At 43.0% G+C, this 71,724-nt stretch overlaps 1 protein-coding gene across 5 annotated transcripts; it reads left to right on the top strand.

The window, feature by feature from the left end:
* Nucleotides 1-6,365: 6,365 nt before the first annotated feature.
* ALDH18A1 (aldehyde dehydrogenase 18 family member A1) lies at nt 6,366-57,243 on the top strand. Of its 5 annotated transcripts, none has more exons than XM_041745674.1 (18): nt 6,366-6,630; nt 10,654-10,769; nt 18,964-19,187; nt 22,887-23,036; nt 23,124-23,228; nt 25,702-25,860; nt 26,281-26,371; nt 30,925-31,049; nt 32,128-32,272; nt 33,659-33,732; nt 34,756-34,849; nt 43,801-44,021; nt 46,094-46,231; nt 48,800-48,995; nt 49,101-49,222; nt 51,664-51,850; nt 52,875-52,970; nt 56,234-57,243. In XM_041745674.1, exons 2-18 carry the CDS (start codon nt 10,682-10,684, stop codon nt 56,413-56,415), a joined length of 2,397 nt encoding a protein of 798 aa, XP_041601608.1. In that variant the 5' UTR covers nt 6,366-6,630; nt 10,654-10,681; the 3' UTR covers nt 56,416-57,243. The 5 variants fall into 5 exon arrangements, with proteins under 5 accessions (XP_041601608.1, XP_041601610.1, XP_041601609.1 ...); XM_041745676.1 differs by having other exon boundaries at nt 25,702-25,854; XM_041745675.1 differs by having other exon boundaries at nt 18,967-19,187.
* Nucleotides 57,244-71,724: the final 14,481 nt, after the last annotated feature.

Below are 71,724 nucleotides of genomic sequence, written 5' to 3' on the forward strand. Positions count from 1 at the left end.
AATGAAATCATACAATATGTGACCTTTTCTGTCTGGCTTCTTTCATTTAGCATATTTTCAAGGTTCCTGTTATAGCATGAATGAATAATATTCCAGTGTATGAATATACCACATTTTATTCATCAGTTGATGGACACTTGGGCTGTTCCTACTTTTTGGAAGTTATGATTAATGTTGCTTTGAACATTCATGTACAAGCTTTTGTGTGGACTTAAGATTTTATTTATTTTGAGTATATACCTAGGAGTGGAATTTCTGGATAATATGGTAACTCTGTGTTTAACTTGTTGAAAAATTGCCAAAGTGGAAATCCTACCAGCAGTGAATGAGAGTATTCCAATTTCTCCACATTTTGCCAAGACTTGTTATTGTCATTTCTTATTTTAGCCATCTGAGGGATATGCAATGGCATCACCTGTGCTCTACCATGCCTTTTTAAAGTGTAGTACATGGAGATCTTACACCAGAAATCAGCATCTTTGCTTTTCCAAGTGAAGAATACCTCAAGTGTTCTCTTCCTTTCTGCTAATTTAATTAGCTTGTAAACCTAGTTTCCAATTACTAGACTACTTAGTGTACTTTAGATAAGATTTTATGGTTATCTCTAGTCACTGTCCTAGTAACAGACCTTCAAGACATTTTTATTTTATTTATTTATTTTAAAATTTTATTTATTTATTCACGATAGAGAGAGAGGCAGAGACACAGGCAGAGGGAGAAGCAGGCGCCACGCAGGGAGCCGATGCAGGACCCTATCCTATCCGGGGACTCCAGGATCGTGCCCTGGGCCAAAGGCAGGCTCCAAACCACTGAGCCACCCAGGGATCCCCTTTCAAGACATTTTAAAACCATCTATAGAACAATGCAGTCTTAGTTCCCTTCCTTTATCTATACAGGCTATCAGCTATTTGACTTACTGCACAAAAGGTCTGTATTGTAACCATGCATTCAATTTAAGGAAAAAGTTTTATTGTAAAGGGCTATGTACAATTTGGATAGTATGAAAGTGAAATACCAGGCAGACATTGTAGGTGTGGAGAAACAGGTACTCTCAAAAACTTTTTTGGGAATATAAACAAGTAGAAACTTGGAGAGAAGGGCAGATAACTTTTTGATAATATGTATCAAAAACCTTAAAACTGTTCATAAACTTTGATCTAACAATTCCACTTAGTGGACATTATTGAGAAAGGAAAAATATCCAACAGTATGATCTTTTTCTAAGTGAACAAAACAGACTACAAAATAGAGCATCTGTACTGTGATCTCATTTTTTAAAAAACAAAAGCAATACATGTATACTTAGGCAAACAAAAAAAGTTTGGAAATCTAGCATGTCAAAATGGAGATTTTTAAAAAATAGTAAGTGCTCCTGATTTTTATAATCAGAGAAAATAAAACTATATTTTGAAGAAAATATATGTTCTCCAAAAACTTATTTTGAAGACAATATATGCTCTCGTCTACATTGGGGTGCCTGGGTGGCTCAGTTACTTAAGTGTCTGCCTATAGCTCAGGTCATGATCCCAGGGTCCTGAAATTGACCCCTACATCATTATTCTCCCCCACCCTCTACCCCTCCCCCTTTTTGCGCGCGCGCGCTTTCTCTCTCTCTCTCTCTCATAAATAAAATATTTTAGGGATGCCTGGGTGGCTCAGCAGTTGAACTCCTGCCTTCAGCCCAGGGGGTGATCCTGGAATCCTGGGATCGAGTCCCACATTGGGCTGCCTGCCTGGAGCCTGCTTCTCTCTCTCACAGCCTGCATGGAGTCTCTGCCTCTCTCTGTGTCTCTCATGAACAAATAAAATCTTTAAAATATATATAATTTTATATATATAATTTATAATTTTATATAATATGTATTATATATGATTTATATAATTTTATAATTTAATTATAAAGTATATAAATTTATAAATATAATTTATAAATATATATAAATCTTTAAAAAAAGAATGTTCTATATTTATGAGTAACTTCCCTTTTCTACTGGTGTATTTGGCATTCTGGGCTTGTCTTTGGAATCGGGTTCTGAAATGCCAGTCACATCATATTTTCTGGGGTACTTCATAAAAATACTGGTTTCTGGGCCCTACCCCTAGATATTCTGAGTCACTGGTAGAAAAAGGAGGCTCTAAGAACCTGTTTAAAGGGCTTTCCTGGTACTTCCAATGTGCAACCTGGTTTGCAAAACTACAAAGTGATGTTGCATAGTGTGGCTGAAATGGATTTCATCTAAGGATCTATCATTGCCAACTTGTGTGATATGTCTACCAGCCTAGCCTACTGCCTTTGCCCTGAGAATTCCCATCACTCAGAGTTCTGCCAAAGGTGGGCCCAGCCTCCAGGCTCATGATCCTGCATGATCCTGCCTCTCCTTCCCAGCAGCCCAAAAATGGAGTCCTGGACCACATTAGGCCAGTAAGGTTTTCTCTCCCAGAACTTTAGGAGCCGGCACTAACTAAAGATATTTGAGGGCTGAGGAAGCCATTTTCTACCAAGTGCTCACTGATGAGAGCCTACCTTACAAAGGGACAAAAAAAAAAAAAAATACGCAGAGAGAAATGTAAATAAGACACCCAGGGAGGAAGAGTACTTTGGGTTCCTAACTTCCAGGACCTTGTACCCATCTCCCATGGGATTCAGTTTTACCTCTTATTTTTGGAGACTGTATGTTACTCCTTCTAGTAAATTGCCTTATTTGAATGTTTCTGTTGTCAGCAATTAAAGAACCTGACAGTAAGATAACTTAAACTAATACTCCTTAGCATGTAAAGAAGTCGTCTTCCAGAACATAAAGACTCCTAACTCTGGGAAATGAACTAGGGGTGGTGGAAGGGGAGAAGGGCGGGGGGTGGGGGTGAATGGGTGATGGGCACTGAGGGGGGCACTTGACGGGATGAGCACTGGGTGTTATTCTGTATGTTGGTAGATTGAACACCAATAAAAAATAAATTTATTTTTAAAAAAAAGGAAGTCGTCTTCAATCATGCATTCTGAGAGTCCAATTCTAAATAGTCCACTTCCTATGTGGCTTTCTAGTCATGCTCAGCTCTATTCCCATTTGCTGAGACAAAAGTTAGATCCCTCCAATCCAAAAAAATCATTTTAAAAATCATATACAAGAAGGATACCATGGCTGAGTTACCTCCTCTGTTACTGCATAGGCACAAACTAGTTTATATTTCCACATTTGGTTTTTCCCAATCCATAATCACATATCCCACTCCTTTCTCCTCACTGGTGGAGTAGAATATTAATAGTAAAATAGTAATAAAAATCAAGTAACAATGAGAACTAACATAGGAAATGTTTGTACAGTGTTAAAGGATGTCTATATTTGTTCTCCTAAAAGCCCTATGGCATAGACAACAACAGTGTTATTTGAGAAATAATATTTCTCATTTGAGAAAACTAAACCCACATGAATTAAATTCATTCATTTATCAAATATTGACTGTCTAGTATGTGCCAGGAAGATATTTCTCTATGCTCAAGAGCTTATATTCTAGCAAGGAAGGCAGATAAGCAATTACTTAAGGCGATGTGAGGTTTAAGAGAAGAATTAGGAAAGGATTTCCCAAGTGGAAAATGCCTTCTTCTAATGGCTTTGGCTACCCCCATGGTTGCTTAATGTTCTAAGCTTACGGGGAGAATCTTAAAAGCTGAAGTACCAGATGAAACTTACTGGGGAAAAAAAAAAAACTTACTGGAAAGCACTTTCATTACTTTTGTATCCTCCAGCCTACTTCAAACCCAAAGAGCTGACAACTCAACCCATGTTCACTGTCCTCATCTTTCACCTCAAAGAACCCATCTGTTTCCTAACTTACTATACTGCAGCATCACCAGATTGGCAAGAATCCCTTCTCTTCTCTCACCACCCCCCCCCACTTTAAAGTAGTAAGAACTGTCAGCTCTCCCCACTTTATGCTACCCATGCCCACTGCTGGAGCTTCCTTTCCAGTCATCATTTCTTACTTAGCCTTTGCACTAGGCTAACCAGCCTCCCAGATTCTACCCCTCTTCAATGACTTTGGACACACAAGTCTCATCATTGTGCCATTCCAGTACTTTAAGATTCCAGATCTACCCATGGCCAACAAGCACGTAAAAAAATGCTCCACATCACTTGCCGTCAGGGAAATACAAATCAAAACGACAATGAGATACCCCTTTACACCAGTGAGAAAGGCTAAAATTAAGACAAGAAACAACACATGGCGAGGATGTGGAGAAAGGGAAACCCTCTTGCACTGTTGGTGGGAATGCAAGCTAGTACAGTCACTCTATAAAACAGTGTGGAGGTTCCTCAAGAAGTTAAAATAGAGCTACCCTATGACCCAGCACTTGCACTACTGGGTATTTACCCAAATATACAGATGTAGTGAAACAGTGGGACTCCTGCATCCCAATGTTTATAGCAGCAATAGCCAAACTGTGGAAGGAGCCACAATATCCTTGGACAGCTGAATGAATAAACATGTATATACATACATCTATATATATATATACAATGTATATTGTAATATACATCTATATATGTCTATATATATACAATATACAAAGATGTATATACATACATCATTATACAATGGAATATTACTCAGCCTTCAGAAGAGACACATACCTAGGTGGAACTGGAGGGAATTATGCTAAGTGAAATAAGTCATTCAGAGAAAGCCAATTATCATATGGTTTCACTCATATGCGGACTATAATAGTGGAAGAGACCATAAGGGAAGGGGGGAATCTGAGGGGCAAAAAAATAGGAAGACAGGGCAGCCCCGGTGGCTCAGCGGTTTAGCGCCACCTTCAGCCGGGGTCGTGATCCTAGAAACCCAGGATGGAGTCCCAAGTCAGGCTCCCAGCATGGAACCTGCTTCTCCCTCTGCCTGTGTCTCTGCCTCTCTCTCTCTTTCTCTGTGTGTGTGTGTATGTCTCATAAATAAATAAATAAATAATTAGGAAGACAAACCAGGAGAGACTCCTAACTCTGGGAAACAAAGGGTTGCAGAAGGGGAGGGGGAGGGTGGGGTAACTGGGTGACTGGCATTAAGGAGGGCACACGATGAGATCAGCACTTGGTGTTATATGTTGGCAAATTGAGGTGGGTTTTTTTTTTAAGATTTTATTTATTCATGAGAGACACACAGAGGCAGAGACATAGGCAGAGGGAGAAGCAGCCTTTCTGCAGGGAGCCTGATGTCAGACTCTGTCGCTAGACCCTGGGATCATGCCCTGAGCCAAAGGCAGATGCTCAGCCACTGAGCCACCCAGGCGTCCCGGCAAATTGAATTTAAATAAAAAAATTTTTTAAATGTGCAAGACAAAAAATAAGTAAAAGTATCTTTGAGGATGGTAAAATTCAAGCTCTTTAGCATGGCACAGAAATGGTCTTGCAAGATGCTCCTCCTCCACCAAACACCTCTCCTGTCATGTCCCATATGCAGTCTCTTCTCTATAAGACATCTCATGCCTCTGCTTATGGCATTCCTTCTTCCTCATATGATCCTGCTTCCCATTTCTAGGTAAGTGACTTACTTTTTGTCCTTCAAAGCCCAACTCAAATGCCTCTTGTCATTTTAAAGCTTTGCCTGAATCCCTGGGTACGCTTCTCTAGCGTTAGTCGCATTGTGTTGTAGTCATTTAGTCACACGTCCGTCTCCCCCAGAAGACTGTGAGTTCATCTTAGGGAAGGGACCATGTCTCCTCCACACCAAGGGAATGCCTGGCACGTAAAGTAGGCAGTGTTCATGAATGAGGAAATGAATGAGTAGGCCCAGCCATGTTCTCAAGAAGGGGAAGACCTTCCTTAGGGTCTCTGACCTCTGCAGTCAAGGGCGGTGCAGCTCCCCGCCTGCCCTGCCCAGCCCTGCCCAGCCCTGCCCAGCCCTGCCTGCGCCAAACCTGAGGAAGAAAGAGGGGGACTCTGAGTTCTAAATTCAAAGGTGGGTCTGCATTCACCTTTGGAACAGTTCCCAATTGTCAGGGATTTAGTACAACTTTTTATTTTCTTTTTAATTCAACTATTTTTAAATGCAATACTTTCACCAATCCCCTTGCGGAGCCAGAGTTGGGCTAGGACCCTTGGGGAAACCTCCAGACGACCAGGGGGGCAAACCGTTTTGTTGCAGTGACAAAGCCGAAAGTGTGGATTCTTGAAGTACAGGTACGTGCAAGTTGCTCCCACCTATTTCGGAGGCGCGCCTGGGCGACAACGCTCAACGCCGACCGCCCCGACGGGGTCGACCAGCAGCTCCGGGAGCCACGCGTAGTCCCCGCCTCCCCGGGAAGCCCGCGGGCCGGCCCCTAGCGCGGCGAGGACGTGCGCCGCGAGCTGCGAGCCCCGCCTCCCGGCGTCGGGCCCGGCCGGGCGGGGGGCGCCGCCACGTGGAGCGCAGCCCGGATTCTCCACGGCGCCTACGCTGTTGCCGCAGCGTGGCTCCGGCTCGGCCCTTCGCCCCACGTCAGCAGCGGAGGCCCCGCGGCCTGCGTGTACTCCAGCGCCGCTGACGTAACGTCATCTTGCGGGACGTGGACGGAAGAAAAAGGGGAGTAAGCCGGCGCCACACTGCCCGGCGTGGAGCGCGGACCAGGCGGCGGGGCCGGGCGGCGGCGTGCAGCAGGTACGTGGCGGCATGGCGCGGCGCCCGAGCCTCCGCGGGGGCTGAGGGGCGCCGGCCGGCCGCGGAGCCGGGCCTGCGAGGGGGTGTGGGCGCCGGCCCGCGGGCGGGGGAGGGGGCCGAGGGGCGCCCGGCCGCGGCGGGGGAGGGGGCCGAGGGGCGCCGGCCCGCGGCGGGGGGAGGGGGCCGAGGGGCGCCAGCCCGCGGCGGGGGGAGGGGGCCGAGGGGCGCCGGCCCGCGACGGGGGAGGGGGCCGAGGGGCGCCGGCCCGCGGCGGGGGAGGGGGCTGAGGGGCGCCGGCCCCAAGGCAGCGGCCTGAGCGGCCCGGGCGGGGAGGCCCCGGGGCCGAGGGGCTTGGGGTCCTTGACCTCGGCGGCCACCCTTGGTTTCTCCCACGTGGAGGAGCTAGTCCCGGCGGAGGCCTGACGGCTCGGTGGATCCCTTCCCGGGAGCCCGGCGTCAGCAGCTTCAATGCACCTGCCTCGCCGCCGGTGATGCTGGACCGCGGTTTGTAACCGGCCACACGCCCGGCGCGCGGCGGCCTGTGTGCGGTCCCTGCGGCCGCGCGGGCTTTCGTGACCCGCTCTTTCAAAAGCAGGCCCCCAGGGCTGCCCGGGTGGCTCAGGTTCTTGATGGCAGGGTCCTGGGATCCAGCCCCCAGGCAGGCTCCCTGCTCGCTCTCTGCCCCTCCCCTCCACTTGTGCGCTCTCGCTCTCGCTCTCGCTCTCTCAAATAAATAAAATCTGTAAGAAAAAGGGAAAAAAAAAAAAAAAAAAAAGCAAAAACCAGGCCCGCAGCAGCAGGGTAGTTGGCTCACAGTCGCCCTTTGCAGTGTGGCACACGGTCTGAGTAGTACGTGCGTGGCAGGCCAGGGCTCCCCCAGGCTCCCCCACCCCCATCGTTATTCTGCTCTGAGGCCGCCAGATTTATCACCCCATCTTTCTCTTTTGAGTGGCGAACCATATACCAAGCCTGTGGGTCCTGGGTGAGGTTTGTTGGGACTAAAGTTAGTTCTTTGTCCAAGTCAGAAAGATAAAGGCATTCTGTTTAAAACGAGTAAAAGAAGTACTTGGGAAACGGCCTGAGTCAAAACATGGAAACTTTTTTCAACTGATGACATCCAGTCTAGACACACACATAGCCTTTGCTCCCTAGAATCAGCCGTCTGCGTTTTGAGAGCATAATAAACTCTGGCAGGAGAACCATTCGTTGCAGTCAGAGGTTGTATAGTGCAGGGGAGAGGCCAGGAAGGCTTAGTTTCTAGGTCAGTCTTGAACCTAACAAGCTAGTGACCTTGAGCATTCAGAGCTGTCAGTTACTCTTACTTAGATAAGAGAGATGAAAAAACAAGTATAATTCGTAATTATATACATTTGAGAATATATTGAATTCTGTGCCTGTGACACGTCCTAAAGGAAATAAAGAGAAAGTTGTAGCCATTAGTGCCTAAAAGAAGGAGCACAGCTGACATTTGTTGAGCATTTGTTATACCCAAGCATTCCATGCATTGTCTCATTTAATTCTCAAAATAATCCCACGAGACCCTTACTGTTATTATCCCTCATTTACAAAAGAGGAAACTGAGGCTTAGAAAGATTGAGTAACTTTCCAAAAGGCACACAGCTAGCAGGTGCAGAGCTGGAACCCAAATCTGCCCAGCTCCGCAATCCAGGTTCCCTGTCCCATTTACCATGCTGTCAGTGGGAAGTTTATAATCCAGGTGGAAAAAGTGACAGTAACACATGAACCAGTTAAAAGCTAACCTGTAGGATTAAATCCAATTCTGAATGCTAGAGCTGCTGAGAAAGTTTTCTTGAAGGAGATAGAACTAGAGTTTTAGTGTTACAATTTGATTATTTTACCCTTTTGGTGTTCCTTTTGGAGAACTGATATGTAAATATTTGCTATAGTAATATACTGAAGGAATATACATAAGTAGCACACAAAGAGGAGGACCTATGCCCTCCTTAAATGTGCAGATAATTTTTTCTTGGGGTCTTAATGGCTGTCACAAACTGAAGTCAACAAAGTCGGCACTTAACACTTTCTGTTGCCTATGGGATGACATGTCTTTTACAACAGATGTATCCTGCCAATCTCTTCTCTCCCCTTTCTATGCCTTTGTGCAGTATAAACTGAAGAGCATACGTGCCACTCCTTGTTTTTCTTCACTATGGGGCTAACTGCTAGTCTCTTGAAACACGTTTAAGAGGATTGGAATATGTTTACCAATCCATAGATCAAAAGTTAAAAAGAAGCTTGTAAGCAAAGAGGGTGCAGTATTTTTCTTATCTTGTGAAAACAGCAATGTCTCTGTGGCATGAGAGCTGCAATAATAAATGGCTTATTCTCTTGTGCATATATAGGAGGGAGCCCCCTACTTTTTTGTGAAATAAAGTATTCTTTATCTAGAGCCTCAAGTTTAAGCCAGAAAATGCCTGTAACCACCATATTCCCGATGCAGGTTTCTAGCCATGTACACATCCTCTCTTACGAGGATGTACCCATAGTCATTTAAGATCCAGCCATTTGCAGGCATTGCACTCCCTCCCAGGAATGCAAGAGTGTCCTTTAGATTCCTGTGGGCAGGGGCAGCCCAGGTGGCTCAGCGGTTTAAGTGACGCCTTCAACCCAGAGCCTGATGCTGGAGTCCCACATCAGGCTCCCTGTATGGAGCCTGCTTCTCCCTCTGCCTGTGTCTCTGTCTCTCTCTCTCTGTGTCTCTGTCTCTCTCTCTCTGTGTCTCTGTCTCTGTCTCTGTCTCTCATGAATGAATGAATGAATAAATAAATAAATAAATAAATCTTAAAAAAAAAAAAAAGATTCCTGTGGGCAGCAGGAAGAAAGATGACAGTAACCTGTGGCCTTTCATTTCCATCCTCTTCTTGTGTCAGCAAGAGTGAAACAGACATTTCAAATATATGGTTTCTAAATAAATAAATAAAACAAAAAATAAAATAAAAATAAATATATGGTTTCAGAGTTCTTTGGGGAGGTCATAGCAGGAAGGTGGAGATGGCCGCTTATTGGATATTGGATGTGTTTTTTGTTTGAGACTCTCTAATGGCGTAGGAATTGTAGTAAAGATTTAGTATCAATACAGAAACAGGGATCCCTGGGTGGCGCAGCGGTTTGGCGCCGGCCTTTGGCCCAGGGCGCGATCCTGGAGACCCCGGATTGAATCCCACATCAGGCTCCCGGTGCATGGAGCCTGCCTTCTCCCTCTGCCTGTGTCTCTGCCCCTCTCTCTTTCTCTCTCTGTGACTATCATAAATAAATAAAAATTAAAAAAAAAAATACAGAAACATTGTACCTTAACTTTTTTTTGTCACTCAGAATATTTATAATCCTTGATTGTCATTTGCTTGCATAAAAACTAAGGAGGTGGGATCCCTGGGTGGCGCAGCGGTTTGGCGCCTGCCTTTGGCCCAGGGCGCCATCCTGGAGACCCGGGATCGAATCCCACATCGGGCTCCCGGTGCATGGAGCCTGCTTCTCCCTCTGCCTGTCTCTGCCTCTCTCTCTTTCTCTCTCTGTGTGTGACTATCATGAATAAATAAATAAAATCTTTAAAAAAAAAAAAAAAAAAAACTAAGGAGGTCCTAGAAAGGAAGGATAGAGTTGGAACCTGGGAAGGAGCCATTTCTTTCTTTTTTTTTTTTTTTTTTAAGATTTTTTATTTATTTATGAGCGACCGGGGGCGGGGGCAGGGGGGGGTACAGAGACACAGGGCAGAGGGAGAAGCAGGCTCCATGCAGGGAGCCTGACATGGGACTTGATCCTGAGTCTCCAGGATCACGCCCTGGGCTGCAGGCGGCGCTAAACCGCTGCGCCACCAGGGCTGCCCTGAAGGAGCCATTTCTTGTCTCTCTCTTTTCTATATACGGAGCAGGTGAGAATGTCCCTGTAGAAAGGAGTTTGGAGCAGAAGACTCCCATTTTTACTCTGAGAGTATGAGGAAGTGGGAGAAAACAAAGTTAATTGCCTATTATTTTCATTTTCATCTTTTAAAAATGTGTTCTACAGATACTTTGATCAGTGACCACATCACAGGATGTTGAGTCAAGTCTACCGCTCCGGGTTCCAGCCTTTCCACCAGCGTCTCCTACCCTGGGTCCAATCCACAGCCCTCTCCAGATCTCGTATGTACCATAGGAAACTTAGAAGTATGTGGGAAGTTTGGAAGTGTGTTTCAAACAAGGCTTTAAAGGAGAAAAAAAGTAATTTGGCAGAATTGGACAAAGACAGTAAGCAAGGAAGCAGCTTAATGATGAAATGCTCTGAGTGTTTGTATTTATCAATAAAGTGAAACTTTTGGAGGTGATAGCTTTATGGTATTGACTGCGGTGGTGGTTTTATAGGTATATGCTTATCTACAGAATTATCAAACTGTACACATTAATTTTGTACAGCTTTTTTTATGTCTAATTTAAGATTTTAGAAGTTTTTTTTTTCTTAAGGTTTATTTATTCATGAGAGACAAGAGAGAGAGGCAGAGACACAAGCAGAGGGAGAAGCAGGCTCCCTGTGGGAAGCTCAAAGTTTTTCAAATAAGATGTTACTTATATTCATTTCCTCAAAGTTTTTTACAGGCTATTTTTGTTCATTATTTGTTTTTATGGTTAAGTTTTAATTTTGAGACCACTGTAGATTCATGTGCTGTTGTAAGAGCTAATTCAGAGACATCCCTTAAGCCCTTTACATATTCTTCCAATATATCATTCTAGATACTGACATTGATATAATCAAGATAAGAACATTTCGGGGGGGGGAAAAAAAAACATTTCGGGATCCCTGGGTGGCTCAGTGGTTTAGTGCCTGCCTTCAGCTCTGGGCATGATCCTGGAGACCCGGGATCGAGTCCCACGTCAGGCTCCCTGCATGGAGCCTGCTTCTCCCTCTGCCTGTGTCTCTGCCTCTCTCTCTCTCTCTGTATGTCTTTCATGAATAAATAAATAAAATCTTAAAAAAAAAAAAAAAAAAAAACATTTCTACCACTACAGGATCCTTTAGTTTCCTCTTTTGACTATCCCTCTCCTCCCTATCCCTAATGCCTGGCAACCACTAATCTGTTCTCCATTTCTATAATTTTATCATTTCAAAAAATGTTATATAAATAAGTCATACAGTATGCGGTCTTTGGGGATGGGTTTTTTCCCTCAGCATTATTCTCTGAAGATTCATCCAAGTTGTGTGTATTGATTGTTTCCTTTTTATTACTGAGTAGTATTTAATGTTATGGGTATACCACAGTTATTATAACCATTCACTCATTGAAGGGCATCTGGTTGTTTCCATTTTTGACTGGTATGAATAAGGCTGCTATGAGCATTTGTGTACAGGATTTTGTATGGGCATAGTTTGCATTTCTCTGGGATAAATGCCCAAGAGTTCAATTGCTGGGTCATATAGTAGTTGCATGTTTAGTTATATAAGAAACTACCAAACTTTTTTTTGCAGAATGCCTGTACCATTTTTTTTTTTAAGATTTTATTTATTCATGAGAGACACAGAGAGAGAGAGAGAGAGAGGCAGAGACACAGGCTGAGGGAGAAGCAGGTTCCATGCAGAGAGCCCAATGCGGGACTCGATCCTGGGTCCCCAGGATCATACCCTGGGCTGAAGGCGGTGGCAAACCACTGAGCCACCCAGGAGGCCCTTTAAAAAAAAAAAAAAGATTTTATTTATGCCTGTACCATTTTATATTCACCCCAGCAGTGTATGAACAATCTGCTTTCTCTTCATCTTCATCAACGTTTGATGTTGTCACTCTTTGATTATGGCTATTGTGATAGGTGCGTAATACCACCTCACTGTGGTTTTAACTTGCTTTTCACTAATGGCTAATGACATTGAACATCTTTTCACCTGCTAGTTGGCCATCTTTATATCCTTTTTAGTGAAATGTTTCTTTCTTATCTTTAATTGAATTGTTTGGTTATTTTACTGTTGAATTTTTAGAGTTCTTTCTCTTCTAGATACTAGTCCTTTACAGATATGTGTTTTGAAAGTATGTTCTCCCAATTTATGGCTTGTCATTTCATTCCTTTAACAGGCTCTTTCACAGAGGAAATTTTTTTTATTTTGATGACATCCCATTTATCAATATTTTCTTTCATTGATTTACATTTGGGGTCGAGTCAGAGCTTTGTATAGCCCTAGATCCTAAAGATTTCTTCCTATGTTTTTTTCTAAAAGTTTTAAGCTTTACATTTTACATTTAAGTGTATGATCCATCTTATGTTAATTTTTGTATAAGGTGTAAGGTTTATTAGGTCAAGGTTCATGGTTTTGCCTGTGGATATCTAGGTCCAGCAGCATTTGTCAAAAGGCTGTTTATCATGTTTTGAGTGGCTGCCTCCTTGATATCAGTTAAATCTTACCAATAGTCTGTCTTCAGACCTTATTGTAAGAGGACTTTCTTTTCACTAATGAAGCTTATCATCAGAAAAAAATCTCTATTCCAAAAACCTCTGTTTCCCATTCACATGAAGAAGAATATAAAGGAGAAAAGATCAGGGCCTGGAGCCAGGCTCCTGGGGCTTTAAAACTAACTGTTCTGCTTACTTAGTAATTTTAGTGGCTTAAAACAACTATAGATTTAAGTCACAAATTTGTGTTGGACCTGGCTCAGCTGCACAGTGGTTCTGTATCTGTCAGAACTCATTGGCCCAGGGCTGATTGTTGAGGGCTGGGTGGCCTCTGGTGGGATGATGGATCATCTCTGTTCCACATGGTCTCTAATCCTCTAGCAGGCTAAACATGGCTTCTTCATACAATGATTGTAGGGTTCCTAAGTAGAGCATGCATGGAAACCACAAGGCCTCTTAGAATTTATGCTGTGTTACTTCTGCTACATTTTATTAGTTAAAGCAAATCATAGGGCTGGCCCAGATTCAAGGAGTGGGAAAACAGATTCCACATCTTGATGGAAGAAGCTTCAAGGTATTGTGGCTATTTTTGCAATCTGATAATGTTAGCAAGTTACTCAGCTTCTCTGGGCCTCAGTTTCCTTACTTATAAAATGAGTCTTATAACACCAACTAACTCATAATAATACCTAACTAATGAGGCTTAACTCATGAGAATTTTAGTATGATGGTAGCAATAGGAGATACTTTTTTTTATAATACCAGCTAATACTCATTGAGTGTTTATAATGTGCCAATTTTTGTTCATGCATCAATTCATTTTATTCTCTACAATAACCTTAAGAGATAGGTGAGGTAACAGCAAATAAGCAGAGGGATTGAGATTCCAACCCAGACAGTCTAGCTCCAGAACCTGCACTTGTCCTTTTATATATCCTCTGCCTCTGTAAAAGGTGTGTGAATACCTAACAAAACTCTTAGTATATTAAGTACTCAGTATTTTTATTGTTGTTGGTTTTCTTTTTAAGATTTATTTTATTTATTTATGATAGAGAGAGAGAGGCAGAGACACAGGCAGAGGGAGAAGCAGGCTCCATGCAGGGAGCCCGATGTGGGACTCGATCCTGGGACTCCAGGATCAGGCCCTTGGCGTGAAGGCAGGTGCTAAACTGCTGAGCCACTCAGGGATCCCCTGTTGTTGTTATTATTGTTTGTTCTCATATGTGTCATTCACTAAAGGAGGTACTTTCTTATCTTTTCCCTAGATTTTTCAATTTTTGTATCCAGATTTTTCTGGATTCTGGAGCCCTCTGTTCACTGACCATGATAAACAGAAGGGCAGAAAAGAAATAAGAAAGGCAAAGTGACAGAACATATACATATAAAAACAGAAGGAAACAGAAGGCCAGGAAGGGAGATAGAAATCCTATCACAGTCCTCTTTTGTTCGGGCCTGGAACAGAGGCTCATTGATTGCTGAGCATAAGGACTCTGATGCTGAAAAGGTAATGGACTTTTCTGGAATGTGGACGACTATCATCTCACCCCCCACATGTTGCACACACATACTTCTCAATATCCCCTCATACTAACCAGGAGGAAATGGCTTTTCTGTGGGACTTAGAGCCTAAATGAAGGCTGGGAAGATGGGAAGAGATTGCCTCTCCAGAAGCCTTGGATTTTTCCTAACTTATCAAGACCTTCTCAGTCTCCAATACGGACTCTAAAAAAGTAGAATACACTGTAGAACATAGAAAATATTCCCAAGAAAGGTAGGGTCAATCTGAGAGTAATACAGGTCCTTGGCATTATCGAACAGGAAACCCAAAAAGCCCCGGATCCCATAGAACTACCTGATGCTAGAATCCATCGTATGTAATTGAGCCTTGGACTTGATTGAAACCTTATTCATTGTTGTTTCCTTCTCTTGAATCTTGTCTGCCCTGGTCTGCTGTGACCCAGTTGCCTGCAGCCAGAATGACCCTTGACTGCCTGGCACCAAGGTGTGCTGGTATCTTTGCTGATAAAGACTGGGGATCAGGAGCCTCTTTCATGCTAACCTGGCTGCTAGATTCTGATAGGTGTCTGCCATTTGATCACCTGCACTGACATGCTTGCCAACTACCTGTGTCCCTAGGTGCCCTCTTACACTGATCCACCCATGTTTAGCACTCTCTAGGACAGGACAAGGCCTGCAGGGACAGGAAAGAAAAATGGCTGTCAGGCCTAGTCCTGACAGCTGTCAAAGGGATTCGTGATAAGTTGGGTGTAGCTCTCTGTGCTTTGCAAATAGCCACTAATGATCCCAGGTCCAAACCCCAAGTCTCTCCCTCTACCAACCCTCTCTCTATCAGGTCAGTGAGGCCAGAATTATTATATTTACAACTTTAAAGCTTAGACTTAGGCATATATATTGTTTATGATAAGATCACTGAGAACTGAGCCACAGTAACTATATTGATGAACTTCATGAAGAAAGGGGACTGTCCACAGAACTTAGGCCCAGCAACAAACCAGCCAAGTAGCCCTGGGACTCCCCCTGCAGGAAGAGCAACCCTATCTGTGGGTCTAGGAAGAGTGCCAGGTCCCAGTTCCATCCCAGACAATGGACTTACTGAGCATCTTTGTGCCAGGAACTATACTGCAAGCATATTGTGGAAAAAAAAGTATCATCTTTCTTGTATCTCCACAAACCTGAAACATATTCACTTTTTAAAATTGTCATTTAAGAGAGGGCAGAAAGGCCTTTTTACTGATTCATTAAAAATACTCATTCCAGGGACACCTGGGTGGCTCAGCAGTTAAGTGTCTGCCTTCAGCTCAGCGCATGATCCTGGAGTCCTGGGATCAGTCCCACATCGGGCTCCCTGCATGGAGCCTGCTTCTCCCTCTGCCTGTGTCTCTGCCTCTCTCTCTCTGTGTCTCTCATGAATAAATAAATAAAATCTTTAAGAAAATAAATAAATAAGTAAAGTACTCATTCTGGGATACGTGGGTGGCTCAGTGGTTGAGGGTCTGATCCTGGGGTCCTGGGATCTAGTCCTGCATATTAAGCTCCCTGCGAGGAGCCTGCCTCTCCCTCTGTGTCTCTCATGAATAAATAAAATAAAATCTTTAAAAAAAAAAAAGAAAGAAAGAAAAATGCTCATTCTAGGGATGCCTGGGTGGCTCAGCGGTTGAGCATCTGCCTTTGGCTCAACGTGTGATCCCAGGTTCAGGGATCGAGTCCTGCATTGGGCTCCCTGCAGGGAACCTGCTTTTCCCCCTGCCTATGTCTCTGACTCTCTGGCTCTATCTCTCTTTCATGAATAAATAAATAAAATCTTAAAAAAAAAAAACTCATTCTAAGATTTGTGTGTGAAGGAGGCAAAGAGGGAGGACAACACACAATGATTTTCTAGTCCATGAGAATAAGATTCTGTTCACTTTACCCTCCATTGTTACAGCATAGAGAAAACCGTATAAGCTATATTATAGTTAGAAAAGTTAGTGGTCAGGAGTTAGAGATAGTGGCTCTAGAGAAATCTGGGAAATCTGTCTGTAAATATAAAGGGAGGTGATAATGGTTTATTCGAGTGGACAAAGTTACTCTGTAATAGTGCCATTATAGAATGGTGGTCCAAAAAGTAGCTTGGAATGATTACTACAGTAATTCATTCAAATATTTATTAGTTGTCTGTAATGACACATAGAGAACTCTTTGAGGAGGGAGTACCTGAAGTTTAGTTCTGCCAAAGACTTGTATTACTCATCTTGACTTGCTTCTTGGAACCAAGGACTCCCACCATGAGAAGATCCATTTGCTGTGAGTGAGACTGTTCATTAGCAAGACCTCACCTGTTCCTCTGCCTGTGCACTCCTTCTTCTATATCAGTTAAAATTAGGTCAGGTGTAATAGAAAATCCAAAATAATAATGGCTGAAACAGGATAGAAGTCTGTATTTCTCTTTTTTTTTTAAAGATTTTTATTTTTATTTTAAGATTATTTATTTATTTGTTTGTTTATTCATTGAGACACAGAGAGAGAGAGAGAAAGAGAGAGAGAGAGAGGCAGAGGGAGAAGCAGGCTCCATGCAGAGAGCCTGACGTGGGACTCGATCGGGGTCTCCAGGATCACGCCCTAGGCTGCAGGCGGCACTAAACCACTGCACCACCGGGGCTGCCCAAGATTTTTATTTTTATCTAATCTCTACACCCAGCATGGGACTCAAACCCACAACCTTGAGATCAAGAGTTGCATGTTCTACCCACAGAGTGAGCTGATCACCCCTCTCTCTCTTTTGAAAGGAAGCTGGGGGTTCTCTAAGAAGAGAGGCAATCCAGGGCTTTCAGAATAGTTCTGTGAAATCATTAGGCATCCATACTCCTCCTTTCCTGTTATTCCAGAGTTCTTGATGTTTTTCTTGTAGTCTAAAATTGTGTTTGAGCTCCTACCTCATTCATATGCATGTTTAAGCAGCAGGATAAAGGAAGAAGGAAGCATTTCTCTTTTGAAGGAAATTCCTAGAAGTCCCACTTAACATTTCCACATGTATCTCATTAATTTAGTCACATGTCCATGTCTAGCTGCACAAAATGTCTGGGAAATGTAGTCTTGACTGGGGGCATTGTGCCCGCTCAAATTAGAGAAGTCTCTTAATTAGTGAGAGAAAAAGATAATGCATAATTAGTAAGCAGCCAGCAGGAGGAGTTGGATACATGAATAGTGGTAAAGGGATTCAGTGCCTGTTTTACTTTTGGCTTTATACAGGTATATATTTAGCTTTTTAATTAAGATTATGTATAAATATATATGAGTGTGTGTGCATGTATGTAAAATACTTGCTTCCTTAGAATTCCTGTATAGGATTACTTAGAGGCAGATATCCAAAGAGATTGAAAGTATCTGACTCCAACATTCCTTGTCCTTTAGAAAGCTATCCAGTTTTGGGCCACCTGGGTGGCTTAGGCAGTTGAGCATTTGCCTTTGGCTCAGGTGATCCCAGGTCCTGGGTTTGAGCACTGCCTTGGGCTCTCTGCTTAGCAGGGAGTCTGCTTCTCCTCCCTCTGCCTGCTGCTCTCTCTACTTGTGCTTTTTTCCCCCTCTCTGTCAAATAAATAAATAAAATCTTAAAAAAAAAAAAAAGCTATCCAGTTTTTTTAACCATTTTTACAGATATCTGGAATCATACTGCCACGTCAGAAAATTTGTAGGTGGATTAGTTACATTTTTTTACTACTCATACCAGTTACTTTGCTCTTTATTGTCTTTGCTAGTCAGGCTCACTCTCTTTGTAATGATGTGGTTTCTTTAAAAGCACACGTTTTTTTGATGATGAAAGCAACATATTTTTATTGCTTAAATTTGGAAGACCTAGACAAGAATAAGGAAGAAAATTAAAATCACTTGTAATTCCATCAAAAATAAAACCACTAACATTTTTATTTATTTTCATCTTTTTTCTCTACATTTAGACACATATAGGGAACTAACATATGAGCATTTTCCTATGTTATTAAAAATTCTGAAAAAGTTAATTTATTCTTTTGCCTTCTTTGGATGTTTACTCTGCTTGTGATTTTTCCTGTTATAAATAACACTGATGAATAGCCTTCTGATAAAACTTTTTGTTTCCATCTCCAGTTAGTTAGTTTCTTATAATAAATTTTTGGACATAGAATTACTGGGTCAAAAGATGTGGACATTTTAAAGACTTGGTATATTTTACCAGCTTGTTTTAGGAAAGATTGTTTTGTTTAAACTCTTCACAATGTTTGAGTATATCTAGGACCTGTGTACTGGTATAAAACTCCACACAAGATTAGAATAAGAACATGCTGGATGTACTGGATTTTTGATTTACTGGTTTTACTCTGTTAAGAATGATAAAACTACTTTTTGGCTGACCTGGTGAATATTGTACATGTACCTTCTTAATGAGAAATTTATATTCTATATTTGTCTTTTTTCTTGTATTTCACTTTGGGAGCTGCAGATCGTATCCAGCCTTCAACCATCAGACATGTCCGTTCTTGGAGCAACATCCCCTTTATTACTGTTCCCCTCAGTCGTGCACATGGCAAATCTTTTGCCCACCGCAGTGAGCTGAAGCATGCCAAGAGAATCGTGGTGAAACTTGGAAGTGCTGTAGTAACCCGGGGGGATGAGTGTGGCCTCGCCCTGGGGCGCCTAGCATCTATTGTTGAGCAGGTAATTGCCAAGGTGGAAAATTCTAGTGAACAAAAACAGTATGGGGTTTTTATTTTTAAGCTGTCAGTTCAGGTGGTTTTGGTTTTTTCCAACCCTAATTTTATCCCTAACCCACCCTAAACCATCAGTTCAGGTGTGTCAGCTTGTAAAAATAATTTGAGTACAATAGATGTAACCCAATCTGAAAACTTTGTTTCCAGTAAAGGCACCAGTGCATCCTGTATCCCAGGGCAAGCAAAGGAGATGTCAAGGAGTAAAGTTGATTTCATGCAGTTCATCTCTCAGGCTTCTTAGTGATAAGGAGCTGTATATGTCAGTGATTGTTAATCTTGGCTACACATAAAAATTGTCTGAGGGACCTAGAGATTCCTAGGCTTCACAGTCTCTGGGATAAGGCTCAAGCACCTGGATTTTTAAAGTTCCCCAGGTGACTAATAGGTACTCAGGGTTGAATACCCAAATGGATGTTTGTGAATATTGAGTTTTTTTTGTTTCTATTTTGCTAGGCTTTTTCTTTTTCAACTAGGCCAATAATATTGAAGTAAATACGAGCTATCATTGCAAAGATTTTCCAAGTTCAGATATTTGAAAGGATTCAGCAGACTCCACAGAGAATACCATATAAGACTTTCATTTAAAGGCAAAGGATAGAAGGCAGTAAGAGAGAGAGTGCAAGCAGGCATTGGGGTTGTGAGGGACATCTATGCACAAGCCCTCCAGTGTCTTTATTTGTACTGCAAGACAAATAAAGAGACTGCAGTCTGTCCCCAGATTGAATTACCAAGAGATCTTTGTAGGGAATCTTGCCTTTGGGAGAGCTCAGAGCAGAAGTTTTCAGTGGGGATTTTATGCCCCACTGGCTGTGCAAGCAAGCCAGGCTGACTGTAGACTATCAGTAAAAATTGACCTTCAGAGTTAACCTTGAGATTTTAGACTTTAAACATATTACAGATCCCATACCTATCTTTGCCAAGAGCAGGTATCAGTAAACTTTTTTTTGTTTGTTTGTTTTTTTACAAAAGACCAAATAGTAAATAGTTTAGGCTTTGTAGGCCAGATGGTCTCTGCCTCAACTACTTGTCTCTACCATTGTAGCAACAAAAGCAACCATAGACAATATGTAAATGAAAGGGCATAGCTGTGTTCTAGTAAAACTTTATTTACAAAACCAGGTGCAGGCGAAATTTGACTTGCTGGATAAAATTTGCCAGCCCCTGACCAAGAGTCAAAACCCAGACATCCAGGCATCATGGTTAAACTAGATTTTTTTCTTTCTGTCTGTAACTCACCTCTGTCCTCCATAATTTTAGGTTTTAAAAAACAAGTTTATTAAGAAGTTTGTATTAGGAAACTGCTAACTGAAACTTGATGGAATTTTTTTTTTAATACTTTCTGTAATCAGTTTATCAGATCTGCCTCCCAGATTGAGTCCATCAGATCAATTCATTTTAAAGTTTGTTTTGTTTTATTGTATTAGAGAGAGAGCACAAGTTGGGGAGAGGGAGAAGCAGACGCAGACTTCCTGTGGAACAAGGAGCCTGACACGGGACCCCAGGATTATGACCTGAGTTGAAGGCAGATGCTTAAGTGCCGAGCCACCCAGGTGCCCCAGATCATTCATTATAACAGATATTTATAAAAGGGCCATATTGTGAGAGACTTTACCAATGTGTAATTGTTATCTCTGCCCTTGGGGGGCCGGAATTGGGACTCCCAAAGCAATTAGGTGATAGTTGAAAGCAGTAAATAATCAAGTGAATGGGCCTAAATCTTTATTGATGTTCAGTTCTTACAATCTGTGGCCAGTGGAAGCCACTTTACATTGGCTCCTGAGTCCATGTAACATGATCAAATCCCTTGGATAAGACAGTTGATTCTACATATTAGTAGTGCCCTGATCTAGAAAGCCTGTCCCTGGGGTCCATGGTTATCTGGTGACCTAAGCAAACCATTATCGGGGTCTTCCCACTGTTTTCATCAAGTTTCTTCTCTGCTCAAAACCTTCAATCTGCTTTCAAGACTGAAACACAATTCCTTTACATGACTTCCTGCCTAATAGAATGATCTACTTTATTTCCCATTCTCCCTGGCGAGACCACTACCACTACTTTCAAGCTTACTTCCTCCCTAGCCCACTAGCATATCATATTCATTCCTGCCTTTGTCTCCCACCTGGAATCCACTCTTAGAGCCTCCTATTCCTCAGAACCGCTTGGTTGCACAACTCCAGGGGCACCATTCACACTGTGCACTTAGCAGCAGATACAAATCCTACCAGTCTTGGAGGCCCAGGCTGAGTCCCAGAGGGCCTCAATGAGCATAACTGTATTCTGACTTGACTTTCCCATCTTTGGGTTCCTCAGTCACTGTCATTTGGTAAGCTAAAAAATTGGAGCAGGGCACCTGAGTGGCTCAGTGGGTTGAGCGTCTGCCTTCGGCTCAAGTCATGATCCCTGGGTCCTGGGATCGAGTCCCACGTTGGGCTCCCTGCCCCACAGGAAGTTGGCTTCTTCCTCTGCCCCTCCCCTCATTCGTTCTTTCTTCCTTGCTTGCTCTCTCAATAAATAAAATTTTTAAAAGAACGATTGGAGCACTGTTATAACTGATTGGATCTTTTCTATTGAGATACTGAAATGTTTTAGGTAACACTGGTTTTTTGGATATATGCATATATATTCTGTCTTTTAGCAGTTACTGCTGAAATATTTATAGATGAAATAATATGTCTGGTGCTTGGGATTGGTATTAAAATAATGGCAGAGCTGGCTGTAAAGGCACGACTAGAGAGTGGGAAATTGGCATGGGAGATAGTTGAAGCTGGGTGATGGGTACACGGGGAATTATAAAACTATTGTTACCACTATGGTTAAGTATGAAATTTTCTTTTTTGTATAGTGCATTTGTTAATATTTTTTAAGTTATTTATTTATTCATTTTAAGTAATCTCTACACCCAACATGGGGCCTGAACTCACAACCCTGAGATTGAGTCACATGCTCCTCTGACAGACAGCCAGGCACCCCAAGTATGAAATTTTGTATGATAAAAAGTTATTTTTCAAAATGATTCATCACAGGTGTTTGAGTTCCTGAGCCACCTGAGAGGGCTCAAACATCAGGAGGAAGGGACACATTAGGAATACGGACTTTATTTGTAGCTTGAATCTTTGATTCTTTCAATGCACATCTGTCCAAAGTAACGACAGCTGATCTGGGCAGACAGAACAGAGGGGGGTCAGCATCTGTCCTTGGTCTAGCCTAAGATGACCCATAGGGATCAATATACCTCAGAAAGAGCCTCAAATCTCCCAGATCATGTCTTAGGACCTAATAAGCCATCTGCTAAGTTTACATTGCAGTTCCTAGTTCCAGACTTCTTTTTCTGGAACAATTAGGCCTTCTATACTATAGACTCCCAGTGGATACCATCAAGTGCTGTGGATGTCAAAGCTGCCTGCACAGCAGAATCCGCTTACTCAAAATACCTGATACCTGTCTGCTATCTACTTACCAGATTTGAGGTAGCATCTAGGAATCTGTATTTTTATGAAACAACCTGGGTGGTTCTTCAGAGCCAGCCCAGTGCTGGTCCTTAAACCAGCATTTGGGATCCACTCCATCATCTGTCCTACTTGAGTCTCTTGTGAAGAAAGGAAAGAGATGATATAGAGACTTGTGCCTTTTCCTTTCTCAATGTCAGGTGTCAGTGCTACAGAATCAAGGCCGAGAGATGATGCTTGTGACCAGTGGAGCCGTAGCCTTTGGCAAGCAACGCTTGCGCCATGAGATCCTTCTGTCTCAGAGTGTGCGGCAGGCCTTGCACTCGGGGCAGAACCAGCTGAAAGAGATGGTGAGTGTTACTTCCCCAGCCCTTTAATGGGTCCACAGGCCTCCTTCCCTCACTCCCAACTGCACTATATCTATTTGTGTGTTACAGGCAATTCCAGTCTTAGAAGCACGAGCCTGCGCAGCCGCCGGACAGAGTGGACTGATGGCCTTATATGAGGCCATGTTTACCCAGTACAGCATCTGTGCTGCTCAGGTGAGAGGCTTACCTTTACAGAGAAGTGTAGGACCTGTAAGGATGATTCCCATGGAACAAAGGAAAGATGAGCTGGGCTCCAGAGCCGGACTGCTAGGATACAGTCTTGACTTTACCACTTGTTAGTTGGGAAGTCTGGAGAAAGTCTTGAGGTCTAACCTTGAGGTCTAGCCTGAGTCTCCTCATCTGAAAAAAAGAAGGTAATATCAGGGCTTACTTGAGAGGGTCTTTGGAAGAAGTTAATGAGAAAATATATGAAAAGTATTTAATGTAGTGTTATTCCCAGTAGTTATTAGCATTTGTTATTGTACTAGTAACACTTAATGGCTACTACTATAAGTGTTTATATTCCTAAAGACAATAAAAGTTAGATGTTTTTATTTTGTTGGGTTGCTTCTCTTTGTACCTGATTGCCTTGTATAATAAATTTCTATCAGGCATTCAAAAGAAAGAGGAATGTCTGTGGTTTGTTTTCATTCATTTAGCAAATATTTATTGAGCACTTACGGTGTACCAAAAAGCGTGTTAGGCATTGGGGATACTGTGGTAAACAAATCAACCATGGTTCTAGTCCTTACGGAAATTATACATTATTAGTGAGTGGTCACCCCTGAATGTTCTAGAACCTTCTTTCCACATTTTTTACCTAAATTTCCAGAATTTTTTTTCAGTTATATCTTTAGTCATCAGTACAACTACACACTAGAAAACATGTAAATATCACAAAACAACTAACAGTCACTTCACAAAACAGTTGAAAAAAATTGAACTCCCCAAGTTATTGCCTTTGCTGCCCCTGATCCTACCATTTACACAGATATTATTTTACATATCTGATGTTGTTGTACGTACCTTTCAAGTCTTTGGTCTTTTCATTTCCTCCTGCTTTTTCTGTTTCTCCATAATTCTCACAGTGTTATCCACAGTGATATTGTAGTATTGTTCCAAAGTGTCATTGAGTAACTGAACTGAAGCAGAAAGGCGTGGACTTGACTACCTGTTGTCTGTAGCTGGGGACCCCACTCTCTTAGATTTTTTCCTGTTAGCATAAATATAATGGAAATCTCAATTTCTGTCAGCCACTATTATCACCTCTCTTATCCACAATCCAATGATAATTTGAGTCTTTAGTGTTTTAAAAGTGTCTGGAGCCAGATGGGGAAACTTAGGTCCAGTGACTATGCTTTTGGTTTTTTTCCCCCAGGTATGATGCTTTTTGAGGTTTTTTTGATTTGTTTTTTATTTTTTGTTTATTTATTTTAATTTATTTTAAGATTTTATTTATTCATGAGAGACAGAGAGAGAGAGAGAGAGGCAGAGACATAAGCAGAGGGAGAAGCAGGCTCCATGTAGGAAGCCTAATGTGGGACTCAATCCTAGGACTCCGGGAACACCCTGAGCCAAAGCAGATGCTCAACCACTGAGCCACCCAGATGTCCCACTCTCTTGTGGTTTCTTGTCTTTAATATAACCCTGTTTTAAAGACCATTATCAGGGGTGCCTAGTGGTTCAGTTGGTTGAGCATCCGACTCTTCATTTTGGCCCAGGTCATGATCTTGGGTTCCTGGGCTTGAGCCTGGCATTGGGCTCCACACTCAGCAGTGTGTGCTTGGGATTCTCCCCCTCTTCCACTCCTTTCCCCAACCCTGCTTACATGTACGTACATACTCTCTCTCTCCCTCTCTAAAAATAGAATCTTAAAGAATAAAGATCACTATAAGTGGCTTTTGGAAATCTCTACCAGGTTGTTTGTCACGTTTTAACCTTAAGTACAGCAGCTTATTTTTTCTTCATAAAAATGAAATTGATTTGCATCCTAACAGACTTCCCTTCTCCACTCACATACTTTTCTCTTTTAGGGCTCTTCCCTGAACTAAGTTTTGTCTAGCTCTTCTTTCAGTTTGTGGCTAAAGACTCACCTTCATAAACCTCTCAGACCAGTCCCACTACTCAAGATAGTCTTTGCTAAGTGCAGCAGCGGTCAGCTACTAGAGCAACAGTGGCAGCCCAACCTGATTCTGTTTTGTCCCATAAACTTCTCCAAGCAGGGCAGGCCATCTTTCACTCACCAGATATTTCAGTGCCTACTGTGGCCAGCTCCTGAATCAGATGCTAGAATACAGAGATATTTTAGAGATTAATGGATGGCCATCTCTTCCCTGAAAGTGTGTCTCCTGAAAGTTCATACATTAATTTTTTTAAAATTCAGTAAATAGAAGAGATTTAACAGCTCTTTGAGAATTAAAGTACTTTTACAAGAAGTCTTGAGCATTCTTAAATATTCCAAGTGATTCATTTTTTTCCCCATCTTTAAAAGAATTGGTTAAACATCCAAAGTGTATGTTCCTTTGCGCTCTGTATGGGATCCAGAAACCTAGAGTTTAACTTCTCTCCTCCTAGCATCTTTTATATGCTGTTGCTGGGACATTCATAATTTTCCCCCTTTCTACATTTTTGATCCATTTAATTTTAGATTTTGGTGACCAACTTGGATTTCCACGATGAGCAGAAGCGCCGGAACCTTAATGGAACGCTTCATGAGCTCCTCCGAATGAACATTGTCCCCATTGTCAACACAAATGATGCTGTTGTACCCCCTGCTGAGCCCAATAGTGATCTCCAGGGGGTAAATGTGGGTAAAGTATTCCTAAGGGTTGAGCATGCTGGAGACTAATGCCATGCTATGCTGCATGTACTAACACCGGAAGTTTGGCATGAACAAGATGGAGAAATTGGGATAGAAGCTGGCCTCATGGAACAGTGGCTGCATAAGCTCTTCTGAAGTCAAGGGGTCTCATTCTGCAGGGTGAGGTGCTGTAGTGATTTCACATGGTGCTATGAGCATGGCTTGTGTGTAGCAATGGAAAAGGGTGCATGTTTGGAAATGGGGTGGCCAGTAGACACAGTGTTTTACAGACAGAAGGGGCCTATGAGAGCTGTTATCTACACACTTGAAAATTAATTTTGCCTGCCAAAACCAGAGTGCTTCTGTGAATGTCTTCTTGAACTGTATGGTTTTCACTCACTTTTTGACTTTTTACCTGCATTCCAGGTTATTAGTGTTAAAGATAATGATAGCCTGGCTGCACGTCTGGCTGTGGAAATGAAAACTGACCTCCTGATTGTTCTTTCAGATGTAGAAGGTACAAAGTAATGTCCTTTCCTTTTATTCAGCCTTTGTTTTAAATACTAAACATGTGAGCACATGAATTCCCCTCTTTGTTAGAGTCCTTCTGTTTTTTTATTTTTGTTTTACTGTGGACCATTATTTTCTGAGTCCTATGGCCTGACAAAGGGTTTTTATGGCTCTAAAGAAGGTAAGGGAATCTAGGAGATACAGTGTGAATGCTGAAATGTTGTCATTTCCAGGAACTTCAGGTTTTGTTTTGTTTTGTTTTTTTTAGAACAGTGTTATTGGGGATCCCTGGGTGGCTCAGTGGTTTAGCACCTGCCTTTGGCCCAGGGCATGATCCTGGAGACCCAGGATCGAGTCCCACATTGGGCTTCCTGCATGGAGCCTGCTTCTCCCTCTGCCTGTGTCTCTGCCTCTCTCTCTCTTTCTCTCTCTGTCTCTCTCTCTGTGCCTCTCATGAATAAATAAATAAAATCTTTAAAAAAAAAAAAAGGCAGCTTCATATAGATGTAATTCACAGCTCACCTATTTAAGACTTAAAATTTAATTCATTGATTTTTAGTATATTCGTACAGTTCAACCCTGACAACAGTTTTATTTTTTTATTTTTAAAGATTTTCTTTATTTATTTGACAGATCAAGCAGAGGAAGCAGCAGGCAGAGGGACAGGGAGAAGCAGGCTCTTCATGGGGCAGGGAGTCCAATGCAGAGCTCAATGTGGGGCTCAATCCCAGGAACCCAGGACCACAACCCAAACCAATGGTAGACACTTAACTGAGTGAGCCACCCAGGCGCTCCCTAACAACAGTTTTAGAAAAATTTTTATCATCCCAGTAAGAAACCCCCGTACCCCTTAGCGGTCACTCCTCATTTCCTCCGACTCTCCAGCCCTAGGCAACATCTCATCTACTTTCTCTTTCTTTGGCTTTACCTGTTACGGACATTCTGTAGAAGTGAGGTCACACAATATGTGATCCTTTGTGACTGGGGTGTTTCATTTAGCATAATGTTTTCAAGGTTCATTGATCGACGACAGCATCTGTCAGTACTCCTTTTCTTTTTATTGCCAAATCCATTGTGTACATGGTACCACATTGTATTTACCCATTCATTAGTGGACAGACATGCTACTGTGAACATTCATGTCCAAATTTTTGTGCGAACGTGATTACCTAGGCACAGAATTACTAGATCATTTAGTAATTCTGTGTATGGTTAGCGTTTTGGGGTTTTGTTTGTTTGTTTTTTGGGGTTATTTTGTTTTTGTTTTAAAATTTTATTTTATTTATTTATGATAGACATAGAGAGAGAGGCAGAGACATAGGAGGGAGAAGCAGGCTCCATGCTGGGAGCCTGACGTGGGACTCGATCCCGGGACTCCAGGATCGCGCCCTGCCCCAAAGGCAGGCGGTAAACCACTGAGCCACCCAGGGATCCCCTGGTTAGCCTTTTGAAGAAGTGCCAGACTGGTTCCAAAACAGCTGCATCGTTTTGCATTCCTTCCAGCTCTATATGAAGGTTCTAGTTTCTCCACATCCTTGCCAATACTTACCTCTTACAATCTGCCTTTTTGATTGTAGCCATCTGAGTGGGTGTGAAGTGCTATTTCGTTGTGGTTTTGATCACTTTCAGTTTTTAATGTAAATCATGAGACAGATGATACTAAATTGGAGCCAGTGCAGAAGTCCAGGCTATGTAGCTACCATGGTCTTATATGTTAATCTATTTTTCCCTGCTTTTCCCTTCCTCATAGAGGGGTCCCTCTTAACTCCAGTTTGATTCTCCATTTACTCTTCTCACTGTCTTAAGCTATTCCCATTTTACATTTTGACCCATAAGGAATGTGGTAGCTGCGTCTAAAATTGGCTAACCCTACAGGATCCCAGAGTACCCCCTTACATTCCCAGGAGATTAGAAAAACCTGTTAATTCCTCAGCCCACACCCAAGACAGGCTCCTTTGGCAGGACTTTTTTTCCATTTACACTCCAGTGGTGTACAGTGGTGTACAGAGCAGGGGGCTGCCTAGTGGAGGCAGGGACAGATACAGATGGATTGATCTGTCTTCTGCCCATGTGGGAAGTCTGATATATACCATACTTACATGTCAATTTCTTTACCTATAAGAAGGCTTGGTAGCATTTTATTTTTTATTTTTAATTTTTTAAATTTTTTTATTTTATTTATGATAGTCACAGAGAGAGAGAGAGAGAGGCAGAGACACAGGCAGAGGGAGAAGCAGGCTCCATGCACCGGGAGCCCGATGTGGGATTCGCTCCCGGGTCTCCAGGATCGCGCCCTGGGCCAAAGACAGGCGCCAAACCGCTGCGCCACCCAGGGATCCCGCTTGGTAGCATTTTAATCCTCTGTAAATTTGAAATCTCAGGATAGGAATAGCTAGATTGGAATAAGAGTGAGCCACTCTAGAGAAGGTGGCTTTTCAGTTAATCAGCAGATTTTAATTAAATTTCTACTGTGCACAAATACTGTGCTAGGTGCTTTATAAACGTTAACTTATTGAATCTTTATAGCAATCCTGCAAAGCAGGTAGGTTAGCTCAGTTATTCAGATGAAGAATTTAAAAATTAAATTCAGATCAGTTAAATGGTATATCCAGAGTCACATAGTACTTAGCAGAGGCTGGTTTCAAAACTAAATCTGTTCGGTTTAAAAATCTCTTCCCTGGTTTCTATGCTGCCTGGCAAGGTACAGGACATGAGAGATCAATATATAAAGCCCAATTTGAACTAGACTCTAGTAAACGTTTTTAATGCAGCCTTGAACATCAAAATTGGCCATCAGGGTGATAGCATGTATCAGTACTTTTCTTGTTATTGCCGAATAATATTCTACTCTAGATATACCCCTTTTATTTGCCCATTCAGCAATTGATAGACATTTGAGCTATTACAACTAACGCTGCTATGAATATTCGTTTACAGATGTATATAGATGTACAAAAATCAGACTTGTGCTATATTAACCCTGATTATCCACTGAATGTTGATTTTTAGCACAATATTAGAATTTTAAATATCATTGGTTTTGAGAAGCTGCTATAAGGGGAAAAGAGGGGTAGGCAGCATATCAGTGCTAGGTACTTGTCAAACGTCTCTGGAGGAGGTTTGGCCTGGAATTTTGCAACATTGCCTGTGCTATTTCTGTATAAAACCAGAACAGCCTCAGAATTGAAGCCTGTGATTTCATAGCATAGTGCCTACTGAGAAGACGCCAGCCCTGAATCCAGGAGCCATGGAGTACGGGGATGCGAGGGACAGAGGTTGTGAGAAATGGTTTTTCCTCTCCCTGTAATTGCTGCCCATGGTTAGCACTGCTTCATTCCATACCGCACACCGGTTTCATCACTCCTCTGATTCCTTTTTCCCAGCAAGGACATGTTTAGCAGGCTTGTGTTAGAGATTTAGAATAATGAAGCAGAGAGGGCTGTATTATCACATAGGAAAAGCAGTAACTTAAACCTTTAAACATCACTGCCCAAATGTCCTTAAGACGCACGCTTGCTTCGGCAGCACACATACCAAATGTCCTTGAGCCAGTCCCCAGCCCTGGGCAGTTCCTCCCTGTATACATCCCACTTAGGCCTTGATGTGATTCCATTTTCACAGGCCTATGATTTTTCTCTCCAAGTTTCCAACTTGTCTTTTACAAGTGAAATTGTGAAGATTTTAAATCATGGGTTGTATGTATATAATGTTTCATGTAACTCGTATTTTATGTTATTCTATTCAGTTATGAAAGGGGCATAGGCTTTGTGATGATAAATCTGGACTGAATGCCAAGAGTCCGCACTCTTCTGCTGACTCAACCTAACCTTCACAGCAGCTTACCCTTAACATGGGGAGTATGGTCAGTGGCTGTTTCAAAGGATGCTGTGAGTGTTAATAAAACCCATCTCCCATTTTATCCCACTCAGAGATAGTCACATTATAGTATACAGTATATATAGTGTATAGCTGCTGCTCGATTTCTGCAGTGTCCAGTCATCCTTTTCAGTTACTTCCTTAATTCAGCATCATAAGTACCAGTGGCAGAGGTGAGGACAGCTTACCGGTAGACAGTGGACAGGACTGGTGAGTTTTGTGCCAAGGATATGGTCGTACCATGATGCTGGCAAGCATTCGTTCATTAAGCCAGGTTATAGGGACGCCTGGGTGGCTCAGCAGTTGAGCGTCTGCCTTTGGCTCAGGGCGTGATCCTGGGATCCGGGATCGAGTGCTGCATTGGTCTCCTTGCATGGAGCCTGCTTCTCCCTCTGCTTGTGTCTCTGCCTCTCTCTGTGTGTGTCTCTCATGAATAAATAAATAAAATCTTAAAAAAAAAAAAAGCCAGGTTATAAAAGTATTTAAGGAGAATCGTCCTGTTGCTGCTTTTCAGCATGGGTAGACTATACAGATCCCTAAATCCCTTTTCTGGTTAGAGCTGATAGGACACAATTCATCTGGATCACTCACGTACAGAGTGGTTGGCAAGTTCCCAGGGGGGTCTGTCTTAGGGGACACTCACTTCCATTAAAGCAGTGTTACTGAGTCTTGTCTACTTTTTAGGTCTCTTTGACAGTCCTCCAGGGTCAGATGATGCAAAGCTTATTGATATATTTTATCCGGGAGATCAGCAGTCTGTGACCTTTGGAACCAAGTCAAGAGTAGGAATGGGTGGTATGGAAGCCAAGGTAAGGGTGTGATGCTCTTACTGTCTGTAACAGATCTAATTCCAAACAGTATTTTACCCTTACCCTTTTACTTCTGTGAGTGTTTGGGGGCTAATGATTACAATACTAAGCACATACATACTTAAATATGCACGCATCTAAATGTGGGTTTAATGTGTATTGTATAACAATGTTTAGTCATGTCTATGTATGTATTCTCTTTACTAATGTTACATAGTGCATTCATGTGTAAACTTGTCAAGGGCAAGGTCTATATATTTTTCATAATTCATAAGTCCTCTAATGTTATCACTCAAATATTTCTTTCCTTTTTTTTATAGATTTAAAAAAAAATTAAGTAATCTGTATGCCCAACATGGGATTCAAACTCTCAACCCTGAGATTAAGAGTCTCATAGTTCAATGACTGAGGCAGCCAGGCATCCCAGCTCAAATATGCCTTATGAAGTCTTTCAGAAATTCTTCTTTCCCTTAAGTTATTCTAAGAAGCAATACCCTTAAGATAGGGAATCATATGTGGCAATGGCAGAAACCTACAAAAGAGATAGACAAAAGCTAAAAGAACTCAGGATCAGACTCTGGTCAAACACCAAGCTGGACACTAAGTTGAGGCAAGTAGGTCAAATGTAGAACTTATGAGTTCCAGAACTAGAGAGTCTTGGAACAGAGCATAGAGGGCAGATTGGCTTATCATTAGGTAGCATGTGCTGAAGTTGGGCTGGAGAGAGTGCACAGGCTGTTTTCAGAGCTTCCGAGCTATTCGAAACATTCCTTCAGGGCAGCCCCGGTGGCGCAGCGGTTTAGCGCCGCCTGCAGCCCAGGGCGTGATCTGGAGACCCTGGATCAAGTCCCATGTCAGGCTCTCTGCATGGAGCCTGCTTCTCCCTCTGCCTGTGTCTCTGCCTCTCTCTCTCTGCATCTCTATGAATAAATAAATAAAATCTTTAAAAAAAAAGAAAGAAAGAAAAACATTCCTTCAGTTGTTCAATACCACATTGTATTCTCTTTTTGCAAGTTTAAAGGATGACGAGACCTGCAAAGATCTGAATCTCATGTTGGGATCTAACCTCTCCTATTAGGTGAAAGCAGCCCTCTGGGCTTTGCAAGGTGGCACTTCCGTGGTTATTGCCAATGGAACCCACCCAAAGGTGTCTGGGCATGTCATCACAGACATCGTGGAGGGGAAGAAAGTTGGCACCTTCTTTTCTGAAGTAAAGCCTGCAGGTAAGTAATTCTTCATAGCCATACCATGGCTAGATGAGACTATAGACTGAGTTCTCCTCTAGGAATAGAGATCACAAAATCAGGGTGTTGATGTTATGAATTATGGAATTGTCTTAAACATTCTTTGGAAAATTGGAATTTGCTTTGCTTTTGTAAAATTTAGCTAACCTGCCCAACTAGGCCCCCTGTTTTCTCAGAAACCAATAAGTTAAAGAATATAAGCATCCATTTTTTTTTTTTTTTTAAGATTTTATTTGTTCATGAGAGACAGAGAGAGAGAGAGGCAGAGACACAGGCAGAGGGAGAAGCAGGCTCCATGCAGGGAGCCCGACGTGGAACTCGATCCTAGGTCTCCAGGATCACATCCTGGGCTGAAGGCGGTGCTAAACTGCTGAGCCACCCAAGCTGCCCAAGCATCCATTTTCTTTTTTTTTTTTTTTTTTTTAAATTTTTATTTATTTATGATAGTCACAGAGAGAGAGAGAGAGAGAGAGAGAGGCAGAGACATAGGCAGAGGAAGAAGCAGGCTCCATGCACCGGGAGCCCGACGTGGGATTCGATCCCGGGTCTTCAGGATCGCGCCCTGGGCCAAAGTCAGGCGCTAAACCGCTGCGCCACCCAGGGATCCCATTTTCTTAAGAAACATTTGCTTAGACCCATGCTGGATGCCCAGAGATGCAAAGATGCATAAGACATGGTATGTACGCTCAATTATTCACAAAGATAGAATTGCCCTATAATCTACATTCAGAAATGCAAACATGTTAGAGAATATAAGCCAAAGTGGAATTGAAAGAACTCTACAAGACGTAAATTGTATTGTCTACTTTAGAAATATAGATGAGTGGGACACCTGGGTGGCTCAGTGGTTGAGCATTTGCCTTGGACTCAGGGCGTGATCCCAGGATAAAGTCCCATATCAGGCTCCCTGCGTGGAACCTGCTTCTCCCTCTGCCTATGTCTTTGCTTCTCTCTTTGTGTGTCTCATGAATAAATAAATAAAAACACTTTAAAAAAAAAAAAAAAGAAATACAGACAAGTTTGTTTTATTTATGCCTGAGTTGTCTTGTATATTCTTTTGCCATTTTATCAGGGATCAGGTCCCATATCAGGCTCCCTGCATGGAGCCTGCTTCTCCCTCTGCCTATGTCTCTGTTTCTCTCTGTGTGTCTCTCATGAATAAATAAATAAAAACCCTTAAAAAAAAGAAAAAAGAAATACAGACAAGTTTGTTTTATTTATGCCTGAGTTGTCTTGTATATTCTTTTGCCATTTTATTGGTCTGTGTGACCTGTGGGAAACAGGCACACCAAGACACTGAGCATCTGTTCTTTGTACATGCTGAGGTAGCTGTCCATGATCTGATATTTGAAAATATTCTTATAGGTCCTACTGTTGAGCAACAGGGAGAAATGGCTCGATCAGGAGGAAGGATGTTGGCCACTTTGGAACCTGAACAGGTAGTAATCCTAACATAATTTTGTTGATTTTTCAGAGTGAGTCATTCTGTGAATCAAGGGTGACTCCTCCTTCATTCCTCGTGTCCCCACAGAGTTGTTCTAGTTATTCTGCCTTTTTTCTTTCTCCAAATTTTATTTTCCCTTTTGTCTTTGTAGCCTGAGGCTAAGGTAGCTTTTCATCACTATGTTGTTTTGATCAAAAACATCATGAAAATGATGAGGCCAAAGAGGTTCACTAATCCTATTATATATCAGGCATGGAAATATAGGAAAACTGCTTAACTGAATCACCTAACGTACCCATTAGATGCAAACTCAAGAGCCTGCTCTCAGATAAGAGTCCTGCCCATAGTGAAGTGGCAGACACGAGGAGTCCAAAAATGCAAGGCAGTCAGGTGGAAGCTGGGGATTGGCTTCTCAAGGCTTGTGTTGTAAAGGATGGATTTGAGAGTGGTGTATTTAGGTTTTTTCTAGGAAGTATTTTGGCCTGAGAAAGAAGAGAATTTAAAATAACTACAAGTAGAGAAAGGAAAGCAAGGGAAGAACTTAGCTTATCTCTTAAACCACTTCCTTTGCTCCTTCATTAATCATACAGATTTACCACACTTCTTAATCTAGGTAGGTAAGTAAGGATTGGGATCTCTTCAAGCATCCAGGACTGGGTGTTCTTCCTTCAGCTGAATTCACTTAATAAATAATTGTGTAAAAGAAAACCTACCTGGGAAGTAAACTATATAGCGATATTGAATATACAGAGATGGATATCTCATGCTGATTCAAAATGCTTGCCCCCTTCTTGGGGACAAATATTGTCATTCATTGGGGAGATTAGTAGTGAGAGAAGAAGGAAAAATGAGAGCCTAGGTGGTGGAGAATGACAGGAAGTAAGGAGATTTCAGTCAGTAGTGACATTGGATTTAGGAGCAAGACCTGACTCATTCAGAGGAGTAGATTTAAAAGTATGCTGTGCATTCTTTTTGGATTAATGTGTTTACTTGTTTAACGTCTTACCTTTCTTCCTAGAGAGCAGAGATTATCTATCATCTGGCTGATCTGTTGACAGACCAACGTGATGAGATCCTGTTAGCCAACAAAAAAGACATGGAAGAGGCAGAAGGTAGAGAGACCAAGTGATTTGGAGTCTGTTGTGAAGGATTTTGTTCTGGTTTTTGTTCTTTGTTTTACTAATAATTCTGGTATCAAAGTGTGCCTAAAGACAAGATTGTTATAGAAGAAATCATATACTCATTTTTATTAAGAGTTGCTTGCCAGTATTCATTGGGCTTTTTCAAATTACACATACCATCTCCAGCTCCTTTCCCAAATACTCTAGTACAGCCCTCCATAGGTCTTTTTCTGTAGCTACAAGTCATGAGCCATGGATACTATGGCAGTTTCAGGACAAAAAAAGAAAAGATTGAGCACCCCATCATTTTGGACATTCCCCAAATAGCAGCTGACACTTACTGAGGACTTTCTATGTTGCCAGTTGTCATGCTAAAGGTTTTACAGACAAAATTTCATTTTATCTTTACAACATGGTATCTTTGAGTTAGCTGCTATTTATTATCCCAATTTTATAGAGGAGGAAACTGAAGCACAAACAAATTGTCATATGCCTAAAACCATATGGCTAGTTACAGATCCAGGATTCAAACCCATATGGACTGTGCATATAAAATAGCTGTGTAAGTAGTTTCTCTTATAGTTAATCAGTGCGCAGTCTGCCCAGGGCTGACAGCAGATGCCATCCACAAACGCCTCTGAGGTACAGATAGTTGGGTGAGTGACGTGGCCGAACTCACACTGCAGGCAGCTAACTAGGCAGAGTCAGGTCAGCCCTCGGTCTTTCTCTTCATAATTTTTTAAATTTCCACCCTAAAAAGTGGGAGGGTGATTTTATTGGGTTTAGAGTTCTTTCTCTTTTTTTTTTTTTTAATTAATTTTTATTCGTGTTCAATTTACCAACATACAGAAAAACACCCAGTGCTCATCCCGTCAAGTGTCCACCTCAGTGCCCGTCACCCATTCCCCTCCAACACCCGCCCTCCTCCCCTTCCACCACCCCTAGTTCGTTTCTCTGAGTTAGGAGTCTTTATGTTCCGTCTCCCTTCCTGATATTTCCCAACATTTCTTTTCCCTTCCTTTATATTCCCTTTCACTATTATTCATATTCCCCAAATGAATGAGAGCATACACTGTTTGTCCTTCTCCGATTGACTTATTTCACTCAGCATAATACCCTCCAGTTCCATCCACGTTGAAGCAAATGGTGGGTATTTGTCGTTTCTAATTGCTGAGTAATATTCCATTGTATACATAAACCACATCTTCTTTATCCATTCATCTTTCGATAGACACCGAGGCTCCTTCCACAGTTTGGCTATTGTGGCCATTGCTGATAGAAACATCGGGGTGCAGGTGTCCCGACGTTTCATTGCATCTGAATCTTTGGGGTAAATCCCCAACAGTGCAATTGCTGGGTCGTAGGGCAGGTCTATTTTTAACTCTTTGAGGAACCTCCACACAGTTTTCCAGAGTGGCTGCACCAGTTCACATTCCCACCAACAGTGTAAGAGGGTTCCCTTTTCTCCGCATCCTCTCCAACATTTGTGGTTTCCTGCCTTGTTAATTTTCCCCATTCTCACTGGTGTGAGGTGGTATCTCATTGTGGTTTTGATTTGTATTTCCCTGATGGCAAGTGATGCAGAGCATTTTCTCATGTGCTTGTTGGCCATGTCCATGTCTTCCTCTGTGAGATTTCTCTTCATGTCTTTTGCCCATTTCATGATTGGATTGTTTGTTTCTTTGGTGTTGAGTTTGATAAGTTCTTTATAGATTTTGGAAACTAGCCCTTTATCTGATATGTCGTTTGCAAATATCTTCTCCCATTCTGTAGGTTGTCTTTTAGTTTTGTTGACTGTATCCTTTGCTGTGCAAAAGCTTCTTATCTTGATGAAGTCCCAATAGTTCATTTTTGCTTTTGTTTCTTTTGCCTTTGTGGATGTATCTTTCAAGAAATTACTGTGGCCAAGTTCAAAAAGGGTGTTGCCTGAGTTCTCCTCTAGGATTTTAATGGAATCTTGTCTCACATTTAGATCTCTCATCCATTTTGAGTTTATCTTTGTGTATGGTGAAAGAGAGTGGTCTAGTTTCATTCTTCTGCATGTGGATGTCCAATTTTCCCAGCACCATTTATTGAAGAGACTGTCTTTCTTCCAATGGATAGTCTTTCCTCCTTTATCGAATATTAGATGACCATACATTTCAGGGTCCACTTCTGGGTTCTCTATTCTGTTCCATTGATCTATGTGTCTGTTTTTGTGCCAGTACCACACTGTCTTGATGACCACAGCTTTGTAGTACAGCCTGAAATCTGGCATTGTGAGGCCCCCAGCTATGGTTTTCTTTTTTAAAATTCCCCTGGCTATTCGGGGTCTTTTCTGATTCCACACAAATCTTAAAATAATTTGTTCTAACTCTCTGAAGAAAGTCGATGGTATTTTGATAGGGATTGCATTAAACGTATAAATTGCCCTGGGTAACATTGACATTTTTACAATATTAATTCTGCCAATCCATGAGCATGGAATATTTTTCCATCTCTTTGTGTCTTCCTCAATTTCTTTCAGAAGTGTTCTATAGTTTTTAGGGTATAGATCTTTTACCTCTTTGGTTAGGTTCATTCCTAGGTATCTTATGCTTTTGGGTGCAATTGTAAATGGGATTGACTCCTTAATTTCTCTTTCTTCAGTCTCATTGTTAGTGTATAGAAATGCTATTGATTTCTGGGCATTGATTTTGTATCCTGCCACGCTACCAAATTGCTGTATGAGTTCTAGCAATCTTGGGGTGGAGGCTTTTGGGTTTGTATGTAGAGTATCATGTCATCGGCGAAGAGGGAGAGTTTGACTTCTTCTTTGCCAGTTTGAATGCCTTTAATGTCTTTTTGTTGTCTGATTGCTGAGGCGAGGACTTCCAGAACTATGTTGAACAGCAGTGGTGAGAGTGGACATCCCTGTCTTGTTCCTGATCTTAGGGGAAAAGCTCCCAGTGCTTCCCCATTGAGAATGATATTTGCTGTGGGCTTTTCGTAAATGGCTTTTAAGATGTCGAGGAAAGTTCCCTCTATCCCAACACTCTGAAGGGTTTTGATCAGGAATGGATGCTGTATTTTGTCAAATGCTTTCTCTGCATCTAATGAGAGTATCATATGGTTCTTGGTTTTTCTCTTGCTGATATGATGAATCACATTGATGGTTTTACGAGTGTTGAACCAGCCTTGTGTCCCAGGGATAAATCCTACTTGGTCATGGTGAATAATTTTCTTAATGTGTTGTTGGATCCTATTGGCTAGTATCTTGTTGAGAATTTTTGCATCCATGTTCATCAGGGATATTGGTCTGTAATTCTCCTTTTTGGTGGGGTCTTTGTCTGGTTTCAGAATTAAGGTGATGCTGGCCTCATAGAACGAATTTGGAAGTACTCCATCTCTTTCTATCTTTCCAAACAGCTTTAGTAGAATAGGTATGATTTCTTCTTTAAACGTTTGATAGAATTCCCCTGGGAAGCCATCTGGCCCTGGACTCTTGTGTCTTGGGAGGTTTTTGATGACTGCTTCAATTTCCTCCCTGGTTATTGGCCTGTTCAGGTTTTCTATTTCTTCCTGCTCCAGTTTTGGTAGTTTGTGGCTTTCCAGGAATGCGTCCATTTCTTCTAGATTTCCTAATTTATTGGCGTACAGCTGTTCATAATATGTTTTTAAAATCGTTTGTATTTCCTTGGTGTTGGTAGTGATCTCTCCTTTCTCATTCATGATTTTATTAATTTGAGTCTTCTCTCTCTTCTTTTGAATAAGGTTGGCTAATGGTTTATCTATCTTATTAATTCTTTCAAAAAACCAACTCCTGGTTCTGTTGATCTGTTCCACAGTTCTTTTGGTCTCGATATCATTGAGTTCTGCTCGAATTTTAATTAACTGTCTTCTTCTGCTGGGGGTGGGGTCTATTTGTTGCTTTTTCTCTAGTTCCTTTATGTGTAAGGTGAGCTTTTGAATTTGAGATCTTTCCAGTTTTTTTTTTCTTTTTTTTTTTTTTCTTTCCAGTTTTTGAATGGATGCTTGTATTGCGATGTATTTCCCCCTCAGGACTGCTTTTGCTGCATCCCAAAGATTTTGAACGGTTGTATCTTCATTCTCATTAGTTTCCATGAATCTTTTTAATTCTTCCTTAATTTCCTGGTTGACCTTTTCATCTTTTAGCAGGATGGTCCTTAACCTCCATGTGTTTGTGGTCCTTCCATACTTCTTGTTGTGATTAAGTTCTAATTTCAAGGCATTATGGTCTGAGAATATACAAGGGACTATCCCGATCTTTTGGTATCGGTTCAGACCCGATTTGTGACCCAGTATGTGGTCTATTCTGGAGAAAGTTCCATGTGCACTTGAGAAGAATGTGTATTCAGTTGAGTTTGGACGTAAAGTTCTGTAGATATCTGTGAAATCCATCTGGTCCAGTGTATCATTTAAAGCTCTTGTTTCTTTGGAGATGTTGTGCTTAGAAGACCTATCAAGGGTAGAAAGAGCTAGATTGAAGTTACCAAGTATAAGTGTATTATTATCAAGGTATTTCTTGAGTTTGGTTATTAATTGGTTTAAATATTTGGCAGCTCCCACATTCGGGGCATATATATTGAGGATTGTTAAGTCCTCTTGTTGGATAGATCCTTTGAGTATGAGATAGTGTCCCTCTTCATCTCTCACTATAGTCTTTGGGGTAAATTTTAATTTATCTGATATAAGGATGGCAACCCCTGCTTTCTTTTGAGGACCATTTGAATGGTAAATGGTTCTCCAACCTTTTATTTTCAGGTTGTAGGTGTCCTTCTGTCTAAAATGAGTCTCTTGTTGACAGCAAATAGATGGGTCCTGCTTTTTTATCCAGTCTGAAACCCTGCGCCTTTTGATGGGGTCATTAAGCCCGTTCACGTTCAGAGTTACTATTGATAGATATGAGTTTAGTGTCATCATATCTATTCAGTCCTTGTTTTTGTGGATTGTTCCACTGAACTTCTTCTTAAAGGGGAATTTTAAGAGTCCCCCTTAAAATTTCTTGCAGAGCTGGTTTGGAGGTTACAAATTCTTTCAGTTCCTGCCTGTCTTGGAAGCTCTTTATCTCTCCTTCCATTTTGAATGAAAGCCTTGCTGGACAAAGTATTCTTGGTTGCATGTTCTTTTCATTTAGGACCCTGAATATATCCTGCCAGCCCTTTCTGGCCTGCCAGGTCTCTGTGGAGAGGTCTGCTGTTACCCTAATATTCCTCCCCATAAAAGTCAGGGACTTTTTTTCTCTTGCTGCTTTAAGGATCTTCTCCTTATCTTGGGAATTTGCAAGCTTCACTATTAAATGTCGAGGTGTCGAACGGTTTTTGTTGATTTTAGGGGGGGATCTCTCTATTTCCTGGATCTGAATGCCTGTTTCCCTTCCCAGATTAGGAAAGTTTTCAGCTAGGATTTGTTCAAATACATATTCTGGCCCTCTGTCCCTTTCGGCGCCCTCAGGAACCCCAATTAAACGTAGGTTTTTCTTCCTCAGGCTGTCATTTATTTCCCTTAATCTATCCTCATGATCTTTTAATTGCTTGTCTCTTTTTTCCTCAGTTTCCCTCTTTGCCATCAACTTGTCTTCTATGTCACTCACTCGTTCTTCCACCTCGTTAACCCTCGTCGTTAGGGCTTCTAGCTTGGATTGCATCTCATTTAATTGATTTTTAATTTCTGTCTGATTGGATCTAAATTCTGCAGTCATGAAGTCTCTTGAGTCCTTTATGGTTTTTTCTAGAGCTACCAGTAGCTGTAAAATAGTGCTTCTGAATTGGCTTTCTGACATTGAATTGTAATCCATCTTTTGTAACTCTGTGGGAGAGTGGGATGTTTCTGATTCTTTTTTTTGAGGTGAGGTTTTCCTTCTAGTCATTTTGCTCAGTGCAGAGTGGCCAAAAACAAGTTGTATTGGGAAAAGGAGAAAAAGAGAGAGAAGGAAAGAAAAGAGAAAAAGAGAAAGAAGAAAAAAAAGGGGGGAAGAGAAGAAGAAGAAAGAAAGAAAGGAGAAAAAAGAAAAAAAAAGGGGGGTGGGGTGGGGGAAGCAATCAGAAATCAAGAAGAAAGAAAGAAAGAAAAAAAGCACAAAACAAAACAAAAAAAACACAAAAAAAAACAAAAACAAAAACCACGGGGAGTATCTTCTGATTCTGTATACTTTAAGTCCCTTGACTTCCCTTGGAACTGGTCCCTCTCCTTGGTCTTCTGGGGGAGGGGCCTGCTGTGCTGATTCTCAGGTGTTAGCACTTGGGGAAGCTGCTCTGCCCCTGCCTGTTGCAGGGCTCAGTGGGGGTTGTTCACCCCGTGAGGCCCCGGGAGGAAGCCACAGTGGCGGGGGCAGCTCTGGGACCCTCGAGTCAGCTCCCGCAGTAGCTCCGGGGCTCTCCGTCTGCAGGGCCTGGGGGCTCCTGGGCGGGCCGCTGATCTGCTCAGCTCCAGGCAGGAGCGTCCTTGCTGTCCTGGGCCCTCCCGGCCTCTGCCTGTCCCGGGGGAGGCCGGATCCTGGGCTGTGTCCCGGCGCCCTGTGCTCCGGGCCTGCGCTATTGGATTCGCACTCCCGCCCCGCAGCCCCCTCCGCGGAGCCACCGCCCGAGCCCCTCCGAGCTGTTTCCGGAGCCGCACCGCCCCCTCCGCGGAGCTTCTTCCTCCGCCCGAGCCGCCAACGCTGAGCTGCTCCCGGAGCCGCGCAGCCCCCTCCACGGAGCCGCCGCCCGAGCCCCTCCGAGCTGCTCCGGGTCCCGCCGAGCGCTGCAGCCCTTAGGGAGCTCGGCGCATCTCCCGGGGCGCAGTTCCTCTGTTACTGTCCCAGGGAGCCCAGGGCATCCCCGCCTTCCTGGGGATCCTGCTCCAATTCCCCGGGAGGCCTTTCCGCGGGGAAGGTTGGTGCAGCTCCTGCTCCTCCGGGACGGGGCTCTCCTGTCCTGGGGACACTCGCCCCGGCCTCAGCCCGGCTCCTCGCGGGGCCCCTCCCCCTTGGAGGCCTTTTGTTTCTTTATTTCTTTTTCCCCGTCTTCCTACCTTGATAGAAGCGCGAACTCTTCTCACTGTAGCGTTCCAGATGGTCTCTCTTTAAATCTCAGGCCGAATTCGTAGATTTTCAGGATGATTGGATGGTTTTCTAGGTAATTTGTTGAGGACAGGTGACTTGGAGACCCTACTCTCCCGCCATCTTGCCCCTCCCTCCTAGAGTTCTTTCTCTTGAATAAATGTACCCTGAATTAAACAGCCAGATTAGTGGTGTTCCCTTCAAAGAAACCTTGCAAGGCTCATCAATATTATTTTGATTTCTTAAAACACTTTGAGTATTGCTTTGGAGCTTCCTTTACAGTTACATCTGGTCTCTTGAATTTTTGCAGTATTGGAAAGTCATAAAATAGATTTTCAAAAGTGGAAGAAATCTTTATGATAATCTTATCCAGTTCTTTAATGGAATTAAGATCCACTGAGGTTAAAGGTTTTGCTCAAGGTCACACAACTAATTGTTGGCAGACCTCTGACTTAGGATCCTAGTTATAGTTATTTGGAAATTTGTAAGAACACACAGTGGCTTATAAACAAAGTCCTGGGTTTACATGAGCATGGTGGTCCCCTCTGACTTGGTAAGCCCATTTCAGGAAATGTATCCTAAGACACTATTTCAAGGGGATGCCTGAGTGGCCTAGTGGTTAAATGTCTGCTTTCAGCTCAGCGCGTGATCCTAGAGTCCCAGGATTGAGTCCCACATCAGGCTCCCTGCATGGAGCTTGCTTCTCCCTCTGCCTTTGCTTCTGCCTCTCTCTGTGTGTCTCTTATGAATAAATAAATAAAAGCCTTTAAAAAACAAACAAAAAACAATTTCAAGAAGAGAAAACTGCTCTGTACATAAAAATTCTTGGAGCAGGGTTATTTATCACCCTGAAACCTGCGAACAACCTCAGTATTTAATAACATACTTCTGGTTAAGTATATTAAGCTATATCAAATCAGTGGAATATTTAGCAGTAATTACAACAGTTTTGGCAATATAGAAAATATGCATGCATTGTGAGGTGGAAAATTGGAATGTAACATTTAACACACACTGTTCAAAACTTGATTTTAATGCACAGGGAAAAGTAAAGTATTGATTTAATTGGTTGATAAAATGATTTAACTTTTTTCTTAATATTGGTTCCTCCCCTCCTAAGTAGAAAACTTATTATTTTACCTTGGTTGATATGACTATAAAAAAGAAAGAGGAATTTTTCATCATCCCATTCCAACAGTAACCATAGTAATGATTTGTGATACATGATTCCAGATGATTTTCTTTGTGTGTATACATGTGTGTTATGAATGAATGTGTGTGTGTGTATGTAGAGAGAACCACACCATGCAAATGGTTGTATTTAAATTCAAAGAAAATGCTGTATATGAACTTACATGTAAGTTTTTATTTCTGAAGAAAACATTCTTGCTTCTGATCATAAAAGTAAGTTAGTCATTAGAAAAAATTAAAATAATGCAGAAAGATAGAAATCATCACCAGACATCTCCCTGTGCACATGCATATATGCAACATTTGATAAATAAGATTTTATCATGCATGCTTTTTCATAACTTTGCCTTTTTCAGCTTTCTATATCAGTACATATAGATACGTTATTTGTAATAACTGCATTATAGCTCATTGTTTAAATTTTAAGTTGAATTTGATTTTTTCTATTGTAAAAATGCTGTGACAACTATCCTCATTACATGCAAGTTTGCTAATGCAAAATGACAAATTCTGGGAACTGAAATTGCTGGCACAGTGGGTATGGGTATACATGCCTTTTCCTGATGAATATCTTGCCAGAAGCCCCCTAGAAAAGCTGTAGCAGTGGCATGGCATTGTCTTCTCAAGGTCCCTAAGTTCATGTCTATTCCTAACACAGTGCCATGTGTTCAGTAAAGCGGCTGCAATCTACCCATAGCGGCTCCTTTATCATGTGTTCTTCACACATCTTTAGGGAGACTCGCAGCTCCTCTGCTGAAACGCTTAAGCCTCTCCACATCTAAATTGAACAGCCTGGCTATCGGTCTGCGACAAATTGCAGCCTCCTCACAGGATAGTGTGGGACGTGTTTTGCGCCGAACCCGAATTGCCAAGAACTTGGAACTAGAACAAGTGACTGTCCCAATTGGAGTCCTGCTAGTCATCTTTGAGTCCCGCCCTGACTGTCTGCCCCAGGTATGTGCCTGCCATTGGAGTGCGGGAAGAATGTGTTTTCAGGACTCGAAATAAATCTCCCAAAGATAGTTTTCTTTTTTTTTAGTAAGAAAGTCTTGTTATTTCCTCTCCCAAAGATAATTTTTGAGATTTTTCAGGGTTTTTTTTATTTTTATTTTTTTTTTTTATTTATGAGAGAGAGAGAGAGAGAGGCAGAGACACAGGCAAAGGGAGAAGCAGGCTTCATGCAGGGAGCCCGATGCAGGACTTGATCCAGGGTCTCCGGGATTACACCTTGGGCTGAAGGCACTAAACCACTGAGCCACCGGGCCGCCCACAGGTTGTTCTTAAAGTAATTATGTTACTGATTCTTTCAGTGATTCTAAAGTAGGTATTCATATGTACATTTTACAGTTGAAGAAACTGAAACTTATAGAAGTTACTATTCCTGTCATGGTAGAACCCTAATCTGCTTTTAGGAATGGGTCCATGATATTTCTCTGCTTCCTTTCATCCATACTAGCTGATACTTCACATGGAGAAAGGTTTCTTCTTTAGCCAACTACAGCTAAGGTTCCTCTCCTAGGATCTTAATTCTGGATGGCATCACAGATTCCAAGAATTCTTTTTTTTTTTTTTTTTTTTAAGATTTTTTAAATTTATTCATGAGAAACACAGAGAGGCAGAGACATAGGCAGAGGGAGAAACTTCCTACGGGGAGCCTGATGGTGGGACTCCATCCTGGGACTCACTCTCGGTATCCCAGGATCACACTCTGAAAGCCAAAAGCAGACACTCAACCACTGAGCCACTCGGGCATCCCAGAATCCATGAATTCTTAAACTTGTATGCAATACTGTGTACTAGTACATTCATGTAGAGAAGGTTTACATTTTATAAGGAGTCCATGAGCAATAAGAACAGAAAAGGATTCAGAACTAATCAAGGGATCCCTGGGTAGCTTAGCGGTTTAGCGCATGCCTCCAGCCCAGGGCATGATCCTGGAGTCCTGGGATCGAGTCCCACATCGGGCTCCCTGCATGGAGCCTGCTTCTCTCTCTGCCTGTGTCTCTGCCTCTCTCTCTCTCTCTCTCTCTCTCATAAATAAATAAATAAATAAATAAATAAATAAATAAATAAATAAATAAATAAAATATTAAAAAAAAGAACTAATCAAGATTAACATGTTCAGGCAAGGTTTTTTAGTAAAGTTTCTTTTATTACGTTATAAAAATGGGAAAATTTTCATTCATCCCAAAAACATTCAGAAAGTTAAGCTTTAGGTCTTGGATGATCAGGTCAGTGTCATTAGCTCTCTGCTGTAAGAGGATAACTAACCCTCCTGGGTGGCCTGCTTTTCACTGGATTATCTCTGCAAAGAGATTTGTGACCAAAGGGGGCAGTGTGCTAGCACCAGCCAGGGCCTGAGGACAGACCCTGATGTTTTGGGAGTCCTTGATAAACAGCATGGTTTTAGGTCATGTCAGGGAATATTCATCACAAAGCATTTCAGTCTCCTAGGTTCACCCTATGCTCCTTGCTTGTGCTTCTTTCCCAGCAGTCTCTGCCACAGCTTGTCCAGGGGGTGGCAGGAAGTCTAGTCTTCTCCAGGTTCTCAGCACCAGGCAGTTAGAGTTCTCAGAACAGTTGCGGGGCCAGAATAGGAAGTGGCTGGAGATGCTACTCAGTCTCAGCCAGAGGCAGCTGAGCCGCCTGTCCCCAACCATGGCCAAAGTGGGGAGAGGGTGTGAAGCTGGCCACTTAGGTTACTTTGCTTAATGGTGCTGAGCAAGCCATATAGTTTAGTTCCTGAGATTGGGTGCTTTGGCCCTGGAGTCAAGGCCTCTAGCCCTGCCAGTTATAAGCTATGTGACTTTGGGGAGTCATCAACTTCTCTGGGCTTTGGTGTCCTTACCTGTAAAGCAGGGGGTACAACAAGCATTTAATTCACTGGAATGTCGTGAGCCTTAAACAGATTAGACCTTATAAAGTGATTAGCACAGTCCTTGGCATAGGAGGAGTGCTCAGTGTTCAGTGAGTGCTAACTTACTACTTTTTCCCTTTGGCTCACTGCTCTCCCATTTGATCTGCAGGTGGCAGCCTTGGCTATTGCGAGTGGTAACGGCTTGTTACTCAAAGGAGGGAAGGAGGCCACACACAGCAATCGGATTCTTCACCTTTTGGCCCAAGAGGCCCTCTCAATCCACGGAGTCAAAGAGGCCATACAGCTGGTAGGTCCTTGCAAATGAGCCAAATCAGGCTCAGAGGGGTCCAGTCAGGTGTTTGGGTGTTTAAAGCAAAGCTTAGGTCACCTAAAGCCAAGCTACTTCCACAGGCAAGCTTGACGGGAACAGAAGCAGGTCCTGTGCACCTCCTGACACTGGACAATGCCAGAGGCTTCCTTGACCCAGGTGGGTCTTTAGTGGCTTGGGAAGGCCATTGTCATACAGCTGTGTCCTAGTGCTGTGATGTACAAGAATGCCTGTTAGCCCTTCATTCTTAGGGCACATTCACCTAGAGTATGAGGTCAGGGTTCTGCTCACTAACAGTGATTTAGGGCAAGTCAGATGAAACAAATGTTATGAAACCATCATGCAACATGTGAGTATGAGATCATGTTATTATCATTATTGTTATCGTGCCTGTTATTTTAACCATCGTCTCACTTTCCTCAATTGACAACTGGAGTCTCTGAACTAGACAGTAATAGCCAGGGTTTACCGAGACCTGCTGTGGGCAAGGCACTTTCCATCCGTTACCTCATTTAGTCCTCACAACAACCATAGCAGGAATATACCATTAGTATTAGGGAAAAAATAGGCTGAATACTAAAAGTAACTCACCTAAAATCACACAGTCTGTGGTAAAGTTTAGATTTGAAGCTCAGCTGACTCCAGATCCTTCTCTTTCTCCGAGGCCCACTTATTCCGACATTCGAGGATTCTATTGGCTGCTGGGACAGTGTCTATAAACCCGCTGCTTTACATGCTCACTGATAAGAATTGGGTTTTTTTTTTTCTTATGGCAACATAGGGGGTGGAAGGGCACAGATTTTAGGGATTCAAATCTCAGCTCTAACACATCCTCGCTTAATGAGACAGGTTTCCTCCCAGCCCTCTTCCTACTGCTGTATAACATCCATGCATTAAATAGACAAGTATTGGCAGCCCTGGTGGCTCAGCGGTTTAAGCGCCGCCTTCAGTCCAGGGCATGATCCTGCAGACCCAGGATCAAGTCCCACATCAGGCTCCCTGCATGGAGCCTGCTTCTCCCTCTGCCTGTGTCTCTGCCTCTCTCTCTCTCTGTGTCTCTCATGAATAAATAAATAAAATCTTAAAAAAAAAAAAAGTAGACAAGTATTATGTGAACAACTCTATGACTTTTTCCATGCATCGGTGTACACATATACATACTGCCAGCCACATCCAGCTGTGGAGCATTTGCAGCATCCCAGATGGCTCCTGTGCCTTTCCTGATCAGTATGCCCCAACCCACTACCAGGTGGCCACTTCTTTACTTCTTTCACATTCAATCTATTTTGCTTGTTTTTGAACTTAATTATAAATGGAATCATACAAAATACACCATACAAATTGTGTTGCATTTTTTGTTCATCTTTATGTCTGTGAAGGTCATTCACTTCGTTACCTCCAGCAGTCATTTTTTTTTATGACCACATGGTGTTCCATTTACATGTAAATGCTGTAGTTTATCCTTTCTTCTGTTGGCCAGCTTTTGGGCTGTCTCCAGGTTTGGGCTACACAGAATAAAGTTGCTATGAATGTTATTGTACATATGTATTTGTATTTCTGTTGTAAGTAACCTGACAAATGGGTGAAATTACAAATCAGGAGGGAAAACAGCCATCACCTCAGTGTTCTGACACCAGCACTTCATTCCAGAGTAGAGGTGGTCAGCAGCACTTGTGGAGAACCATGACTAGCAAGACCCAGCCTATCATTAAGGCTATGATTGGAGAAGCCACAGAACAGTACTTCCTTTGTGATCCTCTGAGCCGGGCATAATCTGTATCTCCTCTAACTTCCAGAGATAGCACTTGGTACTTCTCCTGACTTTTTTTTTTTTTTTTTAATTTATTTATTTATTTACTCATGATAGACAGAGAGAGAGAGAGAGGCAGAGACACAGGAGGAGGGAGAAGCAGGCTCCATGCCAGGAGCCCGACATGAGACACGATCCCGGGACCTCAGGATCGCGCCCTGGGCCAAAGGCAGGCGCTAAACTGCTGAGCCACCCAGGGATCCCCTTCTCCTGACATTTTGAAAATTACCTGCTTTGAGTTATAGCCTGTTGTCTTCTAGTCCTGTCTTCCCTACTAGACTTGGAGCTCTTTTAGGGTGGAACCATGTTCTGCCTATTTTGTAATGCAGAGCACAGCATTTAATATATAGTATTTGGTAAGCATTTGCTAGATAACTTTTCAATTCCCATGGTACCAGGAGCTTAATCTTGTTTTTGGAAGTGCCTGATTTGTCATAGTGCCTGATTTAGTTGTTCGGAGATACAGATATTTATCTATAAAAGGGGTACTGCTACTATGTATTTTGTGAGGTCAGATGTCATTTTTTTTAAAGATTTTATTTATTAATGAGAGATACAAAGAGGCAGACATATAGGCAGAGGGAGAAGCGAGGCTCCTCCCCATGGGGAATCCCAAAGCAGGACCTAATCCCAGGACCCCAGGATCATGACCTGAGCCAAAGGCAGATGTTCAACCACTGAGCCACCCAGATGCCCCAGTCAGATGTGATTTTTGTTTTTATTCCATACCCCTTCAGGTGAATACCAGAGAAGAAGTGGAAGATCTTTGTCGCCTAGACAAAATGATAGATCTGATCATTCCACGTGGCTCTTCCCAGCTGGTCAGAGATATCCAGAAGGCTGCTAAGGGAATTCCGGTGATGGGCCACAGTGAAGGGATCTGCCACATGTATGTGGATTCAGAAGCCAGCGTCGATAAAATCACCAGACTGGGTGAGCCAGATGGGGCCCCTGCCATATGCAGATGAGATATTTATCAGATGCTCTGTGGCTTGGGAGCATGTTACTAGAAACAGTTCTTTGTCTTCCTTCTTTCAGTCCGAGACTCTAAATGTGAATATCCAGCTGCCTGTAATGCTTTGGAGACTCTGTTAATCCATCGAGATCTGCTGAGAACACCATTATTTGACCAGATCATTGACATGCTGAGAGTGGAACAGGTATGACAAGTCCCAGGATTCCTACATCACTTCCTGTCTTCCATTTGGAGATTTAGAAGCCTGTGGGATTAGACTAGGAGCAGCTGCCATACCATTTAAGGCAGTTTTAGAAGCAGTATTTTTGAGCATGTACTGTGTACAGAGTTCTGTGCTAAATACATAGAGAATAAGACATATTCCTGCCTTCTCACAGTCCAGTAGATGGAAGAAACCCATACTCAAATAGCTATATTACAAAGTGGAATGTGGTAAGTACTAAGAGAGGTCAAAGATAAGACAGGTCACTGAATGTTTCTGGAATCATTTTATTCAAGCAGCATAGTTTAAAGTTTATTTCTGAACACATTCCTGTTTGGATTTGATTTGAAAAGATTGTGCAGAAATGTTTTCTTTCTTTTTTTTTTTTTTTTTAAGATTTTATTTATTCATGAGAGACACAGAGAGAGGCAGAGACATAGGCAGAGGGAGAAGCAGGCTTCATGCAGGGAGCCTGATGTGGGACTCGATCCTGGAACCCCGGGATCACACCCTGAGCCAAACACAGACGCTCAACTGCTGAGCCACCCAGGCATCCCCAGAACTGTTTTCAAACCAGAAATTTGTATGTGTCTACCCCTCCATCAGTGTCTTCAACTACCAGTATTAATGTACTTAATACAGTAATATTTGGGAGCCAACAGTTTGTATAATGTTCTCTCTGGATTATCTTAACTACCATTTCATTGAGGTTATAAAAACCAGTGCCAGTAAGTTTCAGACAAATAAATGCTCCAGCTTAAATTAATAACTGCAAAAAATAAAAAAGAGGGATGCCTTTATTCTCATGAATAAATGAATAAAATCTTTAAAAAAAAAAAAAAAGATACTCTCCAGGCAAAAATGGACAATCTTAAGTTTTCTGGCATAATGTAAGCTTTAATATCTGATGTCATGGCACCCTTTTGTAATTATATAAATAAGCATAGCATTTGGAGAAAGCAACTACTGGACTTGGTTGCTATGACCCTGTGTGTGTCTCTTCCCTTCATCCTTTCGCTGGAAAGGAAGGCTCCAGTCAGCTTAAAAATGGTCACGGTCCCAAAGAGAACTGCAAGGATTATTTTGAAAATGAAAATGTACCCCACACAGTAAAATGGAGTGAAATCACATGATGATTCATGTTTGAGGCCTTCCTTGACACTGTTGGCTTGTGTGATTGGGCACATGTGTATGCCAAACACCACACTGGACTGGACTAGACAAGAGGAAGACTTTCCTTTAGCCAGGAATAAACCACCTAATCCTGCTTCAGATAAATCCATGGTATCTGTAGTTATTCTCAAGATTGCCTTAAAATTCCTTAAATCAAAATCAGTAAATATGTGTACTTCATGCAACTCCTTTGTGTTGCATGTCAGGGTGACTTGTCCAGAGCTAAGGCTTGGGAATGGGTTTCCTATCCCTGAGGAATATAGTTGGACCCCAAGCATGGAGGGAGCAGGGTCCCAGGTAGAAGGGCCTCAGGAACATTGAGAACAGGACAGACAACCGCTTGTAACTTGAGCAAAAGCAAGAGCTTGGTCCCAAAACATCAAGGCGTGAATGCAGCCCTGGAGAGGTCTTAGATAATGAAGCCTACATGGGATCAGACTTGTGACGGGGGCCTCACTGGCCAGCCTCCGATTCTTAAATTCCTCCAGCCAGGAGCAGGGGATTAGTACCAGAGTCTTTTGGTGAGCTGAGCCTGGAGGTGGGCCTGGCTACCAACCAAATGCTCTTAAACTCTGAAGCACATGTAGGACTTCTCTGGAGGGAAGGGAGTAGTAATGAGTATGAGCCCTCTCCCTCTTTCCATGTGAGTCCATGCCTGGGTCCCATATGCAGGGGATGGGATTTCTGTAGTCAGGTGTTCATTTTAATAAGATACCAGCAGTAAGGGCTATGTCGATAGCCTGTTAAATGCCTTCAGTGTCCTTAGCATTCAAAGGTTTCCTGCTCAAATACTGCTTCAGTTTTCCTGAGGGCCCATTGCTGGCAAGTGGCCAGTCAGCATTTTTATTTTATTTATTTTTTTTTAATTTAATTTTATTTATTTATGATAGGCACACAGTGAGAGAGAGAGAGGCAGAGACATAGGCAGAGGGAGAAGCAGGCTCCATGCACCAGGAGCCTGACGTGGGATTCGATCCCGGGTCTCCAGGATCGCGCCCTAGGCCAAAGGCAGGCACTAAACCGCTGCGCCACCCAGGGATCCCGAGTCAGCATTTTTAAAAGCAGAGCATCCTGGAGTGTGGTGGGCTGCTTCTAAAAGGAAAGCAGGGCTGGTTTAATCATCCATGCCATAGCAGCTACAGGCTCCTTACCTTTGGGCTCATCTGGATGTTTGGTCCTAGAGGAAGAAGTGCTAGCTGACTTAATGCTGTTATGTTTATATTGTCACCCCTCGATTTCCTCTGTTCCAGGTGAAAATTCATGCAGGCCCCAAGTTTGCCTCATATCTGACCTTCAGCCCCTCTGAAGTGAAGTCCCTCCGAACGGAATATGGGGACCTGGAATTGTGCATTGAAGTGGTGGACAGTGTCCAGGAGGCCATCGACCACATCCACAAGTACGGGAGCTCGCACACAGATGTCATCGTCACGGAGAACGGTCAGTGTGCACATGCATATGTGCTTGAGGAATCTGGTGCCTGTTTTTTCCATCCTGCTCCCTATGGGATCCTGCTCCTCTCAGCCCCTCCAGCAGCAGGAAAACGTAGTCTGAATAGACTAATGATAATGCCTGATGTTGGTTGTATTTGCGGGTTTGCTGAGTTCTCTCGCATCTGCTACCTCAATGTATTGTCACAGCGGCCCCAGGGGAGGAGGCAGGGAAGAGATGATTAGCTACACTCTGGAGATGACTCACTCTGTGTCACAGGGATTACCATTTAATCCAGACAACTGTCTCTCCAGGTTTTGGAATCAACCCATTTACAGCTGAGGAAACCCAGGCTCAGGAGGTTAAGGGCAGAAGCAGCTCTCCACACACATTCATTCACTGCACAGATATATATCCAGAGAGACCTGAGGTGTCAGGCACTGGAGGCCCAGCAGAAAAGGCAGCCAGCACAGCCTCTCAAGGGACCTGCAGTTGGTTTATTAGGGAATCACAACACCACCAATAATAATAGCTAACATTTATTGAGCATTTATGTGTACTAGACTCTGGGGTGAGTACTCCATGGATGTCAAGTCCTTTCATCTTCACACAACCCTCTGAGTGAGGTAATATTGTCAGTCCCCATTTTGCTCAGGCACAGAGAGGTTCAGAAACCTGTCCGTAGTCACCCAGCTAGTGGGCATGGAATTTGAATTCAGACTTAGGCATTCTGGCTCCAGAGCCTTACAAAGAGATAGTATAGTCAGGCCATTGCAACATCAAGGGTCTACGTACAGGGGGAGATCCAGATTCCAACCCAGTCTTTCCCAGGCACCTACTCTTTCTACAACAGGGACTGATGAAGCTGGTTGGCCTTCTTCCTCATCAGAGGTTTTACAAGTTTGCATGTTTAATATATGGGGAAGCTCTTCAGGGGCCTGGGCCCAGCCCTGGTCAGTCACCAGTGCATGACTGGAAAGAGGGATATTTCCTGTGGGTCACCCTAATTCAGTTTCTTCCCTTTTTACTGCAGAAAAAACAGCGGAGTTCTTTCTCCAGCATGTAGATAGTGCCTGTGTGTTCTGGAACGCCAGCACTCGCTTCTCTGATGGCTACCGCTTTGGGCTGGGTAAGGATTGTGGTTGTGAGAGAAAGGGGTTCCATTGTGAATTGCTGTGTGGTCCAAGGAGCATGGTGAGGAAGGAGGAAACACCTGTCCTTTGAAGTCACATGCTTGATTAAGATAAAAGGGAAGAATTGTGAGAGGGCATTTGATGAGAGAGAATCCTAAGAACAACCATGAGCCAGGAGAAGTCCTGTGCTCTAAGCATTTTGCATATTAAGAAGGTAGGTACTTGTTTTTCGTTTTCATAGACGTTTGAGATTCAGGAAGTGAAGTATCTTGCCCAAAGTCCCCCAGCTGTCTCTCAGATTCAAACTTATACTTAAGTCCAAAGCCTGAGTTGCTCCCACTACAGTGTGGGCAGACCATAACATGTCTATGTGCACACATTGTGACAGGCGTACATGCCGAGGTCCCTTGAGGGCACTGCTCTTTGCAGACTCACTCCTTCAGAGAGACACAGCCAGGTTGCCTGAGAGGAGGAATTCCCCTTGAGGACTGAACAAAAAGTTTTAATACGTATGCTGGGCTTAAATTAGCATCAGAAACAAACAGGAACCCCAGAGGTGCAAGGTTTATTTCTAAAGTACACCTTTGAAATAAAAAGCTTCAGAAAAACACCCTTTAAAAAAAAAAGCAGGGACGTATGGGTGGCTCAGTGGTTGAGCATCTGCCTTTGGCCCAGGGTGTGATCCTGGAGTCCTGGGATCGAGTCCTGCATTGGGCTCCCTGCATGGAGCCTGCTTCTCCCTTTGCCTATGTCTCTGCCTCTCTTGCTGTGTCTCTTGTGAATAAATAAATAAAATCTTAAAAAAAACAAGAAAGAAAGACACCCTTCTCCCCTTTCATCATTAGAAATAAAATCTTCAAGGGCACCTGGGTGGCTCAGGTGGAACATACAACTCTTGGTCTCAGGGTTGTGGGTTTGAGCCCCATGTTGGGTGTAGAGATTACTTAAAAATAAAATCTTTAAAAAGAAGAAAGAAAAGAAAGAAAATCTCCATTCCCCAGTATAGAGATTTTTCAGACAGTCTCTGGTTTTCAGAGGTACCATTATACAGAGTACCAATAGGCATTTAGGACACATCTGAGAATTATTTAAAACCACTTAAGACATTTTAATCCCTCTAAACTTTGGAAGGGTAGATCTACCTAGAGAATAGTTCTCACTAAGTTACTAAAGGTTGTTAAAGAGAATTTTACTGTTATTCTTAGTCATTAGACTCTACTATTAGTTGCCTGTTTGTGTTATATTGGGATTTTGATTTAATTGTCACATCACTTGCATTGATTTTTGACTTCCATGTTGTTGAAAAAGAAATAGTATACTTTGAAGCGTTGAGGTGCCCAGTTTTCTTTTCTTTTTAAGATTGATTGATTGATGATAGACGTAGAGAGAGAGAGAGAGAGAGAGAGGCAGAGACACAGGAGGAGGGAGAAGCAGGCTCTATGCCGGGAGCCCGACGTGGGACTCGATCCTGGGACTCCAGGATCGTGCCCTGGGCGAAAGGCAGGCACTAAACCACTGAGCCACCCAGGGATCCCCATGGTGCCCAGTTTTCAAGTGAAAGTCCAGGATGGGGGAAGAGCAAAAGACTACTCCATTGTCTTTCCGTTGTCTGCTCAGAGCAAATGCTCAAACTCTTGTTTGTTTCTTTTTTGTTTTTGTTTTTGTTTTTTTGCTCAAATTCTTGTTGAGTTAAATTCTTATGCAGTGAATTAATAACAGTGGCAGATGATGTTTATTGAGCATTTACATATTCCCAGCACTGTGCTAAGTATACCATATGCGTTGTCTCACTTAATTCTCTATGATGGGTAATACTCATTTTGGGTAATATTCATTTTCTCATTTTTCCAAATGAACTGAAGCACAAGGGATGGTTTGGGCATGTGCCCAAAGTCAAGTGGTCCCTATGCTATTAAACCAGATTTAGGATCTGGTAGTCACACTCTCCTTACCAGCCACTACTTCCCAGCTCATTCCCACTCAGGCCTCTGCCCCTGCTGGTCTCTTGCCTGTAGTGCTTTTCTGCCTGCCACCTCCACTGGCCGGCTCCTTGTCATAGTTCAGCTTTAAGAGGAAAGGCACTTCCTCAGGGAGCTCCCTCTAACTACTCTACTAGTGTGGTGGCCACCCTAGCCATGCAGTCTGTCACAGCACCCATCCCTGCACTCCTATCACCGCATGAAATTATTTGCTGAACTCTTCTTCGACTGCCTTGCCCACAAAAGGATGGGCTCCAAGAAAATATGCCTTCACATTAATTATTTACCACTGCCTCCCCAGGGTCCAGCATGGTGCCTCTTACACAGTATGTGCTCAGTAAAGTTGTGTTGGAAAAGGGAACCCTGCCTTCACTGTATACCATGCAGAATACCCAGTCAGACCCAGGAAAGCCCCCTCATGCCCTGAATCTAAGCTTAGAGCAAGAGGGAAGGAGAATGAGCATGTATTCAGTAACTGTCTAAGGAGAACCTATGTGCTAAGAATCCTGGGAGATACTGAGAACATGTCTGGGATTTAGAGAACACTTGAGATGAAACTTCTTAAAAATTTTATTTATTTATTCATGAAAGACACAGAGAGAGGCAGAGACATAGTCAGAGGGAGAAGCAGGCTCCCCGCAAGGACCCCAGTGTGGGACTCTATCCCAGATCTTGGGAAGCCAAAGGCAAACGCTCAACCACTGAGCCACCCAGGAGTCTTGAGATGAAACTTTTATACTAGACATTGCTGTATACCTCAGAAAATGCCCAAATGTCAAATTTTTTTAAAAAAAAAGATTTATTCACAAGAGACAGAGGCAGAGACATAGGCAGAGGGAGGAGAAACAGGCTCCATGCAGGAAGCCTGATACAGGACTCAATCCTGGGACTCCAGGATCACATGCTGAGCCAAAGGAAGACAAGATGCTCAAGCTCTGAGCCACCCAGGTGTCCCCAAAGGTCAAATTAGATACACAGTCTAGACACTAAGCAGATATTAGAACAGCACTGCTAGTATTGTCAAAAATGCATTTGGGATAAAAGTGTACAAGAGATCCCACACATTGTGTTTCATTGTGGGGGGGCAGGGCTTGTGATTCATAGCAACTGGGGTGCACGTTGATGGGGACCATGGAACTCATGCTGATCTGGGGAGAATGGAGCAGGAGTGGGCAGGGTGAGAGGGTGTCAGACAGGGAGAAGGGAGAGATGTGGGTCTGGTGGGTGGACAGGAGGCAGAGGCTGGGAAAAGCCACATCCTCATCTGTGCTTTTTCTCAGGAGCTGAAGTGGGCATCAGCACATCGAGAATCCACGCGCGGGGACCAGTAGGACTGGAGGGACTGCTCACTACTAAGTGGCTTCTGCGAGGACAGGACCATGTGGTCTCAGATTTCTCAGAGCATGGAAGTTTAAAATACCTTCACGAGAACCTCCCTGTGCCTCAGAGAAACACCAACTGAAAGCATTCCAAGAAGAGCCGGGAAAGATTCGGGAGGTCTTCACAGTTAAGCATGTCTTAAGAATCTCAGGGGATGAGCCAGGTCTCATCTCCTACTTCCTGGAAGGGTCTGCCTCTTAGGAAGTGCACCTAGATGCTTCTGTTTGGCTCTACTAGTCTTGGTAATATGCAGATTTCAATTCACCTTTCTCTTTTTAAGTTAGAAAATAATCACCGTGAATGGGGACTTTGCTTAATTGCTGCAGTTAGGGACTTTGCTTCACGTGGTCTAGTTCCCTTCATGATGGAAACAAACAGGTGCAGTTTCTCCACATAAAAGGCAGTGGGAAAATCATGGCCGCTTTTACCTTTTTATCGCCTCAATGAGGTAACGTCTCCCCTGACACTGGGTTGGCACCAGACCCCATCACACCTAAATGTCTTTCCACATTTTATCTCTCTATGCTCACACTCATCTTCAGAGAGGAAAGGTTTGGAATTTAGAAGAGAGGCAGCTCTTCTTTTTCGCATTCTCATCAGAAACAGTTGCAAAAGAGAACTGAATCTTTTCCACTGGAAAGATGGACCTTTTATATTTATTGTGGAGTAAATATAAAGCAACATTCCAATTGCTTGCACATCTCTGGACCCAGAAGATTCGGCATTACTGGGGATGCAGTTGGAACCTGGAGCTGCGAGTCCCAAGATGAAAGATCTACAGCAATTATGCTTGAAATTTTTATATAAATTATTTTGTCATCCTACCGTTTCCCTCCAAAACAAAAATTAGAGGGTTATTTTAATACTTTGGATTCTTCCCCCTTTTTGAGAAATAAAGTTCTTATGAAAAGCCTGTGTGGATGGTTAAAAGTCTGCACCCTCACTTGTCCTGGCCCTCTTTCTCTGCTCTCCCTGTGGCCCTCACACCTGCTTTTACACACTCTTCTCTGGAAGTTGTTTGGAGAGAGTGTGTCGGCTGCATGTGTCAGTGGAGGTCGCACAGGCAGATCCCCTGTGGGGATAGATCCCTCTATCCCCCCTGGGGATAGAGCCCCAGGAGCATAGGGAGCCCAGGCACGCAGTATGAAGTCGGTGGGTGTGTATAGCACGAGCATGCCGCCATTGTGCCAGGTCCACAGAGCATTCACGTGGACAGCCATGGCCCCGGCCGACATCCTTAGTCCACTTTGGAAGACCCTCCCTCCTTCCATATAGCTCCTGTTACAGGGTCCCTGGTGGCTGACAGTCTCAGTTGAAAGCTTTCCTGTCTCATGGGGGCCCTTCCAAAGAAATAAGCACTCACTCACATACTGCATCCTATCCTCTGAGGATGTTTTATGAGCCCAAGAATTATGGTGTCGTGTGGAACATGTTCCCAGGCTGGCTCCAAACTGTACTTCTCATCTAGACCCTTACATGGTCTGGCAAGCCACCCTGCCTGCCTTCCCCTCTGAATGGGGAATTCTGACAGCTTGCCTGAAAAGGCAATAAAAGTCTTGCTTGAAACTGTATGGCAAATACCACACTCAGCTCCCAAGCAGACAGCCAAGTACCCCTGGAGTCAAAAATAGAAAGTGACCCAAGAAGGCTGGGGCCTTTGGGGAAGACTCCACTGAGGAGGCAGACCTGGATCTAGGCCCTGGGCAAGATGACTCCTAGGAGTAAGGGACTGGGGCAAGCAGAAGTCCTTAGGCGGAGAAGAAACAAGTCTGCGGGGCGGACCAGTGGGGACAGAAGCTCATGTGGGTAAACAGGAAGGTGTTAACCTCCCAGACAGCTGATCCCAGTTAACATCCACGAGGGAAGGAAGACACCCTGGGGCATGGGACAGGAATGGGGTTTGAGCTGGAAAACTGCTAGAGCTCAGTCCTCCAACAAGGCCGTTTCCCCTAGCAACCTCAGCCTTCATCTTCTACAGAGGCCGTGGGCCATCAACATTCTTTTATTTTTTTATTTTATTTTTTTTAAGATTTTATTTATTCATGAGAGACACAGAGAGAGAGAGAGGCAGAGACACAGGCAGAGGGAGAAGCAGGCTCCACACAGGGAGCCCGATGTGGGACTCGATCATGGTCTCCAGGATCACACCCCGGGCTGAAGGCAGAGTTCAACTGCTGAGCCACCGGGGCTGCCCAACATTGTTTTATTTTTCCACCAAAAGTCAAGAGAGGTCAGGAGGCAGCCTTAGCCTCATAAGTACCCCTACCCAGGCAGTCTTCGGTACTTACTGGTTTGTCCTGTAGAAGGGGGGCTTTTTGTCCTGAAATCCCTCCTGTGATCTTGCCCTTTTCCTAGCTACTGAGTGGACAACAGGCTATTGAACCACCAATTTTGTTTTTTTCTATTTATTCATGAGAGACAGAGAGAGAGAGAGAGAGAAAGGCAGAGACATAGGCAGAGGGAGAAGCAGGCTCCAAGCAAGTAGCCCGATGTGGGACTCGATCCCGGGTCTCCAGGATCACACCCTGGGCTGCAGGCAGCACTAAACCGAACCACCAATTTTGAAGCTTCCATCTCCTCCACCGAGGGGGGAGAAAGCCCTCTGGGCTTGTAAGATAACAAATGTTCGTATTCTTCAAGCCAACTTTACTTGAGTTTAGGTTTTCTGTTACAGCCCAAAGAATGTAAATGATACAATATGTACATACATTATGGGGCCATTTAGAAAAGTATTCGTTTGGGGGCGCCTGGGTTGCTCAGCCTGTTAAGCACCTGCCTTTGGCTCAGGTCATGATCCCAGAGTCCTGAGCTTTAGCACTTCTCCAGCCTCTGGACTTCTGCTTGCATCAGTGTCCAGTCTGAACGCTGAGCCTGCTTCTCCCTCTCCCTCTCCCCCTTGCCCTACTGGTGCTTTCTCCTTCTCTTTCTGTCAAGTTTTTGGGTTTGTTTGTTGTTTTTTTTTTAAGTATTCATATGGAAAGAAAGGTAGGCAGCCAAGGACTAGATTATAATAGGTATCATTTACTCTATATCCCTTGTTGTGGAACCGTCTCTCCCACATTTTCTAGTAATCCCATTCTATCTCTGTGATTCAAGGGAGGCTATGCTGATCACCCCCCTCCCTCACTATTTTTAGTGGCAGCCACATGACTCAGCTCTGTTAAGTGCTTTGTTAAGTGCTCTGTTTCCCTGCTTACAGTGACTGCTTCAGGGCGGGACATCCAATGATTTAAACTTGGCGAAATGGCATGCTAGTAGAACTAAGTTTTTACTGCAGTTATTAGGAAAAATAAATTGTCCCCTTTCCACGTAGAGAGAAGTATCCAACACAGAGGAAAGGGAGCCAGGGGATATATAGAGAGATTTTGCCCACCTGGCTCCATTAGTGCCTGAAATCTCCCACTGGACTCCATGGTTTTCCTTTTTTTTTTTTTTGCTTAAGCTGGTTTAAATTTGGTTGAGTTCTATCCCTTGCATCATAGAAGATCCTGGATAACATACGTGTGTTCAAATGTCTGCTCTGCCACTTTTAAACAAGTGACTTTGGGTGAGTTACTTAGGTTCTGGGAGCCTCCATTTCTCCGTGGGAATATTAACATTTCCCTCGTCCTAAGTGGCAGTGTAAATACTTGGCACAGCATGGGCACATAGCACGCACTCAGTAGGTGCAAGATGGTCACTTGCTGTGATTTTTCAAGTGCCTGGCTGTGTGCTTGGCTCTGTACTCCACAAGAAACCAGAGTGTGCTCCTGTTATTCATGAAGACAGTTTTCAGAAGCCGGATTTTCCCACCCCAGTTTCATCTGGTCACCAGAAGCCCAGTTTTGCCCCCTGAATGAGTGAGAAGCAGCAGAGCACTGAGCTTGAGATCATATAGTTGAGCACTCAGAGCCTGTGGGCAGCTGCCACTGAGAAGGGAATGAGCAGCAGAGACCTCATGTGGGATCTGGGAAGGAGAAGGTGGACCCGGATGAATGTCATGCTCTGCCTGAAAGAAGAGGTGGTCCTGGTTTGGCTGAGGAGAGCAGGCCTGCTTTATGCAGGGGGATGGGAGTAAAGCAAGAGACTTTGGGTTTCAAGGTACCTAACCTGTGAGCACTGCAGTACAGTGCAGGATACATGTGAGATGTGTGCATGCTTCTGAAGTAGAAATTCATTTCTAAATCTCCAAGCAAACACAAAGATTTTGCATATTTAGATGAGTCCCCTGGCAGTCTTGCCTGGTTAAGGCTTTACATCTAATCAAGTCTCTTTTTTGACTCAGAGCAGTTGTCGTTGATGTGATTACTACTCACTTCTTCTTAAATGTACATAGAATATTTCTGGGTAGTATCTTGTGCCCTGTACAGATAGTGACCATGAGACATTAACTGTGGGGGTGTTTTCAGGAAAGTACAAGTAACAGGAACCTCAGCTCAAACTAGTTTAACAAAAGAAAGGGTATTTATTGGGTTACATAACTGAGGAACTCCAGACATATAGTTCAGACATGATTTGATCTGGGCTTGGCTTTCTTTCTCTGCAGAGCTCTATAAATCAGTGGTGTTTTCAAACTTGAGAATCTCGGAATCAGGGGATCCCTGGGTGGTGCAGCGGTTTGGCGCCTGCCTTTGGCCCAGGGCACAATCCTGGAGACCCAGGATCGAATCCCATGTCGGGCTCCTGGAGCATGGAGCCTGCTTTTCCCTCTGCCTGTGTCTCTGCCTCTCTCTTTCTCTCTGGGTGACTATCATAAATAAATAAAAATTTAAAAAATATTAAAAAAAAAAAAGAGAATCTCGGAATCACCTGCATGGTTATTAGAATAGATTGCTGGTTCAGTAGATCGGGGATAGGGCTAAGAATTTGCATTTCTAATAAATTTCCAGCTGCAACCGCAGTTCTAGATGTCTGCCAGCAGCAAAGCTGTCCACATTGTGTATTTGGGATGGGAGGGTGTCAAGTAAAAGTATCATCAGATGGAAGTCCTAAGCTCCAATCTTAATAAACTGGCCTGAATCACTGTAGTAAATGTAGAAATTGAGTTACGTTGTCACAGGAAATCCAAACAACTAGAGCTTGAGCACAATAAAAGTTCATTTTTGTCTCATGTAAGAAGCAGAGGTCTGGGGGTAGACATCCCAGGGTTGAGGCCAAGACTGTGGGATGTCATCAGGCACTCAGGCTCCTTTCGGTTTCTGCTCTTCCATCCACGTGATAGTGATATCCCTACCATCAGGACCATGTTCCAGACAGCAGGAAGGAGAGGAACCGTGGGCAAAGGAATACATACCAGCTGCCTCATCCAAATGACTTTCTAGGAAGGCCCATCCAATTGCTCATCCAGAACTGGCTTGTGACACCCCCTCCTCACTTTTTTTTTTTAAGCTTTTATTTATTTATTCATGAGAGAGACACCCACAGAGAGAGAGAGAGAGAGAGAGAGAGAGAGAGAGAGAGGCAGAGACACAGGCAGAGGGAGAAGCAGGCTTCATGCAGGGAGCCTGATGTGGGACTCAATCCTGGGTCTCCAGGATCACACCCTGGGCTGCAGGCAGCGCTAAACTGCTGCACCACCGAGGCTGCCGCCCCGCCCCACTTCTACAAGGATCTGAGGAATGTGACTTTTTTAAATCTGGGCATATTATATCTCTAAGAAGGAGTCTATACCTCTAAGGAGTAAAGGAGAAGAGAAATTGGGTAAGGGAAGAAAATTATTCTGACTCAGGGAGCTGGAAGGGATCCATTCATCTAAACAACAGGGAGGAACTGTTTTGTGCAGCCATGTGGACAACTCTAGCTGCAAGGGAGGTTGAGAAATACAGTTTTACAGTTGGGCACAGTCCTGCCTGAAGAAAAATCAGGATCCTCTTCATAAGGAAGGGAAAAGGATAAACATTCTGTAAGCTGCTAGCACCATTTGCCACAATTATCCTAAATCTCTTCTAAAGAGTAGCTTTTACTAGAAGCCTCCTTTGTTCTCTTGAGCTCATTGTCGGGTTTTGTAAATCAAGTTTTATGATAGGATGTGGAAAAGCTGAATTGCTCTGTAGGAGATGGAGAAAAGGTGAATTCCTCGGCACTTCTGGGGAGGAGGGTGGGAGTTTAGACTTGCCCTAGGCAGAGGGTACAGACTGAGCATCCGCAGGAAATTAGCCCAGAGAAAGCTAGACCACCAAAGTGCAAAAAAAAAAAAAAAAAAAAAAAAAAAGCCATCTGTTTTTTTTTTTTTTTAAAGAATTTTTATTTTATTTTATTTATGATAGTCACAGAGAGAGAGAGAGGCAGAGGGAGGAGAAGCAGGCTCCATGCCCCGGGAGCCCGACGTGGGATTCGATCCCGGGTCTCCAGGATCGCGCCCTGGGCCAAAGGCAGGCGCCAAACCGCTGCGCCACCCAGGGATCCCAAGCCATCTGTTTGTAAAGGGATGGCTCCATGGGGCTAATTCTCTTGAAGATTCTTGAATCTTAGAAAAAGGCAACAGTAACAGTTATTCCAAAAAAATAGCCAGGGACATATTGAAATGAGTTTGCATTGGGGTGTAATACTGACCTGCATTGCCATCTATAAATTGTGTGAACTTACAGAGTTATTTTTCCCAAAATGGGCCTCAGTTTCCTTATTTGGAAAAAGTAGAAGACTAACACCTACCTGTCAGGAGAGATTCAAGTAATGGACTGAATACCCAGTTCAGAGAAGCAGCTCCACAATATTCCACAGTATTCACCACAATTAGCAATAGGGCCCCTCCTGGTATATCTGTCTTTATATTCCCCAGCAGCCCAGCTAGGAGAAACGCCTACAGGTGCTTGCTGGCCACCCGGTGAAACAAACCACTTTGGCAGAGTTATGGATATGGCAGGAGACGCTGGACTGCGGGAGGGGGGCACCCATTAGGGACTTGGTGTGAGGTGGCAGCCTAAAATGATCACACATCTTTGCTGACCCCAACTCATTTCTAAATAACTGAGGAGTGTCATCATTCTCACCTAATCATGACCATGAACATGCCCTTGGAGTCCATTGGAGTGAAAGGTGTGTTACACGTTATAGTGTGGAGCTAAACTGCTGCGCCACCCGGGCTGCCCTTTTTGCCCCCTTTTGCTAGGAGAACCCTTTGGCCAGTAATAGGTACTACAGACACTCCAGGATGGAGGAGAGGAGGGTTCACTGCCACCTCAAAAGTAAAATGCTCATTATTCCATCTGGTTTGAAGATTCCTCTAACACTAGAGGGCAGTCTGGCCTCGTGGACCTAAGAAGGTCTGCCTTATACAAGGCCATCCTCAGATGCTCACCTGGAGACTAAGTGAAATAACTTTCAGAAACCAATTCACCTAGAGGATAAGAATGCAGGCTTTTTTTTTTTTTTTAGATGAAAGACAGAACAGGTTTGGACCTTGATTCTGCCATCTTCTGGCTGTTTGCCCTGGGGTAAGTGTCTTAACTTCTCAAAACTTTGATAATACTTATTCATAAATGGATTTTCTGAGATTATATGTAAAGCACTCAACACAATGTCCAGCCTTTGGTAAGCCTTCAATAACTGTTAGTTGTTAAATTTATTTTGTTCTAAGAAATATCTTTTTCTTATTTCTGGACATTGCTCTTTTATTCAAAGTACAAACATCTCTTCCTCGGAATTGTGGTTGGGGACACTCTGAGGAGATATCTATTATGTATCAGGCACCGTAGTAGGAGCCTTACATGTGATGCCACAGCAATCTCAATGAAAGAATTATTATCCCTAGGATAAGAGAGGTTGAGTATATTGCCCAAGGTCACACAGTTAGGAAGTAGTAGAACCTAGGTTAGAACATAGACCTAACCCTATGACCTAATCTAACCCTATGACCTAATAGGCTTCAGAGTTCTTCCCCACCACAGTGGGCTGTAGCAGTAATATTTCCCTAGAAGCTTCTCATACCTTAAACCAAGGTAAGTTGTAAGGCTGAAGAAAGAGGTTGCTGTAGCTACTAACTGGACCCCTTTTCAAGTAATCAGATCCCAGGTCTGCTCCAGTTTGCAAGAGGAGATGCTTGTCTGGAAACTCTCCTCAGCACCTGCCCCTGGAGGGAGCCGGCTGCACCTGAATTATTTAAAGAATCTCTAGACACTTGATATGATGAGCAGGTGTGGATGCTTCTCTGACTTTCCCTGACATGCCTTTACTTACCTTTTTTCTCTCTGCTTAGTTGCCTATAAGGAAAAGGAGGCATCAGCCTTCTCCACAGTGTATACATGTCTATCTCCTCCTGAAAATTATTTGTAAGTAGACCATATTTCTTGCAAATTTCAAAATCATGTTGATCTGAGTGGAAATTAGTGTAACCAAGACTCCAATTAGTAAAAGGATAAGTTGTCTTTTCCTATCGATACACAGGTCCTTTCCCTCTATCCTAAGTTTATGTAAGTCAAACTTGAAGACTGAGGTTGTAAGGATGAAAAAACCCCAGCAGGTAACATAAATATTCATACCATAGATTCCACCTATGTAAAAAAAACAAAACAATTATGCTTAGGAAAAAGACTGGAAGGAAACATGAACATAAAGGTCTATATATAGACTTGGACTATAGATTTTAGGCCATAACAGCATAAAGAATAGCATAATAGCTGTTAATAAATCCAATGATTAGGGTCATGGGCTTTCTAGGATCCGCTCCCCACTCACGCATGCTCACCCAGTTGCTCACATCTACCTCTCGACCTGACCATCCATCCACCGTGTCCTCTCTCTCACTTCCTGTTCATGGACCACTGTGCAACCTGCAGTTGTCCTAGTGGCGAAAAATCATTTCCACATCTGCTCCTGATCTTCTCTATCCAGTCTGTGACTCCATATTGTTATCAATATCCTTTGCAAAAACCCCAATTAGATTTCAATGTGAAATCAAACTGAATCCATTGAATCCTAGTTAATAATATTTTAATCGTGGATCTCTTTACAGTGAACTATTTGAAAACAACTAGCCATTAAAAATCTTGTTCTTCTTGTTGTTTTTAAGTAGGCTTGAGCCACCCAAATGCTCCTAAAAATCTTGTTTTTATTTATTTATTTTTAAAGATTTTATTTATTTATTCATGAGAGACAGAGAGAGAAAGAGAGAGAGAGAGAGGGAGGCAGAGACATAGGCAGAGGGAGAAGCTCCATGCAGGGAGCCCAATGAGGGACTCAATCCCTGATCTCCAAGATTACGCCCTGGGCTGTAGGCAGGCGCTAAACCGCTGAGCCACCCAGGGATCCCCAAAAATCTTGTTTTGAAAGAATATTTATTGATGTGGGGGAGAGGCTCACTACAAAAAGCTGAATAGAAAAAAGCTAGGCGGGATCCCTGGGTGGTGCAGTGGTTTGGCGCCTGCCTTTGGCCCAGGGTGCGATCCTGGAGACCCAGGATCGAATCCCACATCGGGCTCCCGGTGCATGGAGCCTGCTTCTCCTCCCTCTGCCTGTGTCTCTGCCTCTCTCTCTCTCTCTGTGACTATCATAAAAAAAAAAAAAAAAGCTAGGCTATAAAATAGTATAATTTTTAATCATATAATTAATATTTCTCAATTATCGATATTTGGTTAGAAAAAAAAAAGACTGGATAAAAATATGTCAAAATATAAAGAGCCATTCTTACCAGTGAGACTACTAGTGAGTTTTGTCATTATTCTTTTCTAAACTTTCCAAAGTTTCTACATTACTGACTGAATTATTTTTAGAATATTTTTCCTTTTTTTTTTTTTTTTTTGGAAACAACAAACTTTATAGGATAGAATATTTTTCCTTTTTTCACAGCTACTGGTATTTATTCCTATGGGAAATTATTGGTATGATGGCAAAAATAAGGTTTGTCATAACAATCTTTTCAATCTAAATAGAGGTTTATGTTTCTATGCCATCCACCTTTGTAAACTGTCTTTTACAGGCAAGAAATCAAGGCTCAGGGGATAAGTCCAGACTGGCACCCAGGGATGGTGGCCCAAAGGAGAGACTGAACTAGTTAGTTCTAGGGCAACCCTAGCCTGTGGCTGTCTGCTGATGCTCTCTGGTTTCCCCTGACCTGTGCTCACAACCCTCCCAAAGCAAGAGAACTTCAGAAAGCCATGAAGTTTTCTTGCTCCAGGTACTTCTCTGGACTCTAGTTTGCCTTCTCTAACTCACAAAGAAGGCTACATCTCTGACTCTGTGTTTCCAGATTCTGTTTCAACGCAGGCAATTAGATGGTAAATAATTCAAGAGAACGGAAACTGGCAAAGTGGTGTGTGATGTCCAAATAGCTATCTTGTTTACCCTCTGGTGTAAACCTCAGGCTCATCTGCAAGTCAGGAGCCCCAGGAGTAGGTAAAATGTACAAACCCAGGAATCTTCTATTTCCATTCCTTCCCATCTTTGAGTGTTGAGGGTAGGAAGCAGTTTCCCAATTTGGTTAACATATAACAGCATGGCTTTGGCAGACAGATTTGGATAACTTCTTAGGCAAGTCTGAAGTTCTTCCCATGGTAGGCTGGGTATCCAGAATTCAGAAGCATCCATCTCTTTTTGTGGTAAGGATTCATGATTCAAAGTTGAGATCTCAGCACTAGTCAGCAACCATCCCCCATCTCTTCCTACTGTGCAATAAGGGAGATAGCTTTCACTAGGCCCTTCTACACCTGCCCATCATTAAAGAAGCAGTCTTATTTAAGACTCTGAGTTACAGGTAACATAAGCCACCTTTGCCTTGCTTAAGAAGGAAAGGATAACATATCATATGGACCTAGAATGTTTTATAAACTCCAGGGCAAAAAACACAAAGCTAACTCAACCTCTCAAGAGACTGGAACTAGCTTTGGCAAAAAAAGAGATCTGTGGCTCTGGTAAGCAAACCACAGCAAACATGAATGAGTAGAATCAAGGACTCCAGCATCATCTGAGAAGCTCCTGTGCTTCTCCTTTCTGCATGAGTGCTTCACTTCCTCCTGCTAGAAACTGGCTTCTTCCCTGAGCATGAGACTGAGCCAATGGAAACTTCCAGACTTATTCTCACAGCTTTATCCTACCTCCCACCCACTGCAAAAATAAAAAGGCTCTGGCTCCCAGTTCCAGTGCAGAAGAACTTTGGTTGGTCTACTTGGGCCACTTGTCCTCGCTGTAGTAGAAATGCCAGAGAGGAGCTGTGCCATGATCTGGATTGATTCACCCACATATATCTCTGTATGACTATGCATGGCTAAATCTTGAAATAATTTCATAGGACTTCCTCTCTGGATAGGATGTAGCATAGGTAGCAACAATCCAATGTTCCTGCTGAAGCAACTAGAAAAAACTGGGTAAGTTATAGAAATCATATTTTAAAAGACATTGGAGAATTGTAGCAGCAAGAAAGACTGATTAATTACATTCTAGAGAGAGGGATGCCTGGGTGGCTCATTCACTTAACTGCCTTTGGTTAAGCATCTGCCTTTGGCTCAGTTCATGATCCTAGGATCCTGAGATCTTGCCCCATATCAGGCATCCTGCTCAATGGGAGCTGCTTCCCTTGCTTGTGCTCTCTCCCACTCTGTATGTCAAATAAGTGAATAAAATCTTTAAACGTAAAATAAAATTCTGGAGAGAAAAGAGACTTTTCTGAATGAGGTGATAATCTGTGACCATTTGCTTCTCTGGGGCAGGCCAAGGATAGAGGTTGGCCCAGAAGTAAGGCCTTTACTGGGACAAAATGAAACTGGCAGAGCTTTTGTTGGTCAATGTGATCTGGAGCAGCCTAACACTGGAATCTAGAGTAGTTCTAAGCACACAGCCAGTTTTCCTCCTGGGGACATTTGCTGAATTCTGAGATGGAGCAGGTGACGCTGGGCTAGAAGTATCTACTAGTGAAGGAAAGTTTTCAGGCCAGCAGTATGTAAGAAACAAAGTCCTGTTAGAAGGAGGAGGGTTGCATCAAACACAAGATGGGTATCTCCCTCAAGATATTTGCTAAATTTTGAAACTGTGTGGGGCAAGAGATCAAAAAGCCTGAAGTCCTAGGAATAGAGCTGAATCTTTCACAGGCTTTGAGGGTTGGAAAGACAGAGATCTGTCAGGCTGTCAACCAAAAGCTTACATGGGCTCTTTCTAAGGAACAAAATAACTCAGTGTTGGAATGGACTCATAAAGATGTAGTCAAGCCTCCATGCAGCTGAATTCCTGACTAGATTGGGGTGATCTGTCCCTCACCTCATCTCCTAACAGATGAAAAAGAGAATCACTACTGGAGGAAAATAATATCTATAGCATTTATGGTTCTTTTATATAATTATGAGACATGTGAAGAGCAGAGAAATAATGAAGAATAAAATCAGACTATGAAAGCAGACCTACAAACAATTCTGATATTTGAGTTAGCAGACAAGGACTTTATAATAAGCATTATAAACATGTTAAGAAAAAAAAGGAAAAGGATACAATACATGTAAAGATAAAGAATTTCAACAGAGAATTAGAATCTAGAAAAAAGAATCAAGTAGACATCCTAGAACTGATAAGTGCAGTATCTGAAATGAAGAACACATTAAATGAAATATTTCCATACCGGTTAATTAATGCCTACTGGTCCCAGTCTCTTGAGTTTCCTATCCTCCCCTTCCATGGCCATGTGGCTCTTCCTGGAACAACCTGGATTTCCTCATGATCCAACAACTCCAGAGAGTTCTGTGCAACCCAGCCAGAGGCCTCCAAGACCTGCTTTATTACTGTTGCAAATGTCTCTTCCGATTGTTTTGGGGTTGTACTTTCCCATTGTCATCTATTTTGATGTCTTTTCTTGGCACTGTCATTTAAAATCCCCACTAGAACCAAATGATTAAAGCTTGGTAGAAGGAATTCCCCAAAGGAGGCAATACCAAAATCAGAGGAAAAATGGGAGGACAAGGAAAGGGATGTTTGTTCATTTATGATACTCAGAAAGCCAGAAATCTTGGATTGGAGCCTGCTGTTGTTCTATATTCCTTCTCCACCATGGCTGAAGAGAATTGAGCAAGCAATTGGAGAAGGGACTAAATGAGGTGTTGGACTAGCTGGATAAATTTGCTCTGTTGCTTGGTCCCTTGAATCTGACTTGCTGGGAGTTCCCATACCAGTTGTTCTCAGGTTAACAGCCAAGATAGCCTTAGTGACTTGAGTTCTTCAAAGGCCAAAGAATCTAGTGAGGACTGAAAAACAAAACAAAAAGCCCAGAACCTAGTGAGGACTAACTGCTTCCCAGAGCATAGGTTAAGAAACTCGGTTTGAGAGACAGTTCTACGTTCAGATTCCATTTGCCATTAGGTTAAAAAAAAAATAAAGATATGATGATAGGATGTAAGTGTCAGAGGTAAAGGAATGAATCTGGGTGCTTTGGCTCCTTAGTGCTCCTTTTTTTCTTTTTTTTAAAGATTTTATTTATTTATTCACAAGAGGCACAGAGAGAGAGAGAGGCAGAGACACAGGCAGAGGGAGAAGCAGGCTCCATGCAGGGAGCTCGATGCGGGACTCAATCCCAGGAACCTGGGGTCACGACCTGAGCCAAAAGCAGATACTCAACCACTGAGCCACCCAACATCCCACTCCTTTTTTTTTTTTTTTAAAGATGTTTTTTAGTTATTTGAGAAAGAGAGAACAAGCAGTGTGGAGAGAACAAGAGGAAGAGAGGAGAAAGGAGCTGCCTGAACCATCCAGGTGTCCCCTCCCCTCCAGTGCTCCTTATAGCAATGGTTTTATTTATTTATTTATTTATTTATTTATTTATTTATTTATTTATTTTTAAAGATTTTATTTATTTATTTATGAGAGACATGTAGAGTGAGAGGCAGAGACACAGGCAGAGAGAGAAGCAGGCTCCATGCAGGAAGCCCGATGTGGGACTTGTTCCCAAGTCTCCGGGATCACGCCCCGGGCCAAAGCCAGATACTTAACCATTGAGCCACCCAGGTGTCCCCTAACAATGGTTTTAATTAAGAGTTTTGTGCACGTGCATGTGTGTGCACATGTGTGTGTGCATGCAGGCAATAGAAACTGACTTAGATTAGCTCATACTAATAAAAAATAATCTTTTTGAAGGCTGTTGAGTGTGTCACCTATCTGGAGGAAGAGATGAACAAAAAAAATAGAGGCAAGGAAGACATTAGGACAACTCCAGGCAGCTCAGTAGCCAGCAGCCATGGACCTCATGCCATTGATGTGACTGCTTCAGAAATGCTTGGCCTCTGCATCTCTCCATCTGAAGTTCTCAGATGAGAGAGTTTGCGTGAGGTGTCTGCACCAAGAGTAATGAGCTATGGCCAAGGGGCAGAGTCATGCAGATGTGACCATTGAGGAGGTCCCCCTTGGTTATCAGAACCCTTCTGAAACAAGGCAGAACTATGGTGAGCCCAAAATATGCCTCAGGCTGCTGCCACTATGCTCTTCCAAAACTGCAGGTTTCCACCAACTTTAAACAAAAAGCAGCAGCCCCAATCCAAATTCTAAGCATGCTCAGAATTCAATAATGCCAAAGACAGACTGCTTTCATGATGCCTTGGAACAGAAGAGGAAGAACTGGGTTAAGGGACTAGACTGGACTATAGAGTGTAGAGCTCCTTCCTTAGAGCATCCAAACACTGACTTGGAATGTCCAAGCCAGACGAACCAGTGCTGCCTAACATTTGTAAAAATGCAAATATTGCCCCATGTACCATATGCCTAAAAGTGTAAAAGCTATAAATTAAAGCTATGCCCACTTCCATCCTGTGCTCCAATCAAGCTTTTCCCTCTCCCCATAGCCAACTCCACTTCTTTGAGATATGGAAACTAAAAGAACAAGGTTCTCCCTGGGTTGTTCCTGTCATCTGGACACCTGAGTCATAGTTCTCATATACATGCTGGGGAGGATGGAAGCTGGCCCCAGGAAGCTGGCCCCAGGAACCTGGGGGATGGCTGGATGCATCCAATCCCAGGATACAGACTGATTAAAGTTAGGGCAGGCAGATACCCTCTTCCACATCTTACTTTTCCAATTCAAAAGTGCCAGGCAGTTCTAAGCGCCTCCCAAATCTATGGCAACCCAGCCAAGGAACAGGGAGTGGGGAAAGGGGAATGTGCAGGAAGGTAGTTACAGAGGAATGAGTTCAGTAGACACCCATTTGGGATGATTTGAGGGGCCAACTTTAAATTGAGGTAGGCATGCTTTCTTTGATTTCCCTGGGCAGAGGCTATGATTTTGTCTCCCATTCTTCCTCTTCACCCCTCCTGGCCAAATCTTTGGCAGCCTCAGCCCTCATCCTCTGGCCTGAGGGGACCAGTTGGGCTCACACATGACCCCTCCCCTCCCTGATTCAATCAGTCACCTACATTTCAGAAAACTTTCCTATGAGACCTGAAAAGAGGAAAAAATACTTTGTGTCTCAATGTATCTAATATATATGGCCAAGGACAAGGGCTCCTATTTCCC

This window comes from Vulpes lagopus, chromosome 2 (assembly GCF_018345385.1).
Source record: "Vulpes lagopus strain Blue_001 chromosome 2, ASM1834538v1, whole genome shotgun sequence".
Taxonomy (NCBI): Eukaryota; Metazoa; Chordata; class Mammalia; order Carnivora; family Canidae; genus Vulpes; species Vulpes lagopus.

Coding starts and splice junctions, on each gene's coding strand:
- ALDH18A1 (XM_041745674.1), top strand. CDS start 10,682: ATGTTGAGTCAAGTCTACCGCTCCGGGTTCCAGCCTTTCCACCAGCGT. Junction 33,733..34,755: donor CCACTTTGGAACCTGAACAG/GTAGTAATCCTA, acceptor CTTTCTTCCTAG/AGAGCAGAGATTATCTATCA. Junction 49,223..51,663: donor ACATGCTGAGAGTGGAACAG/GTATGACAAGTC, acceptor CCTCTGTTCCAG/GTGAAAATTCATGCAGGCCC.